Raw genomic sequence first — 71272 nt, 5'->3', positions numbered from 1 at the left:
CGCCAGGATCGCCATTAGGGGCGGCATATGATTCTTCGCACCCGGGCTGCATGTAAGTTCGAGCCGCCCTTACCTGGCTAGTTATATATTGAACCTTATCTGTATAAAAACACACACCCAATCGTAGACGTTAATCTCTCTCTAAAAAAAAATAATGCTACACATATATACCGTTTATAAGCTGTCCCCATCCCATCACCTCCACCTGAATACCACCAACATGACAAACAATGTAAAACCTGTGAATGAGCAGACTTTTGCGTAGTGCTACTTTACTGCATGGGGCTCACCCAACATCAAGGCCTGTTTCACAGGCCAGTTCAGGCCTTGGGCAAACGAGACTTTTCGGGCCATCCCCCCCCCCTTCTAATTTGAGGCGGAGGCGTACGCAGAGGGGCATGGAGGCAAGGATGTCTTAAGAGCATCATGGGCCCTTGGGCCAAGTGGTTTTTCTGAGACCCTACCTGGTAAATTCTAGAATATTTTAACTAGATCTCATTTTCGTGAGGCCCCTCTACTCTTGAGGCCCCAGGCCGTGCCCGGGTGGGCCCATTCGTTAAGACGGCACATGCATGGAGGCCCACACCCAAGACGATCAAAAATTAAAAATATTTGTTACTTTTTTTTTTGTAAAAATAAAAATACATCGTGTGCCAAGGCAATACAAGGAAGTGCCAATTTTGAGGACATGAAAATTTATAACCCATGGGCACGTGCCTCGTTTGTCCATGCTAGAAAACTGCTCTGCCTAACACCATACAACAGTGTTAGCTGTAGCCTGGGACCTCTTAGTGCATAGATGGCCTTGCATACCAATTTTATCCAACTTGCAAGTGTCTCAGTGCGCTGCTCGGCTCAGGGGCCCTGTTTTCTTTGGCCGAACAAAGCCTAAGAAGCCATTTTTTATGGCATATGGCCCTTGGGCCAAAATTTGTGCACATCTCGATCGGGGGAAGGGCTCCTATTTTAGCTGTAATGCCAAAGGTGATTCCAAAAAAAAAAAAAAAAAACAATCGGTGACAGTAGTGTCGGAAGTGTTTCAAACCTTTACGTGGGTGCTCGTCTTGCACGAGCTTCATACAGAAAATTATGATTTCTAAATTAAAATTCTTCGGGGTGCTCGAGGCCATTCCCAAAAATACTGTGGGAGCTCATCGATATAGTACCCCACAAGGCTGCAGCTTGGGGCCCGAGAAAATTCTTAAATTTTTATTTCACACTATAAATTCCGCATACAGGGGGCCCCGTGGAAAATCTAGCTGGGGGTCAATTTTTTGGCCAAAGGCACAAAAGCTAATAGCCCTGCTGGAGGATGCGGAGCCAAGGTACTCGAGCACCCCACCGCATCCCTGGCTCCGACGCCACTGATTGGCAATTTGCGATGTTCCGTATTTTTACTCCTTTCATAATCTTGATGTCCCGCCATGGTTCACCGATACGCATCTTGTTGCGTGATTCAAGCATCAATATTCAATTTCACTTCAAATTTCGTTGAAGTGCAAAAATACTCCTTCAAATTGTGAGTAATTTTTTTAAATAATTACTGAAAATTACCTTCAATTAAAAAATATTTTAACAATTACTTCTCTATTTTTCATTTTAAAAAAGAAACACTTTTTTTACACAAATACAACTTAAAAATTTTACCAATTATTGCCAAAAATGATGCTAAAACCGAACAAAGTTGCCAAATATTGCTGAAATTAAGGCGAAACCACATTGGCGGGAAATGAAGCATTACTGCAAATTGTATTGGATTAAAATGAATTCTACGATTAAAAAAACACGTTCACCAAGACAAATGTGGGAGATTAATATTCTTATTTATAGTTGTAATTATATAATAATATAATTTATGAGTTGAAAAATAATTTCAATCTTTGACTTCAATGAAGAATAAAAATCCAAGTACGCTTCGTGTAAAACACGGGGAAAACCGGGACACATTTGCCTAAAAGTCGGGACGGCCAGAAAAGCAGAAAATACCGGGACTGTGTCGGGAAATACGAGACGTATGTTCAGCCTATTGATGCGTATAAATAAACCACTCAGCTATAAGGAAAGCTGAATTTAAAGGATAAGGTTTACTTAGCTCAGTGAAATAAACGCGAAGCTTACTTTGAAACAAAGACTTAATTTTTACTGCCATCTATTGTTGGTAAAGAAAAACAAATACACAGTATTTTTTTAAACACAATGGGAGGGCAGATGGCAGGTCACAGGTTTTTTTTTTTAACCAAACTCTCACTGGCATAATTTCAGAAAAGAAATTTTATAAGTTATGCAAACCATCTTCATCCTAAATTTTTAATCTTTCAACCAAAACTCTTATATTATTAAGAATATAAATTTAAAAAAAAAAATTCCTTGAGAAAAAAAACGGGTGTGTTTTACACCGGTCATATGGTCATCGAATTATATAGAATTCAAGTGGCGGAAGGTCTCAGACAACCGTTTGTATCCATTTTCTTCGTTAATCCAGTGGAGATTCCGACAGCGTGGTCACGATGGCTGTAGTAAGTTGCAATTTATCATTTATTAATTTTTGATTTCTCATTCACATTTATCATTTACTTACAACGGGGGTTACATTTTCTTTCAATTTATACGTTAGTTTAACAGAACAAATTGGTAGTATTGCATTGATGCGCTTTCAAACTCAGGTCGCCATCTTTGATTGCGATGGGCCTAATTTATCCTCGAATTTAACATTTTGAAATAAATGAAAAAATTTTTCGTCACCATTTGAATTTATAAATTAATGGTGATTATCGTAATCAGGTGAAGTGTTTAGTTTCCGTGATTTTGAAATCTTCGGGGTCGGAGTTCGGATTTGTTGACACGTGGACGAAATTATTGCCATGTGGCCGGATTCGATATCAATACAGTGAAACCTCGGTATAACGATACTCTGTGGGCTACAGAAAAATATCGTTATAGAGGGATTAGCCTTATACTGAGAGAGACCAGCTTAACATTATAGTCATTTCCGCAGGAGACTTCTGAGAAAAATAATTATCGTTATATTAAGTATCGTAACGAGGTATCAATGTAATTGAAGTGTAGGTGGCACCGGGGGGTCAGTTGCAATTTTTCTGACGAGCATTCGTTGACTGTGTATGTAAAATGTCTGGACAGACCCCTGACGTGGCATTTGAATTCAAGGTTTTTCAGTCATCGAAGCTTTTTTCTGTATGTTGCCAGCAGCCAATTCGGTTGACTGTAACACAATACCCATGTATGTAAACTTAATACCCTGATTCTTAGGTGACCCAGATAATTTTAAGAAAGGGAGAAAAATATATTACTAGAGATGTAAAAGCTAGGCTTTCTAACTCTGTCATAGACATTGTGCAACCATTAAACATTGATCAACAGATTGGCCGGTGCTGTCCAGTATTTCATTCTAATTGGGTTCAAGGCAGTCATTGGTGTTTCAAGTGATCGTAAAATAAATATATACATTTTTTTATCCGCCAAGTATTGTTAAGTAGTTTAGATTTTCAAATAAATTTTCCCTTGTCCTCCAGACAAAAGGAGGGAAAAAGCCAGTGAAGCCATCAGCGAAAGGCAAGGGCAAGAAGAAGAAGACTCAACTCAAATTCAATATTGATAGTAGTCATCCCGTTGAAGATGGTATCATGAATGCTGCTGACTTCGTAAGTATCTGCCAGTGTTTCGTAATTCTAATTCGTGCTAAAATTTTACAAATGCTGTGGAAAAATTGTGGTCTGGGGTCCACTAAAGAATCTTGTCTGGGAATCAAGTATGTCACCTTGAACTGAAATTTCTTTTATTCATAAGAAAAGGGGGACAAAATGAAACACTTTCTTAGGGACCGTTCAAGTATTACATCAATAAATTTTTGACCCCTCCTACATGTTATTATCAATTTCTGTTAATTTCAAGGTGAAAAAGCAGTATCGGCACGCCTTTGGCACCAAGCAGTGACGAGGCTAATGTAACCCCGAGAAAGGGAAATAAAAAAGAACAGCTGTCGTATGGTCGACTTGGCGATTTTTGGCACCGAACATGTCTGACGGCGAGAAAAAAAAATCTTCGTGCAAAACAATAGAAATCACCAAGCATAAATATAGAAAAAAATATCAGTTAAAAAAATATATCTGGACCCTTTTTTTAATAATAAACAGATCCGGGCATGAAATATTCTGTAGGTGCATTTTAAATAATAAACCAATAAGACAGAAGGCATGGCAGTGGATGAATAAGTAATAAATAGAACGAATTAATATAACGGTATGATACAACCTGACCAGATAATAAACCAAATGACTTGAGCTACAGAAGGGAGGAATAATAATTCAAGAGAGAGACGCGCTGGAAATGGAACGGCTGCTTTGACTTTTTGAAAAAACGCGGTGAACAAGAGAAAAATCATGTTCTGCAAAGTCAGCGCCATCTAGTATCACCCAGCGAAAACTGAAAAGATGTTAAAAAATACGGCAACATAGAGCCCCATTATGACCAGTAAAATTAATTCCACTGGGTTACTAGGTCTCGGCCCAACAGACGCTATGTAACAAGAATTTTTAAAAAATCAGTGCTGAAACGTGACTGTGAGCAGAATATCCTGCCACGGAGTGAAATGACACGTAGTTCAACAATGTATTAAAGCAGCGGTTCTCACCCTTTTTTGACTCGCTGAGCCCTTTCAAATAAAATTCTATGGCGGAGCCCCGTAGGATAATTTTTCAATAATTAATCAAAGTTACTGATTTATTTTGTTACTAGTTAAAAATATTTATAATTTTATTTTTGTTTTTTATTTTCCTTGAACGGCCGCGGAGCACCGGTTGAGAACCGCTGTATTAGAGCATAGTCTCCCAAACTTTGTTCCATTGCCCCCCCCCCCTAACTCAAGTAAACCCATAGGATCCTGTGTAAAATCAGTAGGTTCTATCACCCCTTGGACCATTCCATCGCCCACTTTAAGAAATACTGCATTAGAGCATAAAACTTTTTGTCCAATCGCTAACATAGGTGCATGCAAATATGCAAATCAGTGGCTATACCTGTAGGCTGCAAACAGATCCTGCCATTAAAGGGGGGGGGCCTGCCCCGGACTGAAATTGTCAACTCTGTTTTCACCACAACCAGTAACATGGCAATATTATTTCACTAAGCAGGATTAAAGCCCTGGCAGACCGAGAAGGCAGTATAATCCAGTTGAAGCAAAAGGTAAACGTTTCCGAGGTGCCACAGTTGGTGACTTTCTGAAGGGGTCTAAACTGCATCCCATTTAATTTCAATGCTATTTGAAAGCCAAGAACTCAATTGCTTTTCAAGAAATTCATTACCCTCCACCCCACCTTGTAAGCCATATGTAGTAAACCCTGCCTGCGGACCAAATGTGGCCCTGAAGGTTATATGTGGCCTGACTCCCCTCAAACCAAATTTTGTAAAAATGAACTCTGAGCAGCACATTTACAGGTTGCTTAAATGACCTGTGGCACAATTCCAGAGCATTTAGGAGGCCCACAGCACATTTTCAGATCACTGAAGTAGGTCTGTGGCACATTCATAGATCACTTAAGAAACCCGTGACGCAGTTCCAGAACTTTTAAGGGATCCGTTGTGCATTTAGAGATCCCTTGAGTGACGTGGCACATTTTTAGAGCACTAAAGCAGTGCACCCAGTGTGGTTCTACATCACGCAAGTTAACTGCTGCATAATTATGGATCACGTGAGTGATTCGTGGCATAGTTCTGGTACAATTACATGGCCCGGACACATTGCCAAAGCACTTGAAGGATCTGCGAAACAATATCACTAAAGTGGCTCTGTAGGGGACTTATTAAGGGGAATGTTAGTTCAGGTGCCCACAAACTAGCAAAAGGTTTTTGCCACATTGCGTAAGATGCCATTAAGAATATTTTGTATTTTTATAAAGGGTGGTTGATGGCATACGTATCATCGAAACCCTTTTATCAAAAGTCAGCAAATAGGCAACCCCATCTATGCTGGCACAATACTTGAATGACCTCTTAGCAAAAAAAAAAAAAAAGATTTTGCAAAAAAACATTACAGCGCCTTGGCCTATCGAGACTGTGTGGTATAAATTTCAACCAGGTGAATATGTGCGTGAATAACAAGAAATGCCTATTAGAAGCATTTGTTCAAAGTGTGTTATAGCATGTTTAACAGTGGCTAGGAGCTTTCTTTCAATCCGGGCACAACTCAGGTCTGTCACCATTTATGGGCGATTTACTACCTAGTGGTGTAACTGTGTGTGTAACCTAACAGTCTGGGTGCATATGTATTGTTGTTTGATTTTTTTCAGTGCTGCCGTCTATATTTCAGAAAGGGAGTGATGTGTTACGATTGAATTACATTTGTGCTCTTTGTCTGTCTTTTGCTCTCTGTGGTGAGACTTTTTCAAGGGGAGATCGGCATTTGCGCCTTGAAGTTGGGAACCACAGAAAACCAACTTCAGCTGATCACCACAGTGGCAACGGTGGTGGTGCGAGTCCGTCACTATGACCACCCTAGCGGCAGTGGCTAGGAGCTGCTGTGGTGGTCATAGTGACAGACTCGCGTCGCGAGGTCCCGGGTTCGAACCACCACCGTTGCCGCTGTGGTGATCAGCTGAAGTTGGTTTTCTGTGGTTCCCAACTTCAAGGCGCGAATGCCGATCTCCCCCTTTAAAAAGTCTCGCAACAAACCTACAAACAGTACAAATGTAATTCAATCATAACACATCAGGGTTTGAGCTACAGTCGCATTTTTGGAAAATGCAAAAGAAAATCTTAGAATGTGAAAGAAGTAGTAGCTGCTTTTGCAAAAATGCATACAAGAGGTACGAAACGAGTAGACAAATCATTATATTAGCATTGTAACATTTTGCGAAAGAAATTTTTTATCCAGCTTAAACCCTGTAACACTTCATTTCTGAAATAAAGATGGCAGCACTGAAAAATCAAAACACAACACTAGATATGCACTCAAACTGATAGGTTCACAAGCTTATACTTTGGCACAACTCACTTGGTAGTAAATCACTCAGAGATGGTGATAGCCCTTAGTTGTACTCGGTTTGAAAGAAAGAAATGAAAGTAGATAGAGAGGGTTTCTTGGGGAACTGCAGCAACATTGCATTCAAGGAAAAATCCCTAAAAGTCCTTAAATTGTGCTTTGTTTAAATGAAAAATCTAAAAATTCCTTCTGTCCTATCAATTCCAGGCTGGCCACATTTTCTCAGGAAAAATATTGGAAATGTGGATATCAAGTACGGAAAATCGGTAATTGTCGCCAAATATGATGCCAAGAGGAGGAAAAGTTGCCAATTATTGCTTTTAAAAAATTGGGACAGCAAAAGATAGGTCCTGCGGAAATAGAATTAAAATATAGTCACCTGTGCAATCCCAAAAAAAGTACATGGGCTTTCCCCTTTTATTTGTGTGATGTGTTTTGTTTGATGCGAAATATGCCATCGCATGATAAACTACATATTTCTCGAGTAAATTGGCACCTATGGTTATAGAGTTGAACCCAGTCAAATTTTATTTGCAGTATTTTTTCTTTGCTTACTGATAAGCTTGTAAATTGTTTCACATGTGGAATAAGTGGATAGTTCCGATTCCTGTGGCAGCATTCTGTAGATGAAAAAAAATTTAATAACTAGGTGTAGAGTAAAGTGTAGCCTAATAAAATTGTATCTAGCTTTTCTCCTGTATTCGCAACTTCATGTTTTTGTTTTTATTATTAAAGGAGAAATTTCTACATGACAAGATCAAGGTGAGCGGCAAGACAAATAACTTGGGTAATTCGGTCGTTATAGAGAGGAATAAGTCAAAGATAACCATCACAGCTGATATTGCTTTCTCTAAGAGGTGAGTTTAATTTCGTTTAAAGAAAATTTAATTCTATGTTTTTGTGATGAAATAAATTATTGTTGCCCGAGCGAAAGCAAAAAAATTTCAGCAAAATAGGGAAATCGAGAATGTAAATTGCAACATCACGCGATGGATGTGAACACCTCAGAAATTGTCGAGAGGAAACTGGGATTTTGTAAGTCTGTGTGTAAGAGCGTATTGCTGCAATCTTATATCGTACGACATGCAAAATGTTTCCAAAACTTATATCGTGGAAAGTATCAGGAAAGCTTGTTTGCGATAATTTTATAAGATGACTTCAGAGAGCAATGGAGGATAAAACGTGAATGATTTCTACGTGGGTGTTTTATTTGAAAACTGAGTTTTTACTGTACCTATATTTCTGGATTTTCTGGCGGTTTTATCCTCAGCTTTTATAGAACACACCTGAGGTTAAAGGAAGCATATTTTCTGGATTTTATGCTGAAGTAAACTCGGAAAGAAAAGTCTAGTCTCCACCACCTTAGGTTAATTTATGTCAGTTTGCCTACAAACATAAAGGGGGTCACCAAGTCCCTGAAAAATTGAGATAATTTTTGAAAATTTTTTTTTGGGTATGGGAAAAACTTGCCTCCAAAAACTTTTATTGTTGTTGTCAAACTGAATTTCTTGCAATTGAAAATTCTGTAAGAATATTTACTGTGAAACACTGGTATAACAATAAAACCCTCTTCTTTTTTTTCTCTTTAAAATCTTGCTTGCAAATGTTCATTGTCTGTTAAACTTATGCCTCAATATAACGATTATCCATCTACATTAATATTTTTCTTGATCTGCGGAGTATTGTTATGTTGAGATTTCACTGTATTGAAATGTACTATTAAGTGTGGGGAGTCAGCCTAATAGCATGACAATACTCTAAATTATGAATCACTTACATGGTTTTATGCAGGGCTTGACAAATTGAGAAAAGATCGAGGCATTGCTAAATTTCTTGATAACCCCTTTTCTCGTTTGTTAGTCCAAAATAAATTATAGGAGACCTAGCACCTGAGATTTGTCAGCCCGGGCGTATTTTTATTATTCTGATTTAAATCATTCTTTTTGCAGGTACCTTAAATACCTAACGAAGAAGTATTTGAAGAAGCACAATCTAAGGGATTGGTTGCGTGTGGTAGCATCTGGGAAAGACAGTTACGAGCTGAGGTACTTCCAGATTAACAATGAGGAAGACGAAGATGAAGAAGATAACGATTAAGAACTTGTGCATACCATTCTATAATTAAAATGTTTTTTCCATATGATTGTTTTCAAGTCATCTTGGTTAACAATAAGTGCTATCATGTATTGTGGACAGGTGCAGATCCAGGACGATGTGGCAGGAGGGGCGACTTGTGTAAGTTTGGCTGATCCTTTTTATTTTATGGGAATGACAAATTTTCTCATATTATTCAGCTCTTGGAGGCAGTCGTTCCCATCACCCCCTCCTAGATCCGCGCCTGAGCGATGGCAGAGTTCTTCAGTTGCGAATTGTGTCAAGGCAGGCATCTTCAGATATTAATGATCCCGGGGCAGAAATCTTCAGCTTCAAGTGGAGCAAAGGAAGATATTGTCAGTTGCAAATTTATACTGTATTGCTTATTGTGGTGCATAGCAAATGGTGGTGCATTACTGATTGTAATGCATGAGTAGGGACATGCATCTTCGCCTTCAAATAGAAGCAGGTATTTTCAGCTGTGGAGTCAGATAACTTGAACTGTGAATGGTGCGAATAAAGGGTGATGCGTCAGAGAGGAGAGCTACTTATTGTGTAGATGCATCCGATTATTTGATGCTTTACGGGACAGAAAAATTTTACCCATATTATTCAGCTCTTGAGAGGAGCGATCGCTAACCCTCCCCATTCTGTCACATCTTGCATCGTGCAAGAACCGGAGAGATTGTACGATGCATGAATTTCCTTTTCCCCTTCCCCCTCTCAAAAAGTGCTGCCTATGCTATTGTTGGCAATCATTTTCGGGCACGTGGCAAATATGTATTCGTGTGCATGAAGTCCATATGCGCATAGTTCTTTGAAACTTGGGAGAAGGCAGTAAAACCACGAATCCACCTTTGCTTAAAGATCAAGGGAGTAGGTCAGTGAGTGACCAAGTGCAATTAAGCGGCAAAAATAGTGAGAGGGTTTGTGAGCATGTAACTAAAAGATCATGTAGAAAACAAATTACAGAATGAGGCCTACAGCAGTGATTCTCAACCTCTCAAGTCCACATCTGGCTTTTTTTTTGCGAGTGGAAGGCCTGTTCATACAGTCCACTAATAGGGAAAATGAAACTACCAATCGCTCATGGCCCAGCAATTGAGAAATACCCACATGGTGTTTCTTCATGGGAGTGACCAAAGGATAAAACAGAACGTGTCAAGGCAGGCACAATACATTCCAAGGCATGTCATGGGCCACCGTTGGCAATGATCGTCAGATGTTGAAGGCTGGTCGAAGAGAACGACTAGGACTCTTCCAGCCTCCACCCTAAATCAAGGGGTTGCCTTTCTCAAACGGAGCACCAGCAGAGTCACAACATAGAGTATTCTGGAAACAAATATTCGCCGAGGATTAATTGGGGCCAGTGATACAAAACAACAGGCTAAATGCTCATATCAAATATGGATGTCCCATATCAGCAACTTTAACCATACATATCTAAAAACTATACAGGTTATTCTGTAAGTGCTGGCACGGCCTTTATCTCAACTGTGTTGTAGAGGTATGATTCCGATTTGAAAAATTTTCAACGGGCATTCAAAAATTACCCTGTACCCAGTTGTGAGAGTGGAAATGCAGTGTGTCACAAACTACGAAATCTAATTTTTGTGTGGTCTCCCTGTGTTAAAACTTCCAATTTGAAAGTTGTTGCCCTGTCTCTCCTGATGCTAACCAAAAGCATTCCATGTTTCTGAGTACAATATTCAGAGATATTGGAAAAGCGGGGGAAATTGGGGAAAGAACAGCATTAAATGTGGAAATTGCACTTATAAAATTTTTTAGCAGCGACAGGGCAACAACTTTCTGAAGTTTTGGCACATTGGGGACAGTCTAAAATTTTAGATTTTATTTTGTGACTCGCCATGTTTCCGTCCTCAAAACTGGTACAGGAAAATACTTAAACGCCTGTTGGCATTTTTTTTTAAGTGGAATCATACCCCTACGATGGTTGATAAAGGCCGTGCTAGCACTTACGGGACACCCTTGCACATGATAGAATATTATACAATTCCCATAACGAGGGCCGTCTTAAGGGCATCATGGGCCCCACTTGTTAAACGATCGAAAAATGCAACTATACTAATTTTCCAGAGGCCCGACCTCCTATATAATGGTTATATAGAAGGTCGTAGAGATAGGCCTCCGCACGAGTTTCCGTAAACGTCATTCAGACTACCTAGCAAGTTTGCCATGTTTTTCAAAAATGAGCGTGAAAAAAAAAAATCTGGCCCCAGGGCTGGAGCCTTGTCAGCCCGCCCCTTGAGGGAGGCATGCGTTAAGACTGCGCTGTCTAAGGTTTGCACCAGGCGTCCTCCTTTTTTAGTTTTGAATCCGATAACCCTATCTAAAGACCACACACAATCCGTATTTTCACTTAGGGGCCCGTTCAAGTATTACGTTATCATCGATGGGGGGGGGGGGTTGGAACACTGCGCCAAAACTAATATCTTGCGCCATCCTGCTCCAATAGCGAATTTTACTGCCCGGAATTTCGGAAAGGACGCCAAAAAATTTTTGTTTCTGCTAGCCACGAAACGTTTCTTTACGAGAAGAGCTTGTTTTATTCCACTATGCTTAAACTATCGGGCTTTCCATCGCGAAACCCCCGATGTTACCCGTGATCGTGGAACTGAAGATGGTTTGCAATGCCTTTCAGCTTTAAAGTGCAAATTCGAGTGTTTCCTTTTTAAAAAAAAAAAAAGTCACTGGAAGCAGCAGAAATTACTGTAGTCGATTGTGTTAAATCCCGATGTTTCGTGAAAAAAAATTTTCATTCCGGGAGTAAAAAGCACATGTCCGCCGAATTACGAATGTTAGTTTAGAAACTTTGTCGAATAACGAGCGTTAAATCGTCAATATCGCTAAATAGCGAGTGTCAGATCGCCAATCTCGCCAGATACTGAGTGCTGAATCGCCAAACATCGAGTTGATTCTTCCGAAATTCTCTCCCATTTTGCAACAATTTCTTTCCAAGTATAAAAAAATTAAAAACTTATAAATTTTTTTTATCTCGTTTGAAGTGCTGCTGTTCAAGGCAGCAAATAGTGCCCTCAGTAAGCAAAAATCATCTTAAATAGACGGGTGCAAAGCAAAAAATTTTACGACAGCCGCTCTTTCAAACAAGGTGTCAAAAAGCCTAAAACACCAAAAACAAAAATCAAGCTGACGAAAAGATGTTTGATAACAAAAAATAGTGCAGTTTTATTTTGAAAAGGGGTGAGGGTTAACGAAAATATTAATTTCACTGCTCCAATTTATAAATATCTGCTCCGAATCCCATATATTGCTGCTCCGAAATGGACTTAGTCACTTCCCACCCCTGATAATGCGTACGTCAACCACCCTTTATGAAAATAAAGGTTAGGATTCAGAGGGGGTCAAAAATGGCTAAAAATTTGCTTACGTAATACTTGAACGTCCCCTTATTTGTTCGATCGTCCATAATGTTCGTTTTTTTTTTTTTTTTTTGTGGAAACAGCTCCGATAAACACACATAAGTTCACTTACAACTTGGCTGACCATATTTCCTCGAGAGAGATACGGGAAATTGAGATTCGAAATACGGGACATCGCCAAAACCTGAACACCAAACTAACCTTGTTGAAATTACGGAAAAATCACAATGGTGGGAAATGGAACATTACTGCAAATTACAGTGGATTAAAATGAATCCCACGAAAATAAAAGTTCACCACGAAACGTGGGCGATTAATATTCTTATTTATAGTTGTAATTATTATAATATAATTTATGAGTTGAAAGATAACTTCAATAAAGAATAAAAATTCAAGTGGGCTTCTTGTAAAATACGGGGAAAACCGGGACACTTTTGCCAAAAAGTCGGGACGGCCAAAAAAACAGAAAATAACGGGACTGTCCGGGGAAATACGGGATGTATGGTCACACTACTTATAGCTCAGTGTCTTTAAATCAAGCCTCAGAATCTCTGTCGTCTGCTTCTCTAGAGGTTCCTAGTTTTGGACGTCTCCTTGTGTTCTGAAAAATTACTGAACTGGAAGATTGAACTTCCAGTTCTGTTTGTGCTAAGCCTGTAGGGAACGGAACAAACCGACTTCTTGTCTGTCGTCTGCTCATTAAGAGGCTCTTTGTTTCGGATGCCTCCTTATGCTCAAATAAAATAACTGAACTTTCAGTTTGAATTTCCAGTTCAGTTTATATGCTTTGTTAATAAGGAACTAGGCGGAATAAAGGCTATAGTTTTTAAACTTCATCATCACCACATGAGTCGTTTTTAAATTGAAGATTAGATGGCAGCACATTACAATAAAGTGGAGTGTGTAAAAATTCACTTTTTACGATCGATATTTAGTAAGCGACTTGATAAGAATTAAGTCATTATAGTGGCTAAAGATCTTAGGGGCCGTTCAAGTATTACGTAAGCAAATTTTTAGCCATTTTTGACCCCTCCGCCGTCAGGAAAATTTCATCATGATCAAGAATTTATTTTTTTAATGCAAAAAAATATTTTTTTAATTCAAATTTCGGGAGAAAATACTCATTTATCGCACCCAGTCCTGCAGCAGTGGTCGCTAGGCTGGGATCTTTGTTGGGGCCTTAGAGGCCAGGTTTTTCACTGGTCCCTCGATAAAGAATTTATAGTATGAAAAAAACAAAAATTAGGATGAAGCCTTCAGCCCCCACAGAGGCCGTGCGACCTGTGCAGCCATATGGGACACCTCCCTAGGAAACGACTTCGGAGGCACCAAAAATCCCGCACGGGCAGAGATTCCTTTCTCTTTTCTGCCTCTACCCATTGGTACATTAAGGCCATCGTAGACCCAAGGCCACAACTAGAGGTTTGATCAGCTGTGTCAAGCAAGCATTTTGGCACCCTCTTGTAATGTTGAAGCAGAGATTAAAATGTGAAATTTGTTACCCCTCTGGTCCAGCCCCCGATTCACCAAACCAGCCAGCTCCGCCTTAGTTGCGGCCATGCATAAACCCTCTGGCGAAGTGATTTTTCTGAGCCTTCCCCCCCCCCCTTCCCCTATCTGGCTATAAAAAGATACCTGCCTACCAATTTGCTTGTTTATTCTCAAATTATTCATGAGGTCCCTTTCTACAGTTGAGCCCCGTCTCCTCCCGGCCGTGCTAAGGTGGGGGCCCCCGCATCAAGACGTCACTTGCGAGAATAGGGGTCATAATCAGCCGATAAAATACTTGTCAATAGGGAGTCGCCCATAAAATTCTTATCGTAAGTCCGGTAATTTTACTAACTAATTTCACCACCGTAAATTCACTTCAGAGAGGCCCGTCAAAGATCCCAGCCTAGGGATCCTGCTGCAAGATGTTGCGGGGGGGGGGGGGGGGCACTAATTTTTCGACAGGAAAAGTGGACTATTTTTCGGGGCTCCAAATTAAAACCAAAAATATTTGACCTCAGTGGAAGCCAGTAATTTATTTTGGAAGAGCAGTGCTGTGTTAACGCATGGGCTCCCCAGGGCATGGCCCGGAGGGCCCCTCAAGTACAAAAAGAGCCTCGTGATAATGAGATCTGGTTACAATTTTCAGTAGTTTGAAGGTGGGTATTTCCAGCTTGGTGAGAAAAGGGCGGCAGAAAAATCACTTTGCCAGTGCCTCCCTATGGTGCACTTAAGACGGCCCCGCGGGAGGAGGGGGGGGGTTTAACCAATCGGCCATTTTCCTCGCATTTTGGGAAGGAGAAATCCCTCCTCTTTTCACTGTGATCTCAGTAGTTGACTTTAATTCTTGCTTTGGCTAGGGATCCTGATGCAAGATGTTGGGGGGGGGGGGCACTAATTTTTCGACAGGAAAAGTGGGCTATTTCTCGGGGTCGCATAATTTTTCGGGGCTTCAAATTAAAACCAAAAATATTTTACCTCAGTGGAAGCCCGTCTATATCAAAGTGGGGCTCTTAAAAACCACCACGTACTTTTACAAAAAAGCATGCCAACCAATACTTACTAAAAACGACAACGTTATCATCAGGGCTATTGCCCGAAATACCCGGGGAATGTAAAAATTTTGACGAGGCATGTATTTTTTTCACACAACCACATGACCTATTCCAGCATAAAAAGTATTTATAAGTGAATGTGAATTTTTGTGGATTTGTCCAGCCATTTTTATCTATCCACATATTCAGAAAAGAAACCATAATCGGTGCTTTTAACCAGGAACTGTTCTTTGGCCGTGCGACTTGCGCGGCTGTATGGGGCCCCGCCAGGTGCAGGGTCGATGTGTCGGGACAAGAAAGGTTGTGTAAGTTCGTTGGATCATCCCGTATTTTACGAAACAGGAAAATTTTCTGATATTATTCGGTTCTTACCTATCGCCCCCACCCCTGGATCCGTTTCTGAGCAAAGGCTTCAGCTGCTGCGAATGGAGCAGAAGCAGAAATATTCAGCTCCGAAATGAGTGGAGGCAGAAATATGCAGCTTCGAATGGAGCGGAGGTACATGCATCTTCAGCTGCGAATAAAGCCAAGGCAGAGATCTTCAGCTACGAATAAAACCGAGGCAGAGATCTTCAGCTGCAAATGGAACGATAGGCAAGGATATTCATTAATGAATTTATGAAAAAAAACCATGGCTCTCCCATATCTTACAGTATGGCTCCTAGGCTGGAATATCTGGTACGCCTCCAGGCAAAACTTTTCATGCTCCCCCCTCCCCCAGAGTAAGTTTATAATGTAGGAAAACACACAAAAAATTGATAATTATCGTCCCGTGTCTGCTCCCCTCTAGTTGCGGCCCTCCGGAGCAGCGTGTCTTGTGATCAGAGGGGGTGGGCATCAAAATGCGGGCTTGCCCGGGCTGACTAAGCATCGTTGCAATCGTGAAAGTCCTGCCTACTCTTGTGGGAAGGGCCGTAACTAGTGGGGGGGGGGAGCAAGCGGGTCCAGTGCACTGGAGCCGGACCAGAGAGGGCACCGATTTTAACTTTTAACCCTCGTTCAACATTACAAAGGGCGAAAAAATGTGATCTTGCCCGGCTGACCAAGCATCGACCCTGCTTGTGGGAAGGAGCCTATGGGGGTCCACCCATTGACGTAGCGTGCTTTCTCGGGCCCCCGGGGCAGACTTTCTTGGGGGCCTCTTGTAACTGGGGCCCGCGGGTATATATACAGGCATTGGCCAACGATCTGGTATATGTTATATCCGGCGAAAACCATACAGCAATAACGGATGAAGCACAGACAGTGTTCGGAAAATTGAGCAATTGGCTGGTTAATAATAAACTACAAATGGAAGTAGAAAAACCCCGCTTCTTGTGGCACCCAAAGAAAACGAAGAAACTTAAGATCTGCATTGAAGGTATACGAATTCGACCGTCACAGATAATACGATACCTTGGTGTGTACTTTGAGAGTAAATTGAACTTTGTGGCGCACATCCAAAAACAGGTTGACAAAGTAAATGGCACACTGCAATTACTGCGCAGATTGGCCGGATCGAAATGGGGGAATGCGGCGAGCCTTAAGCAACATCTTGTATTGTACAAAGGCAACTTTTATACGGATGCGCCAATTGGTATCAGCACCCAACTCAAAAGCAAGAGAGAGATCTGGATCTATATAAGTTCTGGATGTGGCTACAGGCAACCCAGCTTTGAGTATTTACATGGAGTACGAGGCTCTTAAGACCAGACTGCTACATCTTCAAAAGGACATAATATTCGACGAGCAACGAGTTTCGTCAAACCAATTTGAGCAGCGACATAAGCAATGGCTGTTTCACCCAAGCAGAGATCTCACCAAGTCTCAAATAATGCCATTTGGTATTGATAATATAGATTCCTTAGGCTCTAAAAAAATATTCACCGATGGCTCTAAAACAGAAACGGCTACTGGCTGCGCGTATGTGGTACTAGCGGAGGATGGTTCATTAGAGGAGCAATGGAGTCGAAAGTTAGCTAAAGAGAATAGCGTATTCCAAGCTGAGATTTTTGTGATACTCAATGCTGTTAAACGTGCGGAAGAGATGCTTTGTCCAGTGACAATCTTTACAGATAGCACATCTGGCCTCCTAGCCATACAAGATCCTCGTTCACCTAACTCTGTCGTACGAAGTATCCGTCTTATCCTACGCGCTCACGACAACATACGATTAGTCTGGGTCAAAGCGCAAGTAGGTATTGCTGGAAAGGAAAAAGCGGATCAACTTGCCAAGAAGGCAACAGCATTGAAAGACTTGGTTGTTCTACCTTGGCCGAGGAGTCATGCCCGCAATATCTAGAAAGACAGAATGCTTGAAATTATCTTCCAAACTCAGAAATGACATTGCGATAATTACAACTACGAATAAGAATATTTATTTCACACTAGGAGGACCCCCCCCCCCAAACTCCTCCAATGGACCTAACTATTCGTCACATCTTCTTTATCAAGCAAAATATTCCTCAGGCACTGCGAATGTCTGCAAAATAACCTCAGGAACCAACTTTTGCAAGGGCCCTGGGCATGGCCCCACGACTGTGGAGCTGACAGATCTCCATCCCTGGGGCCCAGGAATATGGACGAGATGGCCTGGGACGCTTCTCAGTATTTTTCACGTTATAAATTCATCATAAAGGGGCCCGTGAAAGATCCCAGCCTAGGGAGCCCTGCTCCAAGATGTGAGGACCATGGCCTTGGGCAAATAACCCCCATTCCCTCAACTTGGGGAGAGAATTTTTTTTAATTATATAATCTGCAATAATAAATCCGCGTGAACCGAATAGGACCATTTGCGGTCGGCAGAAACGTAAAAAAACTTAATTATGCTAGGTGTTTGTATTTTCCTAGCCTGGCGCATCTGTTCCATCGTTTGCACATCCACATATTTTTGCCTTTTTAGACAATAAAGAAGAAAGAGGAAAAAGCGATGAAATGAAAAAAAATGATTATTTCTTGAAATTGATATTCATATCACAAAAAATCCAATGAAAAAGTGGGGGGGGGGGGCTTTTCTTTTCAATATTTGCTCTATTCCGCTTCAAGTATTTCTTTCCCGTGGTATTTATGTTAGGATGTTTGCTAACGTCATTATTTTGTCGCCAACGATAAATGGCCAGGCCTGACCACCCTCTACTATATTAACCAATCAGGGAACAGAATACGGGCTTCCGAACATTTTGTCTGTAGATATCGTGAACATGCGGTGTTCGACCACTAATCCACCCCAAGAAAGAAGGGCTTTTTTTGATGAGCTCCTCTCCCACCTTTTTTTTTCGGATTTCCTGACTTTTGATGACAAGGGGGGGAGGGGGGGTTTGAAGGTTGCTTATGTCATAAACCACCCCTTTTTGAAGATATGAAATATTCTTAGCTGCTGAGGAAATTTTGCTGACGGGGGGGGGGGGGAGAGTGGGTCAAAAATGGCTGAAAATCTGCTTACGTAATACTTGAATGGCCCCTTACACGTAAAAAACAGATTTTTCTCAATGAAATTGGCGAGAAAATCGGCCATACCTTACCAAGGCCACGCATCGATAGATTGGTTAAGAGGCTTTTGTTCCCATAAAGCAACGAGTGACGCGATTTCCTCGTAGCCTCCATTCACTGCAAAGTTCACCTGAAACGGACTACAGATAGCCATGACTTTGCCGCTGCAGTGGTCAGAGTGATGGATTCGCATCGCGAAGACCCGGGTTCGAACGCCAGAGTGATGGTCGGCTGAAGTCGATGTTCTGTGGCTCCCAACTTCGAGGCGCGCATGTGAGCCGACCTCCCGGTAAAAAAAAGTCTCGCCACAGAGATCAACAGGCCTACGACGGTACAAATATATCGAATCACTTCACTCACAATTTCAAATATAGATGGCAGCACAAACAACACACGCAAAACACTATATACGCACTCAGGCTGTTAGATACACACACTCACACTTCCGGCAATCCAATCTTCAGGCTAAGCCAGATTTATGGTTTTACCATCAGTGGGCCAACAAGTTTTGTCATCGCTTCTCCTATTCTACAAATTTTTTTGACCGCTCATGCGTCAAATTTACCCCCTTTAAATACTCCTGCCTCAAAAAAGCAAACAGTACAAATTTCCAATTCAATCATAACACTTCATTCACTTCACTTCTGAAATATAGATGGCAGTACTGAAAAATTAAGCACAACACTGCATACGCACACAGTTACACTTCCGGCACAACTCACTGGGTGGTAAATCACCCATAGATGGTGATAGACCTGAGTTGTGCTCGGCTTGAAAGAAAGAAAGCCTTTGAGAAGTTGCATCGCGAGGACCCCACCGTCGCCACACGGGTAATCGGCTGAATTTTTCAGTGCTTTCCTTTTTCTCTCTTTTAAACCGAGCACAACTCAGGTCTATCACCATGTATGGGCGATTTACCACCTAGTGAGTTGCGCCGGCGTGTAACTGTGTGTACCTAACAGTCTGAGTGCATACGTAGTGCTGTGTTTGATTTTTCAGTGCTGCCATCTATATTTCAGATAGGAAAGTGAGTGATGTGATATGATTGAATTAAATTTGTACTGTTTGCAGGTCTGTTGCTGTGGCGAGACGTTTTAAAGGGGAGATCAGTTCGCATTCACGCCTTGAAGTTGGGAACCACAGAAACTCGACCACCATAGCGGAAAACTTTTCAGTGCTGCCATCTATATTTCAGAAGTGAAATGAGCGATGCTGTTAAGATTGAATAACATTTGTACTGTTTGTAGGTCTGTTTCTGTCTGTGGCGAGACTTTTTAAAGGGCATATCGGCCACCAAAAGAGTGATCAAGGAAAATACGCAAGGACGTGAGTGGAAAAAAGAATGTAAAGTGATTGGAAGAAGAAAAAGAGCTCTGTGCCAAGAACCTTATAAGAGTTGGGCTGACAGGGCTCTAGCCTTGGGATCCTGGACAATTCTCATCATTTTGCAGGTTTTTCAAGTTATAAATTATAGAAGGGCTCATGGAAAGTCTTACCGGTGGCTCCGCAAAAGATTCCAGCCGAGGGGCCCCTGCTCTACAATGTGGGGCCCATGCCCTGAGCCATGGTTCCGATGAGGGAGAGGCTGACAAGGCTCTAGCCCGGAACAGTTCTTGATTTTTCTACAAAAAACTCACTACATCACTATACAGGTGCCTGGAAAAAATCTCGGCAGTTATCCACCAAAGATCCCAGAGCCTGAAGGGGGGGGGGTGCTTTTGAAGGTTTCCCGGGTAATTCGAAGAATGAGTGGTGAAGAGAATTAGAGTAAAATGAGGAAAGCGCGATTGCCTCCTTAACACGTGGGCCCACCCTGGGCTTCAAGAGGAGGGGGACTCCCAAAAATGAGAACCGGTTGAAATTTCGAGAATTTGACAGATAGGGCCTCAGAAAAATCACTTGACTTGGGTTGTCCATGATGCTCTTAAGATGGCCCTATTGTGAAGGGCGAAAAAGTTTGCGTAATTCATAGGCAGCAAAAACATAAATACGCCTCTGGCCCGTGACTATAACAATACAAAAGGCAGCTAATTTCGGGGATCCTCAATTTTTATGGGGGCTGTGCTAACGTGAGAAACGAGACCTGTGTTTTTCATGGCGAGAAATATCCCGTTTTTGCTTTCATAAGATATGGTCAATTTCTTCGCATGCATAGGAAAAAAAATTTTGAATAATTCATTCAAATTTTTGTATACGCATTTAGATTCTCAGTCAAAGACATATGATACCAGGATAATTTTTTTTATTATTCATAATTTTTGATAATTGAAACTAATTCTGAATCAGTTTTTTTTTTTTAAGTTTTTTTTTTTGAATTACCAATGTGGCAACAAAACACAGCTCACAACAGTCCATGATGTTTACATGCCCGTGTGGGTTGCGAGTTTGTTGGTACGAATGAAAAATGAATGAGTACAAGTTCAGTCCTTTGCTGTTCGTTCAAAAAGACGGCAAACCCATCGAATTTTATATGAGATCTTGTTCGGAGAAGGCGAGGCTGGAGCCCCTGATCGAGAAAGGTGGAGCTGTGCTCCACTCCTATTACAGACCTGGTAGGGTCCGGCTTGTCGAACCTGGTAGTAGAGTGATGAACCTTAAGGACGAAGAGGAGACCATATCCGTCCAGTATGTCTATGACTGTATAAAGAGGAACCGTAGGCTCGACAAGGACAAATACCGAGTGACGTTGAAGTCAATGGAAACAAGTGACATCAGCGAGGACAGCGGCAGCATCATCGGCGACAGTGGCGCCATCACAACCAGGGCTAAAAGACCCAGGGAGGAGCTACTGAAGCGTCAAGTGACTGCTAAATTACGGAAATTCAGTAAGAATTACCTTGAGAGAGTCTCGCGTTTCATGTTGGACAACGAGAAGGACTTCATGTGTCTATCGGACATGGAACTTTGTAAGAAGTTGTCTCGGGTATTGAAACGCTCGCTGTTGGAAGTGTCAATATGTTATGATCACATGTTAAAGAATGTTAGTCACTTACCCATCGATACAGATGTACGCGAGAAGTTGCAGGTATTGCTCGAGAAGAAGGTACGGAAGGATTTCTCGAGAGACGACGATTTAATGATACTGAGTTATATTTTTGTTAACGTTTGTGGCAGCGACTCTGTCTGCCACAATGTTTGGGAAGCGATGAGGTCGGAGAAGGATTTTCTACAGCCCGCAAGATCTCTTTGGTATCGGTTCAACAAAGTGATTTTACCGAATATATCTGGGTATGGACTGGCGCCGTTCAAAGTTCAAGAAATTCTCTCCAAAGTAGAATTTCTCTCAAGGTTTGATAAAGATGGTGATGATAGATTGAGTGAGGTTGATTCGTTGGATTCCCGTTGTCCGAGTCTAGAGAATGTAGAATCGTTCAAGAAAAAAGCTAGACTAGAAGAATGTGAACGGGCGATAGATGCCAAGCTTCAGAAAAAACAAATTAATTCATTGCAATCGCCTCTAAAAAGTTCAGAAGTGGCAGTGAATGGTTCACATAGATCACCCGCGAAAAATTCATCTACGAACGGTCCGTGTATCATTAATCTCTTTAGGAGTTCGGAGAATTCTGAAAATAAAAATTCTGATGCAGGAAATAAGAATGTTGGTAGTTTGGAATCTTTAAAACTACCCGTTGTAAGTGTCATGGATGTAATGAAAGGAAGGAAAGAAAATGCTGTACAGTCACCGAGCAAGGATGTAACAAGCCCAACTTGTGTCTCTGAGACACCCGAGGTGGATTCCAACTTGCAGATTCCAAAGACTTCAGCGTTACAAATGAGCGTCACTCCTAAGCCAGTCTCGCAATCCTCGAGTGATGGATCTGTGATACCGCCAACTTATCTTCAGTCGCAGTCGAAGAAGACCGATTCACAGGAAACCAAAACGCCTGCTTCGAGTCAGAACATGACCACGTCTTTGAATGATGCTGTTCTCGTGAATACCGGTGGTTTCATGCCATCCTATGAAAACGAAATGGAAAATTCTCGCCACGTCAGTGCTGTTACGGATCATTCTAGTCTTAACCCATCACAGGATGAATTTCCGCCGTCATTCGATCCAAACAAATTTGATAAAGCTCAAGGACTCGTTACCTCTGTAAATAATAAGGGTGTCACTAATCTTCCTTCATCTGTTGGTAAAAATGTGTCTCAGAAAGCATCATCAATTGAACCTGTTTCTCTGCCATTATCTGATAAAGTACCTCCAATGTTAAATATAATGGCTTTAGATCATTCACCGATTGAGCTTTGCGATGTGATACAGAGCAGTAAGAAGTGTGTGCCACTTGGGATTTCGCCATCAGAAAACCAAAAGGATGACGGTAAATTACCATTAGAAGCAGACAAAAATCATGATCGCCACAATACACAGGTGAATCGCTCCAAAGTTTCTCAGCCTAAAGGAGCAGTTGTAGGAGATGCTGGCGATAACATCAGAAAGAAACATAAGACCAAAAATAAAAAATCGGCCGTCAAAGAAACTCTCAAGAAAAGTTCAGGAAACACAAATGCAACATCTACAGTCAATCATAATATATTGAATGAAGCTAGCAACTCGTCAACTGATTCCCACATGGATGACCTTGAAGGTTTAAAGCGATATATTTTTCTCAATTTCGGTACTCAAGGGAAAGAAACTACGGCTGAGCCAGAGAAACTTGACCCGTTGCCAGAAGTTCCAAAGCCACCACCACCATCATCCCAATGTGTCAGAGATGAAGAGTTGGAAATCGTCAAGCAGTTCCTTCAAGATAATTTTGGTAAGATCGAAGAGATCAGCAAAAACATTATGGCGGCCACTGCCACGACAAGTAGCTCAGATGACCAGTCGCAGCTAACTTTGACGTCTTCCGAAAGTGAATCCAATGCCACCGCTTCGAATGCGGGCAATAAAGCTAAACAGTTGAACAAGATGCTCATGCAAAACACAAAGTATTTCGAACCTTTGCTGGACACGACTTCGAAAACTTCATCCGGGAAAATAGAAGAGTTGAGAAAGCTACTGATGCAGGACACGAGGAATTTTGAGCCCCAAGTTGTTGCGGATAATGTTTCTAATAAGGAAATTCAGTCTGTTGATAAGCACGAGAATTTCGAACAACTGAACAGATTGCTTATGCAAGACACTGGATGTTTTGACCCATTGATAGGTAATAACCAGAGCATTCCAACAGTGAAAGCACTCGACAAAGTCACGGATGACACAGCTAACTATGAAACTCCAGAATGTTCACTAAGTTTACCTGGGAGCAGCGAGTCGAGTCCGGATCAGTTGGATTTCCCCAAAGTACATGCTATCAAGAGTCCACATACTGAAAGACATGCAAGTTGGAGGGAACCGAGGGTAATATTCGTATTAGCCTACTTTTCTTCCCATATTATTTGTACAAGAGAAAGTTTTGCCAATCAGTTGTATACAAAAGTTGCGCCAAAACAATAACACCTTGTTTCCCCTATGCATGTCCAAATTAAAAGGAGGGTACATTGACAATATATCTTTATGATCACCTTAGTGAAATTCTTATGAGATTAGGGCTCGAAAAATCAGAAGAAAAAAAATTTAGGTGCTAGCCCGAATTTCTTAGCACAAAAAATTTTTGCAAAACAAATCGTCCAAAATATCAGAATTTTTTTAATTTTCTGGAACTCTGTGATTTTTTTTTACAAATTTAAAAACATGCCGATATCTATTTTGAAAATTTTGTGCTGCCCTCACTTCTCAGACTTGTAGTCCGTAATCACACATATGAAATTTTAGGCTCCAATCCCAATTTTTTAGTCGCCCTGGCAACTAGGATTTGTCAAGCTCTATCAAGATGTTTCCTCAAAATCTCTCTTTGGACAAAACAAGAAAATATACTTGTAGCATAAATGAGGTATGGGTGAGGCTCCCTAACCTTGAACCCTTCCCTTTACATATATATATTGCCAAAACACAATGTAACACAACCATTTACTTTGCAGGATTCTAGCGCTATGAGGAGGTGCACTCCCGGTACATTTTTGTTTATCCAAATATTTACAGACTATGAAATGAAAGGAAACAAAATTTAATTTTTCACCAAGGATTTATTCATGATAAATTTTACATCTCATTTTTCGTTAAAGTCAGGATGATTCAAAATTTTGTTCAAAATCTGAGTTTGAAATTACTATTTCGATATTCACAATAACCAAATTTATATACAGCTCGTGATTAGTTGGTAAATTTCTTGCCAACTGTCCGGCTCTGTATTTCTGTGTTTGATGTCAGTTCATTGACCATCTGTTGGTAGCGATATGTAGACTTCCTCAGTTTCTTGTTATGTATAGTGGCAGCAAGAACAGAGAGGAGACGTTCATATCCACTCTGAGAAATGACTAATTAGGGCAAGCCAGTAGAAGTCCACCTTGTTTTTGTCATGTCTGACCAAATGACTGGGCGTAGAGAGCGAGAGAGAGAGTGTGTGTGTGTGTGTGTGTGTGTGTGTGTGTGTGTGTGTGTCTACCGATCACAGATGTTGACCAAGTTTAGAAATCCACATTGAGCAGCAATTCCTCATACACCCCAAAGCAGAATGTTTCACATTGTTCTGCAATGAGCCCTCAGATGAGTGGAAATTTTCTTCGGTAAAAATCCCCATAATAGTGTTTTCTACATTTTTCTTAAAATTCTTCCTGATTGTTATGCAGTAGCACTGACTCCTCCAGTTCTGTGACATATGTTGGCACATAGATTTTGGCATATTCTGCTTTGAGGAAGATCAGCACATATGGCAGGAATTCAATTAGTGTGACGACCACAGCAAATAGATGAAAGCAAGCCAGACATCTGGAGAATACACTAGCTAAAACAAATTAGACAATTAAAACCTTCCGGACCAGCTGATGATTATGTGCCCAGGCACTAAATGTTAGACCTAGAGTATGTTATTTCCCCCAAAGCAGAATGTGCTGAAATCTGTGACGTACCTTGCAGAACAGTCTGGAAGAATTTGAAGAAAAATATAGAAAATATTATTACGGGAACTGCAGAACATTTGCAGTCAGCCGAGGGCTCGTTGCAGCACAATGCAAAACATTCTGCTTTGGGAGTTATTTCATGAGATTAGCTGAGCTGCGACAAGTGAGTGAAAAACAATCACGAGCCGTATGTAAACAGGAGTTGAAGAAATTTTCGGACTAATTGATTTACTTCATATGAAAAAATATGACGTCACAAGGAAATTTACATATTCAGGTAACTTACAAAAATAATCGAGATTACTCAACATCAAAATGCCAACAATACAGGACAAACTGCCCAATAATGCCGAGTAAATATGTGATATTAAAGAACAATATAAAGACCCTATTACCCTAGCTGATGTCTGCAGCCATCTGCCAGTGAAGCAAGGCATTTATATTATTTATAACAATTCTCATAATTATACAGTAATAATGCCGATCAGCTGCAATCTTCAATCATGTGGTGTTTGGAGTGACAGAATTGAGGCTGATCCTCGAACCCTTATGCTAGTCCTTAGCAGGTGCTGTTACAGAGTTTGGCGTTATATCGAATCACGGAATAATGCATATAAAGCCTAGAAATGAAAGATTTGCTCACAAATTTTCTGGTGCAAAGCAGGTTTCGCATGGTATTGAAGGGAGGGCTTTAACCAGGTTCCACTGTATTCTTGAATTAGAGCCAATTGTGTGCAGCTTGCTGATGACTATCGGAAGGAAAAAGTGTTGAATTTTTCGAACATGAAAGCATTTTAATAATTAATAATCAAAGCACTTCACATTATGATCAATAAGAATACTAGAATGGTTTGATATTCCATCTTTCCTTGCTTGATTGATTACTGCTTATGTTCCCCATGACAGGTGAGATCTGTATCACCCGCAACAAGTGGATTCAGAACTGCAGATGAAACAATATGTGATGATGATGTTGCTGCTGTTATAAACGATTCAACAGCGCCAAAAAATGAAGATCCAGTTGTACTTGAATCAGAAAATGCTTTCAGGAGTCCCTCTCCATCAGTTGTTGGACGAGGTACACAATTTTTTTTTTTTTGAAGTGAAGTCTAATCATTAAAAAAAGAGAGCGATATAGGGGTACAGCTTTACAGAAGGATGGTAGATAAGTCAGCCTGGGATTTCCAGGGCCCCTAGATATATATGTAATGATGATTTTTATTCCGTTGGAATTTACAATTACATTAACAAATGTAAACATGTATTTCGCTCTTTTTATAGGATATCCACTTAACGTGAACACAAGCATGGAAGTTCATCCACCTTTAAGTACATTTGGTTCAGATGCCTCGACAAAAGCTATGGATGAGGATGACGAGTTTGACATGACATTCCCCTCCAGCAGGAATACTCTGAATGCAGGAAGTCAACCAGTAGCAGGTGTGTAAAATGCTTTCTTTGATCGGAAGTGTGAGAAAATAAGGCTTCTGCTGGGCTAGAAAATTTTCTGTCTGTCCCGCAGTTTAATGATAGAACTCTTTGGGACTTCACATGCACTGCACAATATGAATAACACTGCTCCAAAATTTTTTTTGATGGTTTCGAAAATTTAACATTAGTTCAGTCACGGGTTAGGGTTGAATTGCAAGACTATTTTATAATTCCAATTTTTCATCAAATGATATAATTCTTTTTCAGTGCAATTAGAACAGGATCAGGATTATCCAATTTCCGAGATCGATCCATTTGCAAGCACTGGAAGTCAGCAGACTGTACGCAGCATAAGCACAAAAGGTTTGTATGATTCCGCTCACTTTTTTGAATCTAAAATATACTATTTTGCCGCACATCAACTCCGGTCATATCACCATACAGCAATTTACTACAGATCAAGTTGGGTTGAAAATAAAGGCATCATCTACTGGTAATTGCCTCAGCTTCCCTAGGTAAAAAACTTACTATCTATGCCCTTCTCTAGGATTGAACCCGCAGATCTGATAGCCATCTTCATGGTGATAGACGAGCATCTTACCACTATGCCAATCGGGTGCATCTTAAATATACTAGAATCATGGTTCCAGTCATCCACATTGAGCCAATATGATGAAAACTGGAGGAGACCCTGTGCCATACTCTAAATCTACAGATTCCTTTATAGAATAATAACTACGCTATACATGTATCGAGAAGTCCTTGGTGAAGGTGCTCTTCTGAGTAAGCTTCTATGAAAGATGGTTTTTGATACTGTAAGAAGCCATCAACCATCCAAACAAGGATATTTTTCAAGCTTCTTTTTCAGTCTTTGATATATATATATATTTTTTTTTTGGGAAGTTCCTTGCAGCCTACATCTGGGCCGCTGTGGTGGTCGAGTGGTCATAGTGACGGACTCGCATCGCAGGGACCCGGGTTCGAGCCCCACCGTCGCCACAGTGGTGGTCGGCTGAAGTTGGTTTTCTGTGGTTCCCAATTTCGAGGCGCAAATGCGAGCCGATCTCTCCGTTAAAAAGTCTCGCCGCAGAGAGCAACAGGCCTACAAACAGTACAAATATTCAGTCACTACACATCACTCACTTCACTTCTGAGATATAGATGGCAGCTCTGAAAAATCATACACAACACTAGATACGCGCTCAGACTGTTAGGTACACATAATTACACTTCCGGCACAACTCACTAGGTAGAAAATTGCCTATGGCGACAGACCTGAGTTGTGCTCGGTTTGAAAAAAAAAAAGCCTACATTTGGGTTCGCTGATATATATCCAATATTCATATTGATAGTTTCAAAATATCATGACGCATGATATTTTTGATATTTAGAGTCAAAAACGATTTGGTATTTTCATCGGTAAATGAGTTTATCAATGATAAATTAGTTCATCTGTAAATAAATATAACAGATGTGTTCAAACATAAAAATATTCAGTTGAGAATGGGTTGGTGTCTTCAGTCAAGAATGGTCTGATATTTTCAGTTGAGGATGGTTTGACATTTTCAGTTGAGGATGGTTTGACATTTTCAGCCACGAATAGGATAATATTTTCAGTCTGGTGTTTTCAGTTGTAAGTGGCTGATATTTCCAGCATCTTAAAAATGGGCTGATATTTCCAATCAAGGATGGTTTGATATTTTCAACTAAGAATGAGCTGATGTTTTCAGTTAAGAATAGATTGATATTTTCAATCGAGTATTGTTTGATATTTTTAATCGAGTATTGTTTGATATTTTCAGCCACAAATGAGCTAATATTTTCAGTCGAGGGTGGTGTGATATTTCAGCCAAGAGTGGTTTCATATTTTTAACCTCAAATGATTTGACACAGCAACTTCAAATCCCATCTTAACCTACTGAGGGATCTGCGCGTAAAAATATGTGTAAAAAAATCCTTTCTGGTATGCTTCTGCACGTGAAAAAAAAAGAAAGACATAAAATATCTGTTTCTAAATGGCTCTGAACATATTTTACAGTTTTTCCTTCCCCCCCCCCCCAACACCTTTGTTAAAACATGACAACGATGGCTCAGTTACATGCCTCTCCTTCCTTTCTTCATGAAAACACTCCCAAAGGGATTAAGCCCCATGGTACTGTGCAAGAAGAGAATAGCTGTTGCCACATCGTGTCTGTGGTCAACTTGGAAAGTCAATCATTCTTTGTGGTGTACAACATGTTTTGAATAACACAATCAGAATCTTGAAAAAAAAAGAAGTTTATCTTCAGTCTTTTGCAAATCCAGGTGATTTTGAGTAAGAAAAAGATGTTTTCTCCCTTTTCATTGCAAATATCACCCAGATTTCAAAAAAGACTTGTTTTGAGCATAGTTAGACATTCTTATGTATCTGTTATACTTGAATGTACTGAATTCCTTTCCTTTTGTTTTTGACAAGCAAAATTCTATATGATATCAACCACAATACAAATGAATGTTGAATACTGCAGTTGTGATATTCTAGCCCTACATCCATCAGAGCAAATAATTCTCAGAATTTCTAGCACCAGGCGTCTCACCATTTCATATTGATAAATAGGTCCCATTGCCATAAAGAGTTTTCTTATTTAGATTAGTGGTTCTCAACCTGGCGACCGTATGACCCCCTTGCAGTTCTGGGATTTTTTAAGGTGGCCAGGGGTGAAAATCAGATGAAAGGGGAGCCATGACAAGTGGTAAAAGGGACCACAGACAGTTGTAAAGAAATGAAGCTTTGAAGTGAAATATGTTAGGAAAAATCTGACTACTTTCACAATCCAGCAGAGCTGTCCATAGAACCAGGGTCACACTTGCCTATGTAAGCATGACCCGGGGCCACATATAGTGTCCTACTTGATGTGACATGATTTTTGAATGTAAGTTGTTACTTCCAGCTATGCATGGGGCCCCCTCAGATGATGTTGAGACAGACAACCATGCACAACCCCCCCCCCCCCATTAGAAAGAAGCTTACTGAACTCTAGCCGAGGATAGGTGTGGAACCAGGGTAATGATGCATAGGGAGGTTCTATCTATTGTGTAGGTTCGTTGGTCATCTTTTATTTTGCAAAGACCTATTTTTTCACCCATATATTTCGGAGTTTGGGTGGGATAATCACACACCTGGATCCACGCTGGGCCCAGTGTAGGGTAGGGTAGTTTTTAGCATTTACCAAATTTTCCAACATACCTTGGATGTTATGCATAATCACCAGTAAAAAATGAAACATAATGAAATTTATCAAAGAAATTGCAACAATTGCCATTTATGCTTAATCGCCATAATATATGCAGAGGAGTATTTACAGGAGGGATAACCTGGCTATAGGCCCAGGGTGGCAAGTCCGGAGGGGAAGGTAAATTTATGGAATGAGTGATCAAGAACATGAGATTAAAATGTGAGAAAAGTGGCAAAGCCACAAATCTGTCTCTACATTGAGAGTAGGGACCAGGTGTCCGAAAAAAAGACAGAGAGTATGAAAGCATGTGAAAGATTAAAAGAGGGACCAGATCAATAGTGACTACAAGCGTGACCTAGAGAGTGTACTTGTGAGGGTACAATGCAAAAGCGTGTTAGAAACCAAAAGAGATACATCATTGGATATATATCTGCAGTTTTTGGGCTCAAATCAGCTTTTTTCTTGTCCCCTTTTTTGATGATTGATTGGATCCATCGAGAGAAAGCCTGGGCAAGGTCGTCCAAGAGCCAAGACGGCCAGATAAGATCGCCATTTGTCGATTATAGCGAGGCGTAACAGAAGTGCTACAGCTTCTCAGCTCTCTCGTGACTCGTATGCAGCCACAGGAACCCGTGTATCAAGGGTGACTGTTTCCAAAAGACTTCATGAGAGAGAGTTGTTTGCAAGAAGACCTGCTGTTTGCGTTCCGCTCACTTCTACGAACAGGAGAATCCGTTTATCATGGTGCAGAGAGCATAGAGATTGGAGTATGGATCAATGGGCGACCGTTCTCTTCACTGATGAGTCCCGGTTCAGCCTAAGCACCAATTCTCACCGTACGTTCATATGGAGAGAACCAGGGACCCGCTACCAACCCTTCAATGTCCGCGAAATCTACCATTATGGCGGAGGAGGTTTAATGGTCTGGGCAGGCATCATGTTGGATGGCAGCACACCTCTCCATGTCTTTGAAACAGGCACTGTGACTGGTGTGAGGTATAAGAATGAGGTCTTGGAGCCCTATGTTCGCCTTTTCAGGGGTGCAGTTGGCCCTGAGTTCATTTTAATGGACGATAACGTGAGGCCACATAGAGCTCTTCTGTTCGACGATTTTCTAGAGAGTGAGGATATTCGCCACATGGATTGGCCAGCCAGATCTCCAGACCTTAACCCTATAGAGCATGTCTTGGATGCTCTGGGGAGGGCAATTGCAACTCGCAACCCCCCCTCCGGGAACCTTCCAGGGAATGAAAACAGCGTTGCTGAACGAGTGGGACCAATTGCCACAGTAAATGATAAACTGCCTTATTTCAAGTATGAAATCGCGCTGCGAGACCTTTATATCTGTAAGAGGGGACCATACCCCCTATTAACTCATCTATTAACCCATTTTTTTGTTTACTCTTCAACCGCTGTTTCATACCTTCCGACTCCAACGAGTGTTACGCACGATCATGCGTGTGTATTACAATTATTGAATGGTTATTTGTTTTGTATTGTATCAATGTATGTACATGTCAAATTTCATTAAAATCGGTACAGTAGTTCTAGAGATTATCGACCAAGTCTGCAAATTCTCTTAATTTCTTACACCAGTGTAGATTAACAACAGTTCCAATGACATATGGTCACCTTTGGGTGTTCATGGTTTGTGAGATCAATAACTGGTCTCTTTAGGGAAAATTCGCCTTTCATCACATTATATTTTCGTGATACTTTCTTACAACTCACTTGATCCTGCTTTTATAAGGTATTTGTGACCTCCAAAATAAAAAAATTCACTCTCCTGAGTTTGAAAATTATTTTCGGCCATTTTTCAATGTAAGTCATTGGGGAATAAGACTGATTACTCAAGAACAAAAATCGTTTGACATAGTGACATCAGTTCATAATGAACATTGTTAATATGTTTGATGTCATTGTTCATAATGAGCACCGAACTGCATTACATCAGTACATTACGAAGTAAAAACAATATACATTGTTTTTATTTTTGAATTTCACAGACCACCAGAAATCTCTTCAAGAGGTGCACTTGCAGTCGGGCGTACGCAGGATCACCCTTGTAGGGGATGCACCAAGTTTGGGAGAGGCATGACAAATTTATTCGACAGAAATTGCAGTTAATAATCTTCAAAAAGTGTTTTAAATTACCAGAAATTGATTAAGATAGCATATAAAGTTATTTTCGATGTTTCACATATTTTACAGAGATTTAAAATTTTTTTTTGTCATCTTAGAGGGGGCACGGGCCCCTGTTCCCCTCTGCCTACAGTTCAGTAGCAATGGGTGTCTGAGCTTATTGGAAACTATTTTGACAGCAAAAATGCCTTCATCTTTTATGTCCCATGCTTTGTAGTGTTCAGTGAACAATTCATTCAGAGATCATTTGAGAGGATCTTCGATTAAAATGCAATGATACATGTGTTCAAACTATTGACTTTTTTTTTAAAATTGTACTTATACTTTGATGATGAAACTTATTTTTCTTTTTAACAGCAGAAATGCCCATCATAAAAGATCAGGAAATCTTGAACGAAGCTGCATCAATTGTGAAATCTCTTAACAACATTGTCTCTTCGTTAAATAAGAACACATCAAGAAATGTGCCCATTAGCCTCAAGAAGCAAATAGAGGAACTGAGCTGCAAGTCGTTTCTTCCTATTCTGAAGATGCAAGTCCGTGAGATTGCCAAAAAGAGAGGACGCTTCACCCTCGAGGATAAAGCTGTGCTTGTAAAGTACTTTTCTCTGTGTCGCCAGACGCCATACCATCAGCTTATGTGCGATTTGGTGAATGGGCTATGACATTCCAGAAATGAATCAGCTGTGTAAAGTAATACATCTATGGGTTTTTTGTTGTGATATCAATAGTGTGAGGAAATATGAATCTTGAACAGTGTTGGATCGGAAATATCTTCTATGTCATCATATATCAACATTAGTGAACGTGTTCGCGCGTTTTAGTGATAATAGATTGTTTTCAAACGAGAAATGTATACATAGCTTCCATACTCTGGCTACTGTAAAACAGCAGTTCTCAACCCTTTTTGACTCGCTGAGCCCTTTCTGGTATATAATTCATATGGCAGAGCCCGTAGGCCTATTTTTTTATATATGCAGAAAAGTTACTGATTTATTTTTATTGTTTAAAAATATTTATAAGTATTGTTTTTCAAAATTTATTTTATTTTTCTCGAGCAGTCACGAAGCCCCAAGAGTTCAATGGAGTCCTGGTTGAGAACCACTGCTGTAAAAGAACGATTGATGCACATATTCATGTTTTATATTCAACCCTCATTATAATTATATAGGCTAGTTCACACATCAAATTAAGCAAATTGATAACAGTATTAAGTTTCTGATGAAAATTTAATAATTACGACACAGATTATTTTCCGTAATGTGTATGATTCTATTTTGATAAGCTAACTCAGTGAAACGTGGATTAGTACCATGTTTCTTAATGTCCAGCCATTTGTAATGCGGACTAGTCTAAATTTTCACTTTTTATAGAGCATGTCTCTGACAAGAGCTTTCATTGTCTTCCCAGTCTCTCTCATAAAGGTCTCGAAACAGTTACGCTTTGTATACTCAAATGTGACTATAAAAACAGTGATGTATTTTCAGTTTGCAACATTCAGTCGGACGCAACTCTGAGATTAAAAATTAAAATTTTCCTTAGGCTTATGGGGAAGTTTATAAACTAAACTCTCTTTTTACTGAAACAAGCTTATATTTGCGCTTTGAAGTCACTTTTTTTGTATTTCCTTGCAGTTTCATTTAACAAACTTTTTCAATTTTCTCAATTTACAGAGACCACGTATGGCGTGAGCCAAGGTTTTGATGATGCCTGTATCCGTGAGTAGCCACTGGGATACTTTCTGATAGTCAGTTATGAGTTTAGCTGGTTATTTTCAGCTTGATTTTGTGCCATACCAAAAGTCATAGTATATGACTGAGGTGATTTGAGTGTACAATATATTGTCTATGCCAAGGGTTCTCAAACTGTGCGCCTTTGACAGGAGCACCGCGGAATGGTGACTCTGATAAAGGTTTTCCGAAGAGATTCTTTGTTAAACAGCTCTGGGGAGCCGGTGGAGCTTGCGGATAAGCATTGAATGGGGAAAGGGGGTGCTGCGAGTGGCAGCAAGTTTAAGGACCCCTGGTCTATGGGGGTATCTGTAGGTAGTTTTTAGGTACTGCAGGTTGAGATTTATTTAGTGTCCCACCACTCTGACAGCAGCAGCAGTACGTTCTATAATATGCCTTTCAAGTGCGGCATGTTTGGTTGCTTCACAGAAATTGTCCATTTGTTTTCGCTATCACACCTCCAGTGAAGTGTGATAGGGGGTACCCAGATGGGCCCGATACTGCCAGCTGTGGGTATTGCTGTGAAGTAGCCGCCACATATCTGTGAGAGTTCATGGCAGCAATCGAAGGTAGTTGTAATTGTATGCTGTTATTAAAGGATTTTCTGGAACATGGCACATACTAGACCTTTGTACCTGTGCTGATGGATACGAGGTGGGACCATTGAACCGGTCCTTGATATCTTGATCAAAATGCACAGTAAGACGGTCTTTGGTTAAGTGCATTTCGGTTGATAATGTTAAGGTACCAGTCAACAGAGTCTTGATTAGAGGTGATAATAATCAAGTGATCCTTGAACTGTACGAACCCTCCTTATATGGGTAAATGTAGAGGAGAGGGCTGCAACTAGATACTTGGGTCACCTGGGGCAAGCACGTATTTTGGCGCCATCTTGCAGTGTAGAAGGAGAGATGGAAGAATAAAATTAGTAGAGGATATCTGTCAATGAGTCTGAGAGAGTAGCAAAGGTCAACTATAAGTAGAAGTTGTTGATAATGACAGTATTTTGATAATCATCCCACCAGTCTCGACGCATTTTGTGGTGTGCGTCAGGGAAATTGTGTGCTACTTGTGCCGATTTTCCAGTATGAGGGGGTTCCCCAGAAAACAATGCAAGTGGTTTGAAAGTCTCTGTGGGTTTCATGTAGAGCAGAGTACTTTGTGAAGAAAGTGTGGAATCGAGCACTTACTGAGAAGTACTTGTCTTATATATCTTTGATATTGTATATGAGAATAATTGAGAAAAATGTAATCTTTTTTTCAGGGACGCAATGAGGCACAATTCATCTCACAGATATAGAAAACTAGCTGTAATACCCAGCGCTGCCTAGGTTTTTTCAATTATTGGGAGGATTGAGAATGTGACAAACCATTGTAAAGGAATAAAGTATTACACATATATTGGCAGCATTAAAGAAGTGACAAACCATTGTGAAGGCATATACGTCTGAAATGCATTTTTGGAAACCATGGTAACCAAAGTAAACATTCTGAAAGTGATTTGTTGATGCCGGTCCAGGAACCATTGTTGTTGTCCAACAGTTTTTCACCTATTTCAGGCATTTGTCCAGCTCTGACAAATTTTTAAAGTAGCCTATTGGTCAAGTCAGGCCCTGTTTGGTATATATGCAAAATTTGGCTACAATAGTTCTAAAATTGTAGATTTGTATAGAGAGCATACACACACAAATATAAAATCAATGTATATATATAGATAATGATCAGCATCATTGAATTAGAGGCCTGGAACATAGATATACAAACTACTGCAGGTATATAAAAAGAAACATGGAGGAAAATTCTGAAATCAAAAGTACTTAAGTAATTAGGTCCCCCTCACAAAGACCAACAGTGCACTGGAGAAGAAACCATGATAACCTTGCGTGAGTCACAAGAAGCTACTACAGGTCCCACTCTGTTTGTGGTAAACTCCGCTCTTTGGCAGGGACAAAAATGGGTAGATAAATCAGTGCTTCCTAGAAGTGTGCAATATCGTCCCCTGGGGGCGGTAGAAGCTTATGGTTTATTATAGGATCCTATGGGTTGACTTGAGTTCGGGGGGGAGGGAGTGAGAAGAATAATTTTTGAAGGGGGCGATGGAACGATAAGCTTGAGAAACTGGATTGAATGCACCTAACCAAAGGTTTAGAGGGGTGAATCGTTTACACTTTTCTTATTGCTTCAGGTGTGCTCTTTCAGATTGTTAGATCTATATCACAGGGCAAGAGCCATGTTGCTCAATGCCTATGCCAGAGTTTATAATTGTTAGTTTTTTATAGAATATTCTCTAAGCTCTATAAACAAATGACAATATAAAAGGGTTTTAAAATCCTTATATTTCGACACACAGCGATTGCTGTTGGCAATCAACCACACGATCTCACTGACCTGGAGTCCCTGTCAAGACTAACCTGGAACTTCTCCACAGATAGCATAGTGTATATGGTAGCACTTTTGAAAAAGGCACACGTTATGCCAAAACATACCTATTAAAAAGCCTTATTTATCTGTTTATGAACGAACAGCACGAGACAAACTGAGCTGTTATTGTTGAAAAAAAGATTGCGAAAATTCACATTATAGCTGATAACCCATAACTGACATGGGTAAATACACAAGTAGCATTATCAGTGTTTTTCTTCCAATGAGGCACAGGCTGTGCTCACGAGCCAAAAAAAAAATATGGTTCTTATTTGAATTGTACACATTATTTTTCTCGTTAGCCAGGCAACATTGAAAATCCTAGATGTGTAAGTCACAATCATTTAGGTATTAATGAAAATTTCATTGAGACTGTGCATATTGTATGACATTATTATTTGATAGATGTGTAGTGTCATTTTTTTTGTGACCATGCTTCATGTATATTACCGCATCTGAACTACTGCAATGAGTACTTACTACCACAGGGAACTATATGCAATTTAACTCTTGTGTTACTTCTGGGAAAATTTTTAATGTTCCAATCATGAATTTTGAATGTTATTTGTATGGAAATGAATTGTAAGGGGAAATAAAATATAAAATCTCATCAGAGTTATACATCTTGTGCATCTTTTGGAATATGCATGTTGCTTTAAACATTAGTGAACCAAAATTCTTACGTAACCATATTGATATACTATGGTTTAGCAGATTTTTCTCAAATGAACCTTCCACTATGTAAGAGCTAAATGAAGGAAAAGTTTGCAAACAACTTATCGGTTTACAATTCGTTCACTTGCTACTGTATAAAGCAGGGCTTGACAAATCTCAAGTGTCAAGTTGCCATAGAGACCAGAAAATTTGTATCAGCACGCATAGACGTCTCCGCCTAGGGGTGATAGACTTGCCATGTGCCCCCCGCCCACGTTGGTACCTGACATTTTTTTTATAAGCAATTGCAAAAGAGGTTTGAAACATTGTAATTGAAATTTTCTGAGTTTATGACAGTGCATCTTTGTTGCGCAATAAGGGTATATGAAGTCCCATAAAAGTCTAGAGAAGACCATTTTTCTTGATCAAAAACCATGATTGAACCCTAAGAAATTTGGTTGGCACCAACTTTTTTTTGTCAAGCCCTGGTAAGTATGTGATTGGTAGGTTGGTACTTTCTTGTTATGGCAGCCTTGGCACATTTTTCTACCTTAATAATTGAGGTTAAAATGTTAATTATCTGTTACTTTCAGCTTCGCTCATGTGAACTTTGTAATCTGAAAAGTTCTCATAACCCCTTTAAGTATTGAATTTCAAAAAAATCCCTTCTCTTCAGTATTTTGAACATCAAAAAATGAAACTACTAACCAAATCTCATCTTCATAGCTTCAGAGCAGTTTTAGCTTGGTGATGATGAATCATTCTCAGGAAATATTATGTAAATAGATTATTAACCACAGTGATGTTTTTTCCGCTCACCAATGTTGCTTTAACTGAAGAGTATGAATCAATCATCCTATAATAAAATCCATGTTTTATATACTTTGTTAGTCACTGAAGGTGGTCATCTCACCTAGTCATTGGATATACTAAAAAAAGGTAAAGGCCGGCCTGCTATATCCAATGGCTATAGGCCCAAAAGCAGAATATGCTGAAATGTGCGATGCAGAACAACCAGTGCTGTTGCAGAACAATCTGGAAGAATTTTAAGAAAAGTGTAGAAAAACTCTATTATGTATATGCAAATTTTTACCGCAGAACATTTTCAGTCAGATGAGGGCTCGTTGCAGAACGTCGCAAAACATTCTGCTTTGGGCGCTATAGGTGAGATGACATTCAGTGATGCCACAAGCTTCACACTGAGGCCTTTGACTATAGATAATGTTGCCTCGGCTGACTGGAAATGTTTTGCGGCAAAAATGATTTCCTTAAAATTTATCCAGAGATTATTCTCTGATGCCTGTCATAGTTTATGCCATATTTTGCTTTGGGGCTAAAAGCTTGCACAAAGATAAAAATGTGATTATGCCCAAACTTATAACGTTGCAGTTTAAAATATTTTCCTGTTTAGTATGACCAGGGCTGCAACTAGGGAAGAGCGCAGGCAGGGCCAGTTGATTTTTCTGAGACCTTACTAGGCGAATTCTTGAAGATTTCAACCAGATATAACTTTTGTGAGGCCACTCTTCTCGAGGCCCAGGCAGGTCTGCTGTACTAGAGGGTGCCAAATTCAGCCTTCATATAACTGTCCTTTCTACATTACACGACGGTGCCAAAATGCATGCTAGCTCCGACTGACAAAGTGTCCAGTTGCAATCCTGAGTATGACTTATTTTCGTGATCCCAACTCTATATCCAACTAATCCCCATTAACACTATAATGACAGTAGCGGCCATTTTGACCACTATAGAAAAAAGGTTTTAGGGCAAAAAAAATATACACATTCTAGGACATTTAAATTTCAGGAATTCAAGAGCCTTGAGAAGGTGAGGAAAAAAGCCATGAAATTTCAACAACTTGAGATAAAATGTTTGGGTGTAATCACATGCCAAAGTAACTTTACAGTGAAAATTACCGCTTCCATCGTTCTAGTGTTTAACAGGGAAATTTTTTTTTTTTTGCAACAGTTTTCTAGAAAAACATCACAAGTGGAATCCATTGTAATAAATACTCTTGTTGCGAAGTGGTTTTCGCAGTGTCCTCAGTGTTTTTACACCTTGGAACACACCAATTTTGCCCAAGTTGTCAAAATACCATACAAGTTACAGAACAAGAAAAATTTCATGCAGGTTCTAAAGAAAGAGAAAAAAAATCTTGAAAATTCATGGGAAATAAAATTCTTGATGCAATGAGAGTCAAAACAATATCTAATTCCTTACAAGCTATTTATTTGCATGAAAAAAAGTTGCAACAGTTGATTCCTGGCTCACTTTTCTTAGCTATTATTTTTGAACTAGCTGTTATTTTTTGGCAGGGAGGATATGAATGTAGGAGGAAGAAAATGAAAATTCGCAGTTTGACGCGTTTAGCTCAAAACAAATGTCATTTTACAAAGGCTTTGGTGCCTGTTCCCCACACTCAAATCTATGAAAGTCTACAACTTCCAATGAATTCTTCAGCAAGAGTTCTCCAACGGTCACATCCGGATCTAATAAAAACTGCTGCCTCAACAAACTAGTTTCATTTGCATCGATTACTTTCTCATCGCTCTTAGAAGTTTCTTCTTCTTCTTCACCGCTGTCAGTTTGAGAATTTTCGGTGATGATTATATCCTCTTTCATATCTTTCTCTTGCACTTTGACAGCATAGTCTTCTTCCCGAATTTCGTCTTCGCTCGGCATTGTCCCTATGGATTCTGGGTTCATACCAACAACATGCTGGCAGAGATGTCTAGCGAGTTCTTCAATGGTGGATCTATCAAAATCCTGACCGATTTTTGAAGGTCTCAGAGCGATTATCCCACCATACTTTCCGAGTGTTGCTCCGGAGAGATCTGAAGAATGTATAGTTGGATGGGAAAAACTGCTCAAAAATACACTACCTCGAGTCTTGAAGCAAACTGCCCTACGTATCACTGTTTTCTCGCCAAATTTCCCGACTGTTGAAGCATTTAAATCGCCCAGAGTGCCTGATGCAGTATCTAACTTACATAACTGCTGACCATCGATATCCAGCTTCAAGCAGTCGACCTCTAGAGCATGGGACTCTAAACTATTCAAACACACAGAAAGAACTTTGGCCACAAATCCCTGAAATTCTACATTCCTAGCCACAAAGTCAGTTTCACAGTTCACCTCCACCAACGCCGCACTGGTACCATCAACGTGAACCCCGATCAATCCCTGCATGGCAGGCCTGTGTTCTAAGTTAGCGATTTTCAGCCAGCCCTGTTTTTTAGCTTCCTCGTGCAACCACTTTTCAGCTCTCTCAAGGTCTTCGGGATGAAGTTGAAGTGCTTTCTTGCAATTCGACATGGAATAGCCAGTCATCTTCCTCAACTTTGCAAGTGCAGCTGTTTGTGAATTAGCCAAACTTGCCGGACTGGAATTGAAAAACCTTGAGATAACCATCCTGCAACAACCGAAATAAGGAAATGTTAGGGATGGAAGGAACGACCCATACTTTTCTAAGAGAAAAAAACAAACCTCATTGTACATTATGTGGCAGAAAAAAAGAAATCTAGATAACCTACAAAAATGGTGTTGGCTATTTCTATAGCAATACTGAGCGGTACCACTATTCTGTGTTACTATTAGGACTAACACAAGTTCAATTCAGAATTTCAGAAGTTTCTTGTAATGTAACAGTAGCGACAAACCACATAATTTAATAAAGAATGAATAATCAAATCAATGAATGTGTCAAATCATTAGAATTCTCTGAATGCCGCCAATTCACATTTCCCCTCTATAGTCTCCCCCTATTGTGGAATTTGGGAATTACTATGGAATCTAGATTATGCATTACTTTATGCTTTTTCTTCTCTCTCTCTCAGAACTACGTGCAGATTCAGATGGAGGTGATCACCTTGGAATAATATGGACTACCCAGTGAAATACAAGATGGACCTGTATTTCACTGGATAGTCAGTGACAATACAGTCACTGTGATTAATTCTACAAATATAACATAGCTGCCAACTTTTGGGAATAAGAATTAGGTAGGTTTCCGCACTGCTTGGAATTCTTCAAAAAAAATAATAACAGGATTTCTCATTGAGTCTACAATATTAACTTTATGTCTCAGAAATATAGATGTATAAATAGTAAACATAGTTTTTATTGTAGTATTCTAGGGTTAATAGGTTAGTAAAATTATAGGGATATTTCCCTTTTTAAACGTGACATCATGCAAGTTATGTTGACTAGAATCAAGTTTCCAATCATTGCCAACCAGTAGGTTAAATTATCTGTCATTTCAACTCTCAAATCACAGTAACACATTGGTCGAAAAACAGGACATATGGTCAAGAGATATACAAGTCATCTTGCCAATTTTGAATTTTAAGAAATCAAAAAATTTTGACTCCTCACAAATTTTTCTTTTTGATGCAATGGCGATAATTAACATTAAATTTATGATGTCATTTCTTGGATAAAATACATTTTTTTTTTTTGCCAAGTAAAGATTTTAGAAATATTTTTTTCCCCTCAGATCACAGTTGCAATTCTGGATATATAAGTATTTTTTGGGGTTCAGGGAGATGGTGTAGAAATCTTGCCTTTCCCAAGTTTCCAACTATGCCAAAATAGTCATATGTCGCCAACATCACACTTCAGAAATTTTAGTGGTCCTTGGGTTGAGAAACGCTGGGCTAGATGAAGGGTAGTAGTACCAGTTGAGACCAATTCAGTGGTCAGGGTTCTAAATTTTAGTGAGACAAAAAAGTTATTTCACACATTGGTTCTGACCACGCTTATAGAAAATTAACTGCCCGTGTCAATATAGTACAACTTATTCACTAACAAGGAGAGGCAATGAACTATTTTTGGTAAATTCCCATATGTGGTATACTGCTGCTAGGTGACAATTTTTTTTTAATTTATCCCCAGATCGTAGATTTTGTGCTGTTTGCTAGAATTACCCACATAATGATAGGCACACCCGAAAGTCAGGGAAACAGTTATTTTTCCAGATATTTTGCTGAGGTGAACTCGGAAAGAAAAGTCATCACATCTCCGCCAGGACTCGAACCCAGGCCCTCTTGCATACCAGGCAAGCATGCTACCATCTACACAGGAGACATTTCCTGAAGTTAAGAGGCTACTAATGCCTCTAATTCGGCGCCTCACGCCACAGTATGTAAAATAAGGAAGGCAGGGTCATGTCTCCAGTGGTGTAGATGGCAGCATGCTTGCCCGGTATGCAAGAGGGCCTGGGTTAGAGTCTCAGCGGAGACGTGATGACTTTCTTTCCGAGTTCAATTGAGCAAAATATCCAGAAAAATAACTGTTTCCTTGATATCCCCGGCTGAGAAAAAGCTATCTTTCTCACTCTACACCCAAAAGTGTTGAAAAATGGAGCAGAGGATGTTGGTGCTGTATTGCCGTAATGTGAAGATTGGTGAAAAAAGGTATACCATATATTGAGAATTAACTAATCGCCAAATGACTATTGGTACCATTGTTTTGTAAGAGTTTCAATTTCTTCATATATTTCTATGTAAAAACAATAGTATAACGAAAATACAAAATAAATATTCAAACGAAGAGCAACTAAAACTAAATTGAACTCGTTACCACACACAAGAACATTGAGTTTAGTACTGCAGCATTACATATTCATTACATTAGCAACTTATGATACCAAAATTCTATTTCCAGAATCTAGTTTGATTGAGAAAGTCCAAGTGGAAACCCAGGGCACGATCTTCCCGGGGTGTAATGGGCGGTTTCTTGTCCATGTTCAGAACCGGCGGTGTGTACGGCTCGGGGTGTTTCTCCATCCAGAGCTTCTCCTCCTCTTCGGTGAGATAAGGGTTCCGGAGGTACATCATCACTTCCTCCTCGTACATCATTTTCTTCCATGTTTCGAGCCGATCTTTAGCCAAGACCGGTGGCACGAACCTGTTACGGCCGGTCCATATCTTACCAGGAATACCCTTGACGAATTTGAAGCCCAACACGCAGCTCAGACGCATTTCTGAACTATCAGTAATGTCCGAATAAGAAAAACCTGCAATGTTATAACGCTAAATGCGGAAATAATTACTTTTTGCAAAACAACCTCCGAAAAGCAAAAGTGGCCGCCATTTTGGATTTCAATGTGTTGCCAAATTTTTTTTCAAACATCTGTCTTGCATTTTTTAGATGGCAGCAGTGATTACGTCTGGAACTGGAAAGAGGACAAATTGTCTATGTTTTTATTTAATAGATGGCAGCAAAAGTTCTACCTCTAAGCAGTTTTTCGCCTGTATAATATAGTGGGGTTACTAGACATCCTCACGTTTGTGAGGGCATGTCCTTCTTTTTGATGTCATTCCAGACCTATTAACATGGGAGGTGAAGAAGCCTACAAGATCATTCATCTCACATATCTGTATGTTTTGAAGGTTTTATTTCGAAAAAATTCATTTTAATCAACTGCAATTAATAGTAATGTTTCAATTCCTTCTATTGGCGACTTTTCAGTTATTTCAGCAATAGTTGGCAACATTGGCCAATTTTGGCGATAATTGGCGTTGTCCCGTATTTAGAATCACAATATCCTGTATTTTTTCTCAAACAAATGTAGTCATTCATCATGTGACTCCAGTTTCAGTCCGGATGTGGCTGTATAGAAAACTGAATTTTAAATAAAGTTTTGGCTAAAATTTAAGTTTGGATACCTTTTTGAGATTTGTGACAATCAGTAAACAGGATCATACCATATTTTTTCTCCCTCGATGAAATACGGTCAACTTTGCGAAGCATAAAATTCATGATTTTTTTTGGCAACGTTGTTATCGAAACATGATCCAATCACAATACTAGTATTGTAACATATTAGTAACATTCTAAATAAACGAGAAGATTTAATTCGTGAACGCCCTTGAGGGGGACCGCCTCTTGCGTCATAGCCAACGTGATTTCAGGTTCACTGTGAAGTTTTGGCAGGTGGACTCTGGTGCTGTTGTTTTGAAAAGCCGGGGCTGTTGTTTTTTTTTCATTTTAGTGCGGACGCTTTTTCGTTATAACAAGTAACTATTCATTTAATAGTTATGATTTAATGAAATTTAATTGCATTATCATTGCGAAAAACTTTGAAATGAGTTTATTTGTGAGGTGAACCCATTGATGAAATTTGACCTCTTATTGAGATCGGACTTTGATATTAAATTAGCTCTTAGTATTTGTTTACTTTAGGATAATCATGGTTGGTGAAAAAAAAGTTTTCCTCCTTTGTGGAATAATTCTAGCTAATCTCGAATCTTCAAAGGATGGAAATAAAAACCGATTTATATTTATAATCATATAAAACCATATCAAAGTGGATTAAATTAAGAATTAAACCCCCCCCCCCCCGTCCCTTTGATACGGCTTGTTTTTTAACAAAGTTTTCAAGATTAATTATCAAATGAAGTGTACACTATATACATGTGGAAAATTGATCTTCAATAAATACTGGTACAACTTCGAAAATATTTGTAAAAAAACTACACTTAAAGATAGATAACAGTATATTAGAGCCTGGGGTGCTGCGGGTGTATCTGTAATGTAGTTGAGCACCCACAGAATTCATTCAGTAGGTAAGATTCAGTAAAAGTCTATTAGAACAAGCATGGTTATGACGTGTATCTAGGAATAACAAGTTGATTGTCAAACAGATGTTTTAGATACAAAAACTACTGGTATATAAGGAGTTAAAAATTACAAAGCTTTCACTAGATTGTTTAAAAGTTCTCCGAAAGGTTCAGTTTTTCTTTTTTTCCCCCTTGAAAAAATGTGAATAGCTTAGTATAGTCCCTTGTGGTAATGTGTTGATGACTTTTCTTTGGCGAGGAAAAACGCCCAAAAGCATGACGAAAAGTAGCCAAGAGTGAAACAGAGTCATGCTTTCAGGTGTCTTTTTTGCCATAGAAAAAAATTGCAAAAAGGGAAAAAAAACCATCACTGTTAAAATGAAAAAAAAATTAAAACTAATGACAATTATAAAACAACGTTCTTAGACTGGTGAAAATAGAGTTTAGTTACTCGTTATTGCATGCCAAGACCTCAGATTACAACCCTTGTGTAACCTGATGCATAACATAAGGAAATAAAAAAAAATTTTACAGCTTACATTTCATTTCTTCACTGCACAGTTATGATCCAAGGTATATGCTGGAATAATCCAAAGGGCAACCATGCTTGTACTTTATATCCATGGAGTTGAACAGATGGTGCAGATTGGGGAACCACCACCGCACGATGAAAACAAAATGACAAAAAGTTCAACAATACAACTACAGAAAATGTTTCATTCGATCACTAACGTACCTACATGTAAATGTGCAAATGACGCATAAAAAATAAAACCCAGTAAATTACTACAGTTACAACCAGGACTGGATTATACATAGAATTTCGCTTTTGTTTTGTCAGGATGGCTCATGATCCCCCAAATATAAATGTTAAAAATGAATGTAAAAAAATGAATAAAATGCAGCGACCTACCACAACACAAATACACTGGAATATTGGTGAATTATTAAGTGATAGGAAAGCCTCTGGGTTTGTTTCGTAAGCTGTTATTACTGTTATCTTGATGCACCCGAACCTCACTTGAATTAAATCAGAAAAGCTGTTATTAGTATTACATCAGTATTATTATGATGCTGTTAATAATATTATTTCATTAAGCTGGTTTAAAGCCATTGTAGACGAACGAGACAGTAAAATCCAGTGGGAGCAGGCAAGCACAGACAAAATAAACGTAACCAAAGTGCCACATTTGGCGACTTTCTGATGGGTATCTAAAGCCACCCTAAAAAATAAGCTCTAGAATGCTAACAGACTCTATTCTGATGTGGCGCTATATGTCAATAACCAAAAGCAAAAATAAGAAACTGAAACTCAGAAGCTGAAGGAATAATAATAATATCCAGCAGGGGGGAAAAATGCCAATGGAGGAAAAGGGTGACCCATCATAACCAGGAAGAAAAGCACCAACAGGCTAAAAAGGAAATTTAAAAAAAGTGGCGAACTGAAGCAAAATTTTGTGCTAGAGGCTGTTACCTCTGGGAAAAGGAAATCGCCAAAAAAAAAAAAGATTATACTAGAGCTGTTCCAAAAATTAAACTACCATCATTGGATTACTATCATCTGCCATTGCTTAATCTCCTAGTAAACAATACTTCTTAAGTTCTTATAATGAGAGATGCACTTGGAAAAGTCACGTTTTACTGCCTCTTCATATTTAAGACTTTCCCACTATACACATGAGATATGTAATTATTCTATTCAGCTTTCATCTCTCTCAGTGACTAAGAGGTAACAGTCTCTGTTAAGGCTCATTTGACAGGACTAAAGCCTGGCCAAATCATGTTAAAAGCTTTTAACAGAAAAACAAGTCCATAAAGCCTTGTAATTGAGCCCTGAGAACTTTAATTGTTCAGTCAGTCCACTAAATCGCTTTGATAATACGGAATTTTATATAGAAATGTCTTAGTTAAAAAACTGCTGTGTGACCAAGAATCAATTTCATGACTGGTGTTCTGTTCACTCTCTTATATTGAAACAAAATGGGCCAAAAGACAATTACAATGCAGATATAGCAGGGATTTTCCAAAATTTATTACTTGACAGAGCAGAAAATTTATGTCTGTTATAATGGCAGTTTTTCTGTTATAGAGTAATCTCGTTATAACAGATATTTACTGCAGGCTATGTTACTTAAAACTTGAGTGGAGAACCTAATTTACTTTAGCGCACACCATTTCAGGTAATTTATCAATTAATTTCCAACCAGTGGAGTTGGGGGAATGGAGGCGCCATCTATTGGTGGTTGCCCCAGGCTCGGTAAGTAAAGAACTTGTTTCTGATGTTCTTCCCCGGATTAAACCCGTGGACCTTGGCTTTCATGATAGAAGACGAGCATCTCACCACTGCACCACTTAGGTGGTAGCGAAGGATCTACTGGTCTGAAACACCTCTTCACCCCGAAGTTTATTTGGTATTTATTAGTTATCTCCAGTTACATTCTCTGAGGGTGGCGAAAAATGAATTCCAAAGCCATTGTTTAATTAGGTAGCATTCCTGACACTGAAGATTTAAGAAAGGAACTAACTCTCAAGCAGGTGACAAATAAATATGACCATGTAAATGCAAAACTATTTGCAGCATTGTTTTGATAATCTGAGGCGAACATAAGAGCACCTCGAATGAAAATTGAGATCGGGGACAGGCTTAAGGATATTTTCAGCCTGGTGCAAAAACAGCCTTGTAGCCCTGTAAAATGATGTTTCCCAATCCTTCAATATGCATTGAACACTCTGATGCATGCCTGGTTTACACTAGCACCTGAGAATGAATATTAGACTACTATATTTCATGGTTATGAATAAAACCATCAGACGAATTTGGATGATAGTGCCCAGTGAAAAAAATTGCAATTGTGCGTCGAGATTATGGTCCCATATCCTGGAGCAGGGCTGCTAGGCTGAGATCTTTTGGAAACCCACAGGACAGACTTCATGGGGGCCTTTCTTTAGTGAATTTATAACATAGGGAAAAAAGGTGATTGTCCCGGGCCCCAGGGCTGGAGCCATGTCATGCTCACCTTTGTGGGGCACATGATCAAAACACTTAAAGGTTGGGAGGCTGTCTGGGTTAGAGAATTGCTCATCTACCTAGGGCTACAACTAGATACTCTTTCAGCCATACAAGAATCCTTTATGACTCCTTTGTGTGTAGTTTTGAATAATTTTAAAAGAACTTAGTGCTCCCGCTAGTCCATAACCCATTGGCACCCTTCTCTTGGCTTGGGAAAGGAAGTCTGTGAAAAACTGAATAACCCTAGGTCAGAGGGTTCGATGTCTAGATCTTGGAGGTTTGGCAGAATTTTAAGCTATTTGCTTTGTGTTAACATTTTGTATGTTAAAAAGTCTAAATGTAATCAAAGTATTTTACTGTGTGTAGCAGCCGCACCTGTCTAGATCTGGCCCCGACTGCGATACTCTGAAAAAGTAATAAAAAATGCATAGGACACAGATTTATGTGCCACTATTATGTTGTGTGTTCTCAGTTCTTGTTTATTTCATTTCCCAAACTGCTCATTTGTGTAAATTATGCATTTTTGGCTGCTTTTTTATATGTTTGGCTGTTTTCCTTTCGTCATGTGCTTTGCATTTTGCTGGCTGAGGACTGAAATTAGTGGCATTTTATTTCTGTTTCTTAATCATGCTGCTATTCGTTCAAAGTGATCCTATGTTCATGCCTTTCTTATTTACATTTTGCTTATTGTGTGTGTATTTATTTGCTTCATATTTTTTCTGTTCATGTTTATTTACAACCTTTAGCTTGAAATTGTTTGCAAAATTTGATCTTTTTTTTTCTTTCTTTCTTTTTCCCGTAATATTTGTGCAGTTTGAAAAGGTCGAGAATACAAATGAATCAAATATCAAACAATACAGTAGCGGTGAATAATTGTGGTAAGATTTATACTAATATGTGACGACATTTAGAATGTGTATGCTACTACATGCTGACCTGTGGAGACCAGATTCGTTTAATGAAACTCAATGTGTCTGTCGCCAGTCAATTTGGTAGTTTTTATGCTGTTATAAATTTCTATAATAAATAACTGACAGCTTATCATAATGGCTGTTTTGGTGAAAAAAAATGAGGTCTTACAGGGCACAATAGTGAGCGGAAACTTTTTACAAAATCTGGTTCATTAAAAAATTTAGATTCAGAAATCTTGTTTAAAATATTTTTTGTACAGAAAAACCATTCAGTAGTGAATTCCAAGGGATCGCATAATTTGATTTATTATATACAAGGCTAATTATACAGTAGATCACCTCTCAAGGGATCAGAGAAAATATTTGCACAGTCACATCTACAAAAACATGTCAGTACTGTGTGGTGGCCTTGAGTTTTTCGAGTTTGATTTGTTTCTGGGAGGGAGTTGCTTCAAGAAAAACTAGTAGTGTTAAGCATACTTTTCTGTTCAAAATAACGGATCGCTTCAATCTGTTCGATATCCCTTAAATATTAGCACATTGTGAACAGTATGCTGCAAAATGAATTGATTCTCATTTCCTGGACACATTTTTGGCATAGGCCTACAGCAGATCTAGATGTATCACAAAATCAGATATGGGTCATTCTCACGAAATTGGCCTAAATTGTGTACTCAACAGTTTGCATTAAATATATTTGGCATAAAACTTCCCCCCTCCCATCACTTTCTATTTATATTCTGGTCTCTGACATGTTGCTATTCTATTTAAAAAAATTTTCATCAATAGATTTTTAAAATTCGCTTGAAGAAATTTTCATTTCTTAAAATGTTCTCCTTTTGGCCGTCCCCATCTATTTTTTCAAATTTCGAAATAACGTTCTATCTGAAAGCATTGCCTAAATACATTCGTATTTTCAATAATATATATTTTCAGGACCAGTATACTATCATATTCCATCTTTTTTTTAATCATTTTAAATATTTTTTTTACCAAGTTTGTAACCGAATGAAAATTTTCCTCAGCTTTTTTCCTTCATTTGTGACATCTGGAAATCATAGGCGGCAACTGGTATTGCAGGGTCACATGAACTAATCCAATTTTGTTTGAAAAGGTTAAGAAGAATGCCCATTGTGTGAACTTTCGTTTAAATCACACAATTTAGAATTGGAACTTACTGCACAAATTAAATTTACTCGGAGAAAAAAGAGGGACACATATTTTAATTGAATGTCCTTCTCTTGGCTACTTTTTTTTAATATATAATTGAAACTTATTTTAAATTTACCTCGTATTTCAGTTTAGAGACTTGTATTATTTCTTAAAAGCACGTATTTTCAACATGCTTAGTTTTTGATTGGTGTTGCGAACATATAAAAATGTGGTAACCAGGAAGAAGGTTTAATCATAAGTTGTGTGGGAAGAATAAAAAGAAATCCAGATTTCTTGGCCGCAACATCAAGCAGCAATAATGTTTCATCTGTAGACTTGGCTTTGAGAGTGCCTCTCCTGTTGCAAAACAAAAAAAATCAGAAATTTGGTGTCCCCATAAAATTGTCAAGGGTTTGTTAAAAAAATAAATAAAAATGCAATTGACAAAAAAAAGAAGAACTGTGCAGGGTATCAGTGCTTGTCCAAAATGAAAATGAGCAACCTAAATACAGTAGAGCATAGATTATCCGAATACCAACCAATCGAAAAATCGGTCAACCGAAAGCATTCCATTCGGCAAATTCACTGACTTGAGACGGCTATGAAGTAGTTAGAACAGCAAGGACGTGACGCTGTCAGCAAAAGAAAATTTTGGACTTCTTTTTTTAAACTGTAGGCCTACTTCAATAGCCATTTTGAACTTATCAAACTAGGCTAGTCAGTTCTCTGTGTTATTTGTAAGTCGTGTGATACAAAATGTTTTTGTGTTTAATATCACTATTTCTTTGTTTCATATTGTTCTTATGGTATAATTTTTTTCTGTGAATGATCGGTTGTCCAAAAAATCAGTTATCCGAACACACCCAGTCCCCAATTGTTTCGGATAATCGATGCTCTACTGTCAATGGGAAATGTTGCGAGTGCCAAGCATAAATATCAAATTAAATGCTAAAACACGCAAAATGCCACTTCGGATTTGTCTATCTCTTAACACGATTAAACTTAATTTTGTGAACTTTGAACAAACTTTGCTTCTGACTACATTTTATTTATCAGCAGATAAAAAAAGTGTCCCTAACAATTTTGTTTTTGGTTGACATTTATTTTTTGCCCAATTTTGTAAGAGTGGTCCATGTATCACATCCACCATCATGTCCTTGATTGTTTTATTGAATTAATAACTTTTCATATAGATCCTGTTGTATTGTGGTTATGTTATAGCATTGAATCAAACCACATCTTGACAAATCCCATTCAGCTGGTCACAATTAGGCTTTGTATTAAAAAAAAGTATTCCTTTTAAATTTTGATATGTGTTAGTTATTAAATTGGGGTCTGTGGACGAAACAATTTTTTTGGAAATATTTGTGAACATTTATGCAAACGGAGAAAGAGGTTACTAAATCCTAGAAAAATTTCGAAAAAAAACAAAACATTTTGAGTGGTTCCTCAGAAATTTTGTTGGTGTCCAAATTATTTTCCTGTTTGCCAAGCCCTGAATTAAACACTGTCCCCAACTGCAATTGCTCTCTTCTATGGCAGAAAAATGTCTTCCCATCAATGTGTGATATTAGTATTCAAGAGTGGAGGAATCGTAGAAACTGCTTTTCCCTCTTTCAAATCTAGAAGAAAAAAATTATCATGCTCCATGAAGTACAATGTAGATGAGTCATTCCCAAAAAAAGTGTATATTCCACATTTTTGAAATCAAAAATTCAGAGTTGAATTTTCAAAATAAAAATTATCTCAAATTATTGCCAATGACTTGAAGTTTAATATTTCATAAATATTTTTCCCTTTTATTTTGTAGTAATATTTTATTTTATTTATTTATTATTATTTTTTTTTTTTTTTGGTTTTTTGACTGAAAATCATAGATTTTGTCGACTGTGTTACAAAAAAAAGTATTGCTGTAAAAAATAAATATTACTTCTGCTGTTTTTACCTCTTAAAATAAAGAATTTAAATTATTTCTTACACGTATGCTGAAAAGAAAGGCAGTTTTAAAAAATTTTTGTTTAAATTTTTTTCCTGTTGTTTTGATGGTTTGTCATTATTTTTTCAAAATAGCATATAGAAAAGTTTATTTTTTACATATATTTAGCTACTTAAAATCAAAATGTTTTATTTCTAACAAGCAATGGGTTGGTAATTTGTAATTTAACATCTTAGTTTGAAATGTTCTTAAATTTTTTTGCTTGTGAACTGCAAAAATGTTTCCCTTAACAGAGTGAGCATCATTGTAATATAGGAAAATAATGGTTTTTTGTCCCTTAAAATAAAGAATGTATTGTCACATAGCGACCTTTATTCATACTAAAATGTGACATATGACACATCTCCCTGGATCTGTGTCTGGCAGTAATTTCGATGATCTGTAATATTTAACTTTTGTATTTAACTGAAAAAATAACATGATGGAGAATGTGGTAAAGGGTTTAAATTGAATAGATAACTTATTAAATTTAACTTAAAACTTCAAACCTCTTAACTAAGAAAACTGTACTTTAAATCATAGTTTCCCAAACTTTTTGTTCCATTGCCCCCTTCACCAGAAGTTTTTTCTCTCATCATTCCCCAACTCAAATGAACCCATAGGATCCTATGTTAAATTTGTAGCTTCTATCGTCCCCCCCCCCCCTGGACCATTCCATCTCCCACTTTGGGAAACTGATTTAAATCATAGTTTATATTCTATTGCATTGCTTGAGTTTTTGGAAGATTTGAGGGAGTGGACAAATTAGCCTAAAAAAAACATTTTTCATTAAAAATTTAAATAATTGATGAAAAATTTATATATATTATACTTAAAGCTCATCTCTATGTACTATTACTTGATATAGATGGGGAAAGAAATATTTATGATAATGACGTAACAGAGTGGGCGTTCCACAGTGAAAAATCTGGTACTAAAGATATAATGTAAATCTTTAATTTTTCCCGAAGTTAAATCAGAAAAAATTTATCATGCATTAAAAGTGAACCTTTCAATGTGCTCAAAGGTGTTATCAAATTTATAATCTGGTATGAAAATATATTTCCCAAATGACCACAGTGTGGACAGTTTTTCATAAGAAACAAATTTTTTTTTTCAAAATTTTATTGTCAGTTTTATTCATCCATGGCATATTATATCAAACCTTATTCTAAGTTTTAAAAAAAAATCCAGATTTACACCAAGTCTCTTTGTTTAACACTTTCTTTTCAAGCTAGGACAGCCAGATTTTGACGTTTTGTTACACACAATGATTTTAAAAAAAATTAGATACCATCAGAAACAAATTAAGAAATGCCATATGACAGAGAATTAAATGAAGAACTAGAAAATAATTAAAATTACTACCAGAGTGCTCTGAAATTTTGTAAAAAAAAATTATGTAACCTCGGAAATGTGTTTCGTACACGTTTTTGGGAATGACCCTATATACTGTATTATGTATTTAATTTTTTTCAGCCAGATACATTTTCATTGTAACATTATAACAAAATGACTTCTTTTTTTCATTACGTCAATACAATATACAATTTTCCAGAGGAGCTAAACTTTATAATTTTTTTAAACGTTTGGATATAACGACCTCCCAATATAACTTCCATTTTCCATGAAATGAAGGAGGTCGTTATAACGAGCATTGACTGTACAACAATTTTACAAGTAAAACTGTTGTTAGTTTTATCTGATTCGTTAAATTGAGGTTTGACTGTACGTATTTTGTTCAGAAATATTGAAGTTATTTAACTCCTTCACAGCTTTACCGCAGTTGAGCTCTGGCATTTGTAATCTGTCATTCTGGCCTAGGATCCCGAATGTGGCTGAGGCAGCAAAATTTATAATTTTCAAGTTGTCTTTCTCACATTATTGTGTATCTGTTAATGCTGTTTGCAGAGAAATGTTTTTGGTGCAAATCTGCAGACCAGATTTTGTAAGGAAGATTTTCTTTTCAGGAAATCTTGTTTGAAATGGTCGATTATGAGATTTACTGTGCTTATATATATTTTCTCGCCAAGATATTATTTCGGCCTAAAAAAAAAAATGGATGATAAAGGCATGAACACTTGCATATGTACATAATAATAATAATATTGTTTCATGAGAGAGAGAGAGATCCATTTTTTATATACGACAGATTTTCTTTTCAGGTTTGCCTTTTGTATTTGGGTCATTCTCATGAAATCGGACAAAAAAAAAATGTCAACCAATAAAATTCATAGTGACACATCATTTCTTGCTGATAAATAAAATATAGTCAGCATCAAGGTTTTTTCACAATTTGTGGTGAAAAAACATTAGTTTACGTAATGAAACGATCGGCAAATCCAACATGTGATATTTTGCCTATTTCTGTTGTGTTCGAGTGAATTTTTAAAATCTATCGATAAAAACAAGATTTTTTTTTATCAGAGACAGATATGAGTAGAAAATGATAATTTAAAAAAACTTCTATATTTAATATATTTCTCGGAAACTGCGCTGTATGGATACACTTTCGTCTAGTTTTGTAAGAATGACCCATTTGTATTTTGCTTTAAAAATTTAAGGCAAACTCCAAATTAAATTTCAAACTTATTTCTCCTGATATATATGTATTCACAGAGTTCGGTATGAATGCTTTCAAAAACAACTGGTTCACAGAAACCGGCACCTTGAATGCTGATCAGGCTTTCTCTATGATGGTCGAAAAAGTTCTTCACCAGGAATCTTCAAAGTACCAGGATATTCTTGTTTTCCAAAGGTTTGTTTCTTTTCTTATGATTTGAAAGTTAATTTAAATGTTAAAATTTTGCTGATATATTGAGTTAATTATATCTCGCATGCAATAGGAATATATCTTGTTATTAATCAGAATAAATGGTTATTTTGTGAGACTGCATGTGTGTGCTCGTTGCTTACAGGTTGTGTTGGACAATGTTTTTCAATCAGCTTTCACCTAAGGCACCTTTAGTCTATCACTGATGGAGTTACTGATCCTTTTGAATATGCCACAGCTGCTTGTCATATTTTTATTTTAATTCCTGCTTTGTTTTTGAACACATTAATCTTTTGTATATATAAAAGCTTGTCTTCATTCGCATGCTATATGCATTGTTCTTGAGTGGTTTGTCAAACTTCCCCATCACTGTGGACGAAATATTCTATTGTGGAACAAGAAGCGGGCACACTACAAGAAATGCCAAACAGTAATGGGTCTAATCTAATTCGGCATATCAAAGAGACTTGTGTTGTGTGTTTAGAAACTAATATAGTAGAAAGCTGTGGCAGTTTTGTGTGTGAGCATAAAAAAGAAGAAAAGCAAAAGTCTGGCATATTTATTACTCCATGGTCAGAGTTAGCATATGCAGATGTACTTCTAGATATCATTATTCAAGTTTTTCCTGGCCTCTCTTAACCCTTTAATTGGCAAGCATTCAAATATCCAGAGAATAAAAATTTTGACTAGTTGTATTAAGCAAATGAGCTATCCTGAATGCTATTATGCAACAAAAAAGTCAATATTTGACAAATATGGGGTGATGCACTTCAGGGGAACACACTGTATTTATGTAATTTGTATAGATTTGAATAGTATAAAAATGTTATTTAGTTGTTTCCAACTTACTTTGCTATCATTGTTGAAGAATGCACAGCAACATGTCTCCTCCACACATGATATCTCCCTCAAAAATGATATTGTTTTTCCAAGAAATAACGAGACATATACCTTTGAGCCATTCTGCTGGTAATTATGGTAACTTCATGAACAGCTCACAAGTAAAAAAATCTAATGTTTAAGTGTTGCTTAAAAGCATCAATGCTGAAATGAGCTTAAAATATCAAATATCTTCATTTAAAAAGTATGAGAAACTCATGTTGCCTTAAGAGCAACACTGCCAAATAAAGAGTTAAGCACTCACATATCCATGAAATATTGTCTTAGGGCTTTTTGTCTAGCAGTCAATGAAACATAGGCACTTTCTGAGCTATGATCTGAGAAATTTACATCCTACTCATTTGTCCACATATGTGGAGAATTAATAATGCGCAGGTCTCCATAACACATATTAAAACAATAATGTCTTGTTTTACAAAAGTTAGATGATCCCTTAAGGAGGTACCGGGCTTAATTTGAACACTATTACAGTCTAAACTAGTTTTCTTAGGATGAGGAAAGTTTCTTTCACAAGAGACCATCATCATATTTCATGAAGAAGCAATATAATTTCTTATACAGAATTGGTAGATGATGGTTCAGATGAGATTATTGTTTAGAATTTTGTTAGGTTTTTGTTAGAATGTTTATGTTCAAATGTGCATGACTTAATGATTTCATAATTTTATTTCATCATGGATATAATGAGTAACAGTTGATGTGAGAAAATGCTAGATTTTCTCCCTGCTCATATTAAACTGAGTTTGATTTGTATTTTTTTTTTCTCTGCCTTATACAGTAAATGTTTTGGACGAGTGCTTGTTCTTGATAATGCCATCCAGTGCACAGAGAAAGACGAGTTTGCATACCAGGAGATGATAACTTTCCTGCCTTTAAACTGTCATCCGAATCCTAAAAAAGTAAGTTTTCATCTTTAATTTTTGATTATTTTTTATTTCACTGAAATTTGAATTGCTTAATTGACACCAATGCTTTGATTTTTCAGTTCACACTAGGCAAGTTTTCAGTAGCAGCTGTGTTTTTTTTTCAGTGTAGGAATCTTTAGTATGTCATGGATTCTAACTAATGTACTGGTTATACTTATAGATGAGAGATAGCACCAAGATCGTGCAAATATGTGTTTATTGCTTCTATGTCTCAAGGGGGGAGGGGGGGGTAGATTATTACTTCAAACTAACTCTTTGAGAAACCTAGTAAAGAAACAAAGAAAGAGCCATTCATCTCATAAACTGCTATGCTTTCTCACAAGAAAAATTTTCTCATTGTCACCCTTTGTGAGTGGTTCCATAGGACACTGTATTATATCCATAGCTATTATCGTTCCACCCTTACTCTGTACTCTGTAGGCTCCAGAGCTCACTTTGGAAAAGTAATCTACACTCTTCAGCTAAAAATAAAGCTGTGCTCTAGTATTTTGTCAAATCTCTTCAGCATGAAATTTAAACATTTAATTAACATCACAACATTATTTTTATGAGATCATGCTAGTCAATATTAAATCCTAACATAATTTGTATTATTGTTTCGCCAAGATGCTTGATAGTTCATAGAAGTAAAGCGTGACTCCTCAAATTACTTCTTAATAAGGTCTACAGGCTCTCAATTCTGGACTTGAGTTGGGATGAGAAGGTGGCCAGTCCGAATGATGGAGCTTTTATAACAAGTTTTTCGCAGAGTTCAATGAATCTTGGTATTTCCAGTCTAGGATATTTCATCACTTCATCATCTCTAAATATAACTAGTCTTCAGGAAAATCTTGTATTCATGTAATTGTTACTAAACTTTTAAAAATAATACATAAAAGGGAATTCTTGTGTGAACTTCTGCAGTTGTAGCTACTTTGAATAATTTAAAAGTGAATTTATATGCAAATGAAAAATCAGTTGCTTTTTAAACTGTCACCAGATATATGACAACTTATTTTCCCTCTGTCCAAGAATCAAAGCTTTTTTGTTTGTTTTTCAATGAGGTTCTCATTTCTTTTTCCATCCAGGTGCTCATCATTGGTGGTGGTGATGGCGGTGTTGTTAGAGAAGCTGTCAAACATCCTTTAGTTGAATCTGTCACACTTTGTGAAATCGATGAGGTATGTTGAACTCTACTGATTATTTAGTATTATCCAAATGTCGCAAATATCAAGAGTTCTCATCATGTTTAATGTTTTTCCTGGAAATATATATGATAATTTCCGTGACATGTGCATTACTTGTTACATCATTTTTTACCCAATCAGTAAAAAAATTATTTTGCAGAGAGTGATAGAAGTCTCTAAAAAGTTTCTGCCATTCATGTCAAAGGGGTTTGAAAGTCCAAAACTGTCTTTGTATATTGGTGATGGTTCTGAATTTGTGAAAAACCATAGAGAGCAGTTCGATGTCATCATAACAGATTCCTCAGACCCAAAAGGTAATTGATTCTAAAAACTAGAAAATCTTTTTTGATGTTCCAAGTGGCAATATATAAAATTATGAAAACGTGAAATGAAATGGTTGCATGTCCCCTGATTCTTTCTTGTATCTTCTCTTGTTGAATTAATGTGTACTGGTGACTCCTTATCTCATGAACTATCAATATCTAATAGGTATCGTCATTATCGCAAGCATCACAATTGTAATCATTGCATTCAAAAAAATTACACATCAAAAATACTGTCAAATGTGCAAGTGATGTGCCATTCACTGTGCATTACTCTTCCAGGGATCTTGAGATCACACATTGCAGCGAGTTGACTTATAAACGAGTTTGTGTTTTTGTGTTTGGCTTATCCTCGGATCACTTAAAGACTTGCAATTACTTTCACCTGCTATGCAGTTGTACATCACTTGAGTAACACGTTCCTGATTACTTAAGCGGTCCATGACATTTCCAGATCACTTAAGTCACCTATGGCATAGTTCCAGAGCACTTGAGTGACCTGTAATGCAGTTTCACATCACCAAAGCGGTCCATGACACATTTCTAGATCACTTAAGTCACCTATGGCATAGTTCCAGAGCACTTGAGTGACCTGTAATGCAGTTTCACATCACCAAAGCGGTCCATGACACATTTCTAGATCACTTAAGTCACACTTCTGTGACTCACGGCATATTTATATACCACTTGAGTAACCTGCGATACAGTTCTAGATCATTCAAGCCATCCGCAAGCTCATTTGAAAACAACTTAAGTGACCTGCAGCACAATTCCAGAGCACTTAGGTAGCCTGCAGTGCAGGTCCACATCATATAAGTTACCCATGGCAAAGTTTTGGACCACTCAAGCAGCCAGCAACACAGTTCCAGGCCACTGAAGCAGCCAGCAACACAGTTCCAGGCCACTCAAGTGGCCTGAGGTGCATTTCCAGATCATTCAAATGGCCCAAGACACATTTGAGAAACTCTTAAGTGACCTGTGACCAGAGTTGCCAACTGCTACTGATTGTCCGTAGTTTCTATGGACGAAGGCAATTAACTACGGAGCTACGGGAGACACTCTCAATACTACAGAAATCGGTTTTAAAAAAATCGGGTCTTTTTTTGGTTGAGTTTCTTGTGGTGTTTTACTTATTTTTATTATTATAATAAAAGTGCATACGTCTTTACCATAACGATGAATTCATATACACATGTGAGAGAGTTCGAGAGAAGACAAACTCAGAGCTGATCTGTTTCGTCTGTGTGCAGAAGGTAATCTGTAAAGCCACATCTGAACCCACCGCTCTACCAATACCTTCTACAGCAGAAAGCCTCCGTGCAAAGCTCGTGACATCACTGAAGTCATTTATTTCACCTATAGCCATTGCATGTACTGAAAAAAAAAGTAAAGATTTTGCATACAGCGTCCCGCTTTATCAAATGGCTGCAGATGAAATGGAAGATTTCAGTGCCGTCAAAGCTTTAAGCGAAGGCTTTCTGCTATAAAAGGTGTTGACTCTACTTATTTCCTAACGCGCAAAAAATCTGTTTTCCATCACAACCGCCCCATGTTTATTTATTTATTTATTTATACAATATTGATTGGTCGAGGCCTATACAAGAGGATGCGGAATTATATATGGCAAAAGTGTCGATTGATGGTACAAGAAAATTCGGAAATCGTAGTGCAATCTACAATATTTGATGGGATAAAAACAGGTTTTTGAATGGTTCAGCGTGCCGGGTCCGGACTGGGCTTCATTTCCATATTACATGGTCAAGCTTGCGAAACTTGTGTCAGAAAGAATGTTTCGCCATAGGTGCCGTGGGAGCTTCGATACGAAGAAAACGGGGATGGGAGTCCAGGGTTGCAAGATGTCTGTATATACAGCCAACAAGGGTACATGCATATTGGGATTGCATTGAATATTCATGAATTATTTAGGGACTTTGCGACCTTGGAACATAGTTTCAGGAGGTGGGGAGGGGCTGATGTGGCATGAGCCCTCTAGGTTCCAGTGCCACTGAGATGCTGTATTTAATGAACTTTGAATTAAAATGTAAAAAAAAATTAAATTTTTCAGTGGTTATTTTTTATTGTACTATGATTATGTTGTCCTAGGGAGTACCCCCCCCCCCCCTATGGCAAAGCTGAACATTCATCACTAATGACAAGCTATAAGCCAATGTTGGCATGTCTGCCTGTGGCACAGTGCCAGAGCACTTAGGCGACCCCTGGTGCAAGTCCACATCACATAAGTTACCCTTGGAACAGTTCAAGATCACTTGAGTAATTTGTAGCACAGTTCCAGATCACTTAAATGGTCCTTAAACAACACATTTTCAAACCAATGAAGTGGCCCACACTCTCTTGAAGGTTGAACACTCTTGTTTTAAAGTTCTAACTTATTGGAAATCTCTTTTTTTCCTTTGTGTAAAGGAAGAAATAAGTTTCAGACTTTTCAAGCAGTTGAAAGATCAAACGCGTATAGGTCCATACAAATATTATTTATTGTTGGCTGTAAAATAATTTCATTGCATTGGACTACTAAATGCCTATGCTAGACCCTTGCTATATTCAATTTACATGGTTTTTTTAGTGTGCATTCATTTTGTTGATCATTTCTGTATGCCCACTGTTATTGACCGAAGTTTTTAGTGTAGGAAGGTATTAGAATATTACCATTTGTTTTATGTGAAGTTTAATTCATTTTTGGAACATATCTTTCAGGACCAGCTGTTTGCTTATTTCAGAGGCCTTACTATGAATCATTGAAGCAAGCTTTAAAACCTGGCGGAATACTTTGTTCACAGGGTGAGCTTTTGAAAAAAAGATCAAAACATTGTTTGTTGTTTTCACTATCTCTCATCACACACTACATGCACTTCTATTTGCCTTTCGATCGTGTGTTTAATTTATCGAAAAATTTTGTTTTAAATTTTTTCCTTCCTCATCTGGTCGTTACATTTTTCAGGTGAATCATTTTGGTTTGATGTAGAACTGATGAAGAACATGATAAAAATGTGTAGGACCATCTTCCCAGTCGTCGACTATGCCTCGTCATATGTTTGCACATACCCAGGAGGGCAAATAGGATACCTGCTATGCTCCGCTTCTGAAGTAAGTATGGCTTTAGAATGCTAATGGTTTGTTCTTATTCACTAAAATCACAGTTTAATCTTACTCTACAAATGCTAATTTTTTTTTAAATACTAGAGTATTATTATTACTTTTTTTTTATATATATATAGTTGTAATGCTATTGTAGAAATGCTTGATCTTTTTCAGTTGAATGCTTAAGGTTATTGGGGGCCATTCTTTTGCAGTTGGATAAGGAGTGAGAGAATTTCAGATTATTTCCCCCACCCACTTCAATATACATACAAGATTCAATATACAGGGTGATTATAAAAAAACTATCCCGACATATGGGCCCCTAACTATCATACCATTCACAGAAACTGAATGAAATTTTGGCATAAGGTATTTTGATGTATGCGCTCAAGAATGATATAGAAAACAACAGTGTCACTCTAACAGTTACGGTTACAGTGAGAAAATTTCGAAAATATCAAATGGCAACACCAAGTTTTTTGTATTGGAATGTGATCTCCATTGTGAAAAACCCTAAATAGCGTTCGAACGGAAACTGTAGCATGAAAATCACCGGCGGTAGATAGGCTAAAAGTGAGGACAACCAATAAGGACAGAGAAGCAGCATAAAATAAAGCATTTTATTGTGTTTCACAAATTTTCCACATGACCTTGTGGAGGACTAATCAGCTGGGATCTCAGCCGAAGAAACGGTGTGACGAATGAAACGAACATTAATGCTCTGGTGCACGGCAAAATCCTTTTTACTTTTTCCTTGCCTAGCTCCGGGGATTTTCGTGCTACAGGTGCCATTCCAACGCTATTTAGTGTTTTTCAGTATGGAGATCGCATTCCAATACAAAAAACTTTGTGTTGCCATCTGATATTTTCGAAATTTTCTCACTGTAACCGTAACTGTTAGAGTGACACTGTTGTTTTCCATATCATTCTTGAGCGCATACCTCAAAATACCTTATGCCAAAATTTCATTCAGTTTCTGTGAATGGTATGATAGTTAGGGGCCCATATGTCAGGATAGTTTTTTTATAATCAACCCGTACATACACACATTCCAACATGTACCAATTCATAGGAAGTTCCACAGAGGAATATAGACGAGGTGCATGTCTGGTTTAGTAGTAGTGGTAGTGATTCCCAACATGGTTGTTAACGCCTCCTGGGAAGCGATGGAATAATCCGGGGGGGGGGGGGTAGAAGCTACGGGTATAACCTAGGAGGATGCTATTGGTTAGATTGTGTTGGAGGGCGATGGGAGAAAAAAATTTCTGAAGAAGAAGTGATGCGACAAAAAGGTTGGGAAACACTAGTTTATACCTAAACTGTTGTATAAATGGCATTGTCTGGCTTTGCTGCGTGGCATGTTTTAACGGCAGTGGTGTTACTACAGTCGAATACTGTTATAACAAACTCCAAGAGACCAAAGAAATCACTTCGTTATAATGAAATTTTGTTATAAAGGAATCCCATGCTTTAGCATTATTCCTATGTAAACTTATCTTGGGGATTTATCAAAAGTGTTCGTTAAAATGAGATTTTCGCTATAACGGTATTCGTTAAAACAGGATTCGACTGTATATCATGCTATATTAACGGGTGAGCTTACCTGGGCATTGCTTGAGGGCCTCAACTACATAAAGAATCGTGTGACAATGAGATTTGATACTATGGTTTTTGAAAATACGTTCACTGCTTGATTTTACAAACTGACATGCCTTTTACAAACCAATGCTCTGGTCGCAAACAACATATCATTTAAAAAAAACAACTTCCCATTTATGAACTGATCATTCAAGTTTGTGAAAACGAATACCAATGGTATGTAAATTCGTAGGCAGGCACTTCCAGTTAGCTTAGGTTGCCACCTTCTCTAGAACATCACTCTGCCTGTGGGCTCCATGTGGTTGTTTTAAGACAGCTCTGAATGCTTGTACAACTACTGAAATATTTTCTCTTTTTCGTTTCTTTCAGGATACCGATTTCAGGAAACCTCTGCCCCAGTATACACAAGGTGATATTGACAGAATGGATTTGAGATATTACTCCGAGAGCGTCCACAAAGCTGCTTTTGCTCTTCCAGTGTTTGTGTCAAAGGTGATTGATTTTTGTTTTTTTTGGATGAAATCATTTAAATGTCATTTGTATGCAGTTGTTACCTCCCGATTGAGGGGAACTTCTTACTTATTATTATATTATTATTCAGGCAATGGGACTGTCGAGGCCCGAGTAACTGGAGCAGATCCGATTTCACAACTATGGAAGAATCAAAATTTTCCGGGAACACTGTGATATACATAAGTTTTTTTTTTCTTATCGAAAAAATTGATTTATTTTTCTGTACATATATAGGATCAGCTGTATGATTTGCATTTATACGAAATACTACTCTTGCAGAAGTTCACGCACATGCATATATAATGTATATTTTGTCAAAGCGATATCAGAAATATACTCATGACGTCCTCAGTTTTCTTCATGTAAAAACAGGCACGAGCTTGCATATGAGTAATTTTCTGAGCTTCTATATAATGTAGACAGGATAACAAAGTTACGAATCGGTGGCTTGTGAAAATCTGTGTGGTGTTGGTTTGTTTGTGAGACATGCATCATGTCTCCTAAATCATGTGTAATACAAAGCTGTCACACTGCAATCATGCAACTGCAGTATTATATAAAAATACATCGCCACAACAGGCAAAATGCCCAACAAGGTGGCTGTGAAAAATTGAGAAAAAAAGCCAGCAGAGTGTCAATCTGATTAGTACTCTTTTCTAGAGCACTTATTGTGTAGATCCACATTAATAATGTTTTGGTTTTTGTTGTGGGAATCGGGGAGATAATATTCATATCTTAAGCAGAAGTTTCTAAAAATGCTGATTATTTGGTTGTCCATCCATGCAAATCATCAAAAAAAGCACCATCAGAGCTGAGGGGAATCTGGTGCGGGTGTTTCAGCACCTACTGCAAGTGGTGTATGCAAGATTTTGTTAAGGGGGGGGTCATTTTTTATTGCATAAGTACACCATAATCTCAACTCTGGGGGGAGGGTTAACTTCAAAATACCTCTTTGTATATGCCTATGACCACAATTATTTGCATCATGAGTCTGATCACCTCCAGATTTAATTCACAGAAATCCAAAATTTACAACATAAAACTAAAGGTGAGCAGGTCTGAAGCACTTTTAACCACCCTTCATTTGGTACTGATTTGCAACAGCTTGAAGATAACTGTTGCATACCTGCCAAAAAACAATTCCCAAATTTCTACTTGATCTTCCGGGAAATTCTAATATCTCTCGAGTTTTGACTGTGATTGAAAAATAATCCCTAATTTTGGGGAAGGGTTAGAGAGAATTATTCTTAAAGAATTTATCTGGAAAAAAGTCTGTTGCCTCTCGTTTCCCCCTCCCCCTCAAATGATGAGACGTGTACATCTTGGCACCGTTGCATCTTATCATAAAGAAATGTATCATTTTGGTGAGAGAGAGAAAATACACGAAATTCTCATGAAACTGCTTGCATCATTGCATCATTCTGCCCAATCACCGGCATGACTCTGACCATACTTGCTGTTTTGAACCAATCTGTCCATTTTTGGGCTCGTTGGCGATTTTTTTTATTGGTGTGTGGTTATGTTTTTAGCATAGTAATGACAGGTACTTTGATGTGATGATTGGTGTTTTTGTGCTTATTGACTGTGGCTAGCTCAATGTCGCATCTTTGTGAAGAATGAAAAATTCCTTGGATTTTATTTTCATTCATAAAAAATCCTAACTTTTCTTACCTCTTCCTAACTGTTTTTATAAAGAATTCAGATCCGAGCAAAAACCTCTCTATTTCTTAGTTATTGATGGAAAAATTATATTACTGAAAGCGATGGATAGATTTCATTTTTGAACCTGTTCGGCCGTGAAATCTCTCCCAACAAAAACCAGTGCGTCCATGTATAATGCCCCAGTGCCGTGGTGATAAGATGCTCGTCTACCCCCCTGAATCTTGCTGTGGTCCCAGGTTCGAATCGGGGAAGAAAATAGAATAAGATATTTTCCTTAACAGGCTTGGGGGGGACCACAACCAATGAACGGCACCTTCATTTCCAACCCAACTCGTTAATGACTGTAAATTGCAGTGTAACGATATGGCCATAGTTAGTGTAGGGTGAAGTAGTGCGTCCATGTATATTTTGAAAAAAAACAATGTTTTTTTTGTACTGAAAACGCTGTCTTGTCAGAATATTTCCCCCTTCTGAATTGCACAAAATAATAGTTATCAAAATATTTTAACAAGAGTTTTGTTATTAGCAAATATGTACAAATACCATCATGTACAAATAAATTGTCCTGAATTCATGGTTGAAACACCAAGGGGGTGGTGTATGATATACAGTAAACCTAACAATCAATATCCATCATAGAATATGAAGCTGTAAAGCATAGCTTTGTGCTATAATTTGTTGTAACAGTCCTGACAGGACCTGAACATTGTGAAACAATTCTCATTTAGATCCAGAATTTTCTTTTGGAAAGGCACCAAACTAGTAGGTGCCTACCCCCACCCCTAAACTTGATCTTTCTTTCAAACCTATCACAACTCAGGTCTATCGCCATGGGCAATTTACTACCTAGCGAGTTGTGCCGGAAGTGTAAGTGTTGGTACCTAACCGTCTGAGCATGTATTTAGTGTTGTGTATGATTTTTCAGTGCTGCCATCTATGTTTCAGAAGTGAAGTGTAGTGACTGAATATTTGTACTGTTTGTAGGTCCTTTGCTGTCTGTGGCAAGACTTTTTGACGGGGAGATCGGCTCGCATTTGTGCCTTAAAGTTGGGAACCATAGATAACCAACTTCAGCCAATCCCCACTGTGGTGACGGTGGGGTTCAAACCCGGATCCTCGCGATGCGAGTCCATCATTATAACCACTCGATCACCACAACGGCCCTAAACTTGATCTTGGGATTCTATATAAATTTTGGTTAGGCAGGGGAGAGAGACCTGCCCATGTTATTCTACTCTCTGGCTACAACTCGATATATATATTTGGACCTCAAATACTTGCACACAGCAATCAAATACTCACATACTTGCTCCATCATGTCTCTCTCCAGGTCACTCTCATGCTTACACACTCTCCAGATCACTCTTTTTGTTGCTCCCATACTTATGCGCTTTATAAATCACTCTTTTGGTCACTCATGCTTGCACACTGTTTTTGTAATTTTCATGTTTACACAATCTCTAGATTACTGCTTTGGTCATTCACATACTCATATACTCTTTTAATCACTCTTACGATTACACACTGATGTGTGTACTCGTAAGGCTCTAAGGCTGCAGTTATACTGGAGTGAAAAGATACTAGGGCAACTAGGAAGGAAAAATACATTGGGCGGAGGAAGAGACGTCCGCATGTAGTGAAAGAGAAGAGGATAGAGAAAAAAATAGCAAAAGGGGGTTCTGAAATGTAAAAGGGTGTGATGACGATGATGCCTCTGCAGAAGAGGAAGAAAAAAAAGGGAGAAATTACCAATATCTCTCTCAGCAGATAGTGGAATTTCCCACCTCAATGTGAAAACAAACACTGTTGTTCGAATCCAGTACCTCATTGAGTGCCTCTTTCTCTTCCTCTCGTGTATGTGAGAAGTAGAACAAAAGAATACAATTATTTTCGTCGTTAGTCTCCATTATGCACTCCCGTACTTCGTGGTCACCTGAATGTGTTCGGCCTAAGGCACTCTTTTGCCTGCTCATGCTTACTTGAGCTTGAAAGCTTACTGTCTTGCTTGCTGTCTAGTTCCCACTCTTGTGGTCACTCACTGATTTGGTCCCTCTTTCAGTCAGTCACATGCTTTCACACTTATGGTGCACACCTTGTTCTCTAGGATACTCTTCTGGTACTCACCAGAGGTCTCTCCAACCAAATAATGGTATGTTTTCTGGACTCTTCACAAAATTCTGGATCTGAAAAGGGACCCATCACAAAATAAAAATTGAATTTTGAAAAATAGAATTGAAGTTTCTTCCTTGAGTTCAGAACAGGTTATTATGAGTATATGCAGTAAGTATAATGTTGATTGCTTTTAATGTCATTACATCTAAAATGTCAGTTTTTAATGTGTTCTGCTAGCATAATCAGCAAGTTGGACAACCTGTTATTAAGCCACCCTGTTTATGAAGCCATTTTTATTCGTTTCCCAGGGGTGATGTTATACCAAGGTCTACCTTTAAACTCAGGGTGATGGTTGTATATTTTTTGCGTATCTCTCTATTCATATATATGAGAATTATTTGATGCTCTTTTTATCAAGATTTGTTTATGTATTACACTGTCGAGAACCTTCATATCAAATATTTTAATTTCCTATGTAATATACTACCACGTTCAAAAAGTTCTAAGATTTAATTTTATTACGGAAGAATGAATGCAGATAGAACCTCTTTATTTGGTGTTTCCTTTGAAGTAACTGCCCTGTGCATTTTTGCAATTGTTCTTACAAAGATGTAAAAGCAGATTGTAAGCCTTTTTGTCAAACCTTTCAGTGCCTTTGTCGCTGCACTTCTTCAGAACCTGAGAATCATTGCCCCCGTAAGCAAATTCTTTATCCATGGAAAAAAGGAAAAAGTCTCACAAGAACAAGATCGGGGGGGGGGGGGGAATAAATTGGTTGTGAAAGTATAGAAATATGTTGTTACGATAGGTTATCTCACCGTAGGATTAACCTGTGAGTCCTTATACTTTTGCATGATTCAGTGAGATGCAAGCTACCAGATATTTGGGGGGCCAAGTCAAGGGTGCTAAATCATGATAATGCGCCCCACAGGTCCCTCCCTATCAGATTACCTGTTGAAATGTCACGTTCCAATACTTTCACGGCCAAGTTATTTCGCTGATAAAACCCCCATATGATCTTTTTTTCTTTTTCCCACGAATAAAGAATTTGCTCAAAGGGCAATGATTCTCAGATTCCAAAGTGCAATGATGAAGGCATTAGGGGGTGTGACAAAAAAAAGACTTGTAATCAGCATTTACGTCTTCTACATTACATCTTACGTATGAACAATGGCAAAAATGCATAATTGCTCAGGGTAGTTACTTCGAAGGAAACACCAAATAAGCAGGTTCTATCTGTATTCATTCTTCCATAATAAAATTAAGTCTCAGACCTTTTTGAACATAGTAGTATTTTCTTGATAATTCGTTTTCACAAGCCCTTTGAATGTATCAAAGACTGTATGTACGTATATGATTGATTGAGTCCATAATGAATGTCTCCAATGCGAGTCACAATATCAATGAAAGTTGCGTAAAAAATATATTTTGTAATATACCCTAACAATTCTTTTCCTCTCATCAGGTCGGTGTTCCTTTGTATAATGTTTTGAAGATTAAATTACTGAACATTTTTTTTTCATGTTTCCATTATCATGAGTATTCTTGAAATCGAATGAGCACTTTTATTTCTTAACTGTGAAAACTTAATCGTTCTCATTCTTAACCCTATTTCATCTCAGCAGAGTTGGGGGCCGCAACTAAGGAGGAGCAGTCGGGTGATGCCCCAGGCACCAGACCAGCAGGGTGCAAATTTTCAGAGATATATAATACGGGCTGTCTCATAACATGCTGAGTTGGTACCAGCTGACGCCATCACTCTGACAGAACAGATTAATTGTCATTGGTTACCCTGGTATTTCAAGGTTTCAAATTTAGTTAAAATGTATTAGAGCAGTGAAGTCACGTACCTGGTCAGAGACCACGCCCACTAAGCAAAAGCAGCAAGAGCAACTTCAGAGGAACGAGACAGCCCTGGTAGATTTCACCCTTTAACCTCTCCTTCAAGATTACTGAGGGATGCCAAAATGCATGCTTGCTTCAGCCCCCAAAGCAGAATATTTAGCAATGTTCTGCAACTAGCCCTCGGCTACTGGAAATGTTCTGCGGTAAAAATCTGCATTCATGTAATAGTGTTTTTTCCACTTTTCCTTAAAAATTCTTTCAAATTGTTCTGAAGTAGCGCTAATTGTTCTGCGACGTACGTCGCAGATTTTGGCACACTCTGCTTTGGGGGCTTCAGCTGACCAAGCATCTAGTTGCGGCCCTGAGCAGAGTAATCAGCAAGTTTTTGTGTCCTTTATGACCAAGCATGGAATAATGTTGTTTTTTTTTTTTCATGATAAACTTGTTTTTTTATTGATATTGACTCGAAAGCTAATTCAGGGGCAAGGTGCAGATGAGTTAATGATGTTGCATGACTATAACACTGAGATATACGGGGCATCTCCAAAAAATGACTACACAAACTTTGAGGGCGAATAATTACCGAAATAGACAGCAATGGAAATACATTTCTTTTGTTGCATATTTTTTAATTTGGGAGCCAGTAATAGGTAAAACGTTTAATTTTTCTTTCTGGCACTATGAATGGCATTGCAGGTGGTTTACCTGTACATTTATTGGCAATTCTTTGCTTCCTGTGAGGTCTATAGCAGAAATCCCCAAACTTTTTTGCAAAACCAGAATATATACATGGTCCTTCCTGTCGAGACATTGCTCACAGAGATAAGCAATTTTTCATCAGGAAATGATGTGGCTAATGTGAATAGTGGATGGATGTATTGGAAATGTTGTGATAAATGTTGGAAATGTTGTTGTGTTTTCAGACCAAAGCGCCATCTATTGATAAAATTTGTGACTGATTTGAAGATACACTATGATTTGAAATTCACTGGCTCTAAAAGTACTGCAAAAAGTGCATTTCCATTGGTTTTTTTCTTGGTGGAGGGGTTATTCATCTTCAAGTCGTGTAGTCATTTTTGGGACACCCCTGTATAAAAACTACCTGACCATAAGTATGCATACACCTCCATGTATTCTAAGCTATTCACCCGCACAGGTGATGCTAATACTCGGGTGCGTCCACGCCCTTACTCTGAGGAAGAAGTAACCACAAATTTTTTGAGTATTGCAATTGGAATTTCAGCACACGACTCTTGTAAAACAGCTGAGGCTGGTTCTTCCTCAGATTTTGACTACATTGACCCCACTCTTAGAGCCGACATTCCTAAGATTGAGATCTGATCAGTTCACTTTCTGAATGTCAAGAAACTAGCTGAAATGTCTTGTTTGCAATGATATCTAAGCAGAAACAGGCTTTAAATGAACTGTTACCACAGTGTGGACATAGGGTTGTCCTCATTTAATACGATGTTTGTACTGTATAGTCTTGATAATCTGAGGTGAATAAGATCAAGAACACTTCAGAGGAGATTGAAAACTTAAATTATACAAAAAGAAGTAAAAAATTGCATTCTAAGTGAGGGAAAGGAGGTGTTACCCGAAGGATAAAATGGTAAATGCTGCAAGTGCCATAGTTTTTCACGTTAAAGTGTTGAATGAGAAATGCTTTATAATGTCAATGTGAAAATAGCCTAGTAATGGTACTTTTTACCTCTAGGTGGTTCAAAAGAGCGTGTAAAGAGGTAACAAATGTGAACATCCCCACAAGCTGTAAAAACAGGTTTTTTTAGATTTCTCTACATTTTCTCTTTCGACACCTACAGCGTTTACCACTTTTACCCTTCACCTACACTTAGGAAGACGTCCAATAATTTCAGCGTCGTCATGTAGGTAGGGAAAGGCAATAAAATGTCTTCGTTCGACACAAACTGCAAAATGCTTCAGGTAACCACAGCCGGCATGAAAAAATGCTGCACGACTTCCCTGAACTAACATTCTCCCTATTGATAAGTACCCTACAGATAACCACTTTAGTGATCTCTAAATGTTTCACGGATCCAAGTGATCTGGAAATATGTCTGGACCGCTTAATTGCTCTGGAACTAAGGTTTTTCAATAGCTGGTAATGGCAAACCATTGTAAAGGCATATACAATATACATGTCTGAAACGCATTGGTAGGGACACTGAGCTATAAGTAAAGTTTCCTTATAGCTCAGTGGGTAGGGAACCACGCTAACCGAAGTAAACATTCTGAAAGTGATTACTGAGGAGGAGAAAAACCATTGCTGCCCGACAATTTCTCACCCATTTCGAGCATTTGAACAGCTTTGACAAACTTCTCTAAAGTAGTCTGTCGTTCAAATCGGGTCCCATTTGACGTATATGCAAAATTTGAATATGATAGAACTAAAATTAATAGATTTGTATGGAGAACATACACAACACAGACAGAAAATCAATTTTATACACAGTGAAACTCCCCTAGGCAGTCACCCCCTACCAACACCTAAAGCAGCTCTAGGTGTTGCCTCTACCCGGCTAGATTTCCTCGGAACGGACAATAGGCTCCATAGACATAATATAAAAATCACTCCCGTTCTGTGGCCACTTCCTTGTAGATAAGAGTTAAAAAAACAAGTGTTTGCATTTTTTTCCCCTTCCTAGTGCATTCACAGGGTGTCTACCAGAAGCAAAATTCTGTGACTTTTTTGGA

The 71272-nt window shown here is 38.4% G+C and overlaps 5 protein-coding genes across 8 annotated transcripts; 3 read left to right on the top strand and 2 right to left on the bottom strand.

The window, feature by feature from the left end:
• The first annotated feature begins 2433 nt into the window (after positions 1-2433).
• Positions 2434-9134, top strand: LOC149078096 (large ribosomal subunit protein eL22-like). The gene is made up of 4 exons (XM_089241692.1): positions 2434-2516; positions 3531-3659; positions 7730-7851; positions 8944-9134. Exons 1-4 carry the CDS (start codon positions 2508-2510, stop codon positions 9089-9091), a joined length of 408 nt encoding a protein of 135 aa, XP_089097818.1. The 5' UTR covers positions 2434-2507; the 3' UTR covers positions 9092-9134.
• Positions 9135-20824: 11690 nt separating this feature from the next.
• Positions 20825-33818, top strand: LOC149078095 (uncharacterized). Of its 2 annotated transcripts, none has more exons than XM_089241691.1 (5): positions 20825-23841; positions 26346-26517; positions 26721-26879; positions 27138-27233; positions 32588-33818. In XM_089241691.1, the coding sequence occupies exons 1-5, from the start codon at positions 20905-20907 to the stop codon at positions 32890-32892; spliced, it is 3669 nt and encodes a 1222-aa protein (XP_089097817.1). In that variant the 5' UTR covers positions 20825-20904; the 3' UTR covers positions 32893-33818. The 2 variants fall into 2 exon arrangements, with proteins under 2 accessions (XP_089097817.1, XP_089097816.1); XM_089241690.1 differs by having other exon boundaries at positions 20843-23841; positions 32585-33770.
• A 5426-nt stretch (positions 33819-39244) lies between these two features.
• Positions 39245-43097, bottom strand: LOC149078094 (uncharacterized). Its single transcript, XM_089241689.1, has 2 exons — positions 42613-43097; positions 39245-40444 (listed from the first exon to the last, which is right to left on the bottom strand). The coding sequence occupies exon 1, from the start codon at positions 43011-43013 to the stop codon at positions 42687-42689; it is 327 nt and encodes a 108-aa protein (XP_089097815.1). The 5' UTR covers positions 43014-43097; the 3' UTR covers positions 39245-40444; positions 42613-42686.
• On the bottom strand, positions 39245-43173 carry mEFTs (elongation factor Ts, mitochondrial). Its single transcript, XM_089241688.1, has 2 exons — positions 43085-43173; positions 39245-40444 (listed from the first exon to the last, which is right to left on the bottom strand). The coding sequence occupies exons 1-2, from the start codon at positions 43162-43164 to the stop codon at positions 39421-39423; spliced, it is 1104 nt and encodes a 367-aa protein (XP_089097814.1). The 5' UTR covers positions 43165-43173; the 3' UTR covers positions 39245-39420.
• Positions 43174-43882: 709 nt separating this feature from the next.
• SpdS (Spermidine Synthase) lies at positions 43883-68234 on the top strand. 3 transcript variants are annotated; one of them, XM_089241687.1, is made up of 10 exons: positions 43948-44051; positions 48418-48482; positions 54262-54400; positions 56094-56214; positions 57309-57401; positions 57568-57721; positions 60443-60526; positions 60687-60832; positions 62795-62917; positions 63027-63517. In XM_089241687.1, the coding sequence occupies exons 2-10, from the start codon at positions 48440-48442 to the stop codon at positions 63051-63053; spliced, it is 930 nt and encodes a 309-aa protein (XP_089097813.1). In that variant the 5' UTR covers positions 43948-44051; positions 48418-48439; the 3' UTR covers positions 63054-63517. The 3 variants fall into 3 exon arrangements, with proteins under 3 accessions (XP_089097811.1, XP_089097813.1, XP_089097812.1); XM_089241685.1 differs by lacking the exon at positions 48418-48482 and having other exon boundaries at positions 43883-44051; positions 63027-68234; XM_089241686.1 differs by lacking the exons at positions 43948-44051; positions 48418-48482 and adding an exon at positions 44582-44600 and having other exon boundaries at positions 63027-63185.
• Positions 68235-71272: the final 3038 nt, after the last annotated feature.

This window comes from Pholcus phalangioides, unplaced genomic scaffold (assembly GCF_987345545.1).
Source record: "Pholcus phalangioides strain wild (caught in Gottingen) unplaced genomic scaffold, Ppha-v1.0 ptg000014l_1, whole genome shotgun sequence".
NCBI lineage: Eukaryota > Metazoa > Arthropoda > Arachnida > Araneae > Pholcidae > Pholcus > Pholcus phalangioides.
This window is presented reverse-complemented; position numbering and strand designations above follow the sequence as displayed.

What these genes read in the sequence shown, in the direction of transcription:
- LOC149078096 (XM_089241692.1), top strand. An exon ending in TCATGAATGCTGCTGACTTC is followed by an intron (nt 3,660 to 7,729) that starts GTAAGTATCTGC and finishes TTATTATTAAAG; the next exon opens with GAGAAATTTCTACATGACAA. An exon ending in GATATTGCTTTCTCTAAGAG is followed by an intron (nt 7,852 to 8,943) that starts GTGAGTTTAATT and finishes TTCTTTTTGCAG; the next exon opens with GTACCTTAAATACCTAACGA.
- LOC149078095 (XM_089241690.1), top strand. Translation starts at nt 20,905, where the DNA reads ATGAATGAGTACAAGTTCAGTCCTTTGCTGTTCGTTCAAAAAGACGGC. An exon ending in CAAGTTGGAGGGAACCGAGG is followed by an intron (nt 23,842 to 26,345) that starts GTAATATTCGTA and finishes TCCCCATGACAG; the next exon opens with GTGAGATCTGTATCACCCGC. An exon ending in AGGAAGTCAACCAGTAGCAG is followed by an intron (nt 26,880 to 27,137) that starts GTGTGTAAAATG and finishes ATTCTTTTTCAG; the next exon opens with TGCAATTAGAACAGGATCAG.
- LOC149078094 (XM_089241689.1), bottom strand. Translation starts at nt 43,013, where the DNA reads ATGCGTCTGAGCTGCGTGTTGGGCTTCAAATTCGTCAAGGGTATTCCT.
- mEFTs (XM_089241688.1), bottom strand. Translation starts at nt 43,164, where the DNA reads ATGTTTGAAAAAAAATTTGGCAACACATTGAAATCCAAAATGGCGGCC. An exon ending in CGGAGGTTGTTTTGCAAAAA is followed by an intron (nt 40,445 to 43,084) that starts GTAATTATTTCC and finishes CGGTTGTTGCAG; the next exon opens with GATGGTTATCTCAAGGTTTT.
- SpdS (XM_089241687.1), top strand. Translation starts at nt 48,440, where the DNA reads ATGAATCAAATATCAAACAATACAGTAGCGGTGAATAATTGTG. An exon ending in AGTAGCGGTGAATAATTGTG is followed by an intron (nt 48,483 to 54,261) that starts GTAAGATTTATA and finishes ATGTATTCACAG; the next exon opens with AGTTCGGTATGAATGCTTTC. An exon ending in CGGAATACTTTGTTCACAGG is followed by an intron (nt 60,527 to 60,686) that starts GTGAGCTTTTGA and finishes TACATTTTTCAG; the next exon opens with GTGAATCATTTTGGTTTGAT.